This window comes from Pinus tabuliformis, chromosome 8 (genome assembly GCF_031772625.1).
Source record: "Pinus tabuliformis cultivar Carrire ecotype Pingquan chromosome 8, CPIR1, whole genome shotgun sequence".
Lineage (NCBI taxonomy): Eukaryota > Viridiplantae > Streptophyta > Pinopsida > Pinales > Pinaceae > Pinus > Pinus tabuliformis.
In genome coordinates this window covers 310618193-310690281 of record NC_142294.1, presented here as the reverse complement: position 1 = coordinate 310690281, position 72089 = coordinate 310618193, and the positions used below count along the sequence as shown (strand labels likewise).

General features: G+C 37.0%; 1 protein-coding gene across 1 annotated transcript; it reads left to right on the top strand.

Moving 5' to 3' along the window:
- Positions 1–14981: 14981 nt before the first annotated feature.
- Positions 14982–67863, top strand: LOC149235384 (2-oxoisovalerate dehydrogenase subunit beta 1, mitochondrial-like). Its single transcript, XM_089372095.1, has 13 exons — positions 14982–15320; positions 16621–16732; positions 16880–16915; positions 63494–63553; positions 65147–65204; positions 65334–65431; positions 65703–65792; positions 66575–66643; positions 66731–66817; positions 66912–67007; positions 67129–67206; positions 67346–67432; positions 67541–67863. Exons 1-13 carry the CDS (start codon positions 15151–15153, stop codon positions 67574–67576), a joined length of 1077 nt encoding a protein of 358 aa, XP_089228221.1. The 5' UTR covers positions 14982–15150; the 3' UTR covers positions 67577–67863.
- Positions 67864–72089: the final 4226 nt, after the last annotated feature.

Sequence of the window (72089 nt, the reverse complement as noted above, 5' to 3'; positions counted from 1 at the left end):
GTAAGGAAATAGGTTAATAGCCTTGATTCCAAGGCATTCTATAGGAGTGAAAGTTTACCCTCTTAAGGAACACTACTAAGTTATTCTAGGTGATGTGGTTTTAGAATTTCATTTAAACTTTTATTAAGAATTTGAGGCATGGAAAATACTATCTAGGCTAAGGATTTTGCAATTATTCACCATTAGATAGAAAAAATAAATGTGCTTGTAGCTTCTAGAGATAACCCATAAACTTGGAGTCTGATGTAGAACACATGGACCTAATATTTAAGAGCTATCTTTCTTTCTCATAGTTACACATTCAAATCTAGAGAGGATAAAGATATGTACACCTCCATAGACTTTAAGAGTAAAATCATTACACAAGGGGTTTCTTGCCCCACAAACAAGGGGACCTCATACACTAATATGGTGTTTTAAAATATTTAATTGTTATTATTATTTTTCTTTAAATTCTATCTAGCAAATAATAATAATAATAATAAATTGTAAAAATATAATATGAATGCAAGTGGTGAAATAACTTTTTCAATCATATTAAAAGAAATTAAAGAAATTATACATGTAAAAGGGATTATTTTTTAAATTTCAGAAATCAATGTTTGTTATTACGTTTGAAGTGGTTTATGCATTTTAAAGGCTTGAATCTAGCCAAAGGCCATGCATTATGAGATTCATAATAATAGGGGTTCAAAATACTATGTTTAGGCTCAAATTTGTTACAATTTTTATTAGCATACGTGATAAAAAGAATTAGACTTTCCAAATAATCAAAGCTATTATGTCCTAATCACTAACCAATTAACTCCCTAATCCTTTAAGAAAGATGTTCTAAGCAACTACTAATTAAGTGATATTAGATAGCTTTGACTAATATATATATATATATATTTAGTTCAATTATATTTTAGAATATTATAAATAAAACCAATATGTAACATATTTTATTCACCAATTTATTTATTTTAAAAACATTTTAAAAACTTCAATTTACACTTATAACATTGTCAATAGTTACTAATACCTAAATTTATTTAATTCTATTTCAATTTTAAATATATGCTTTTAAGTAATGCATTATCACAAGTTTTAAATATTTTATAATTATTTTAACTTTTCATTTTAAATTACCTAAAACATATTTATAATAAGTATAAGCAACATTATTGTTAAGTTCACTGGTTTGAAATATGTTTAGAATTTATACCTAGTCTCAACAACATGGAATGGGTTGTTTATTGGAGAATTTGAACCATGATGAGACATACAACTTGTTCCTACAAGTAAACTAAGATATGTTGGTGAAATATATTACTTGGAGCATTTGAACTTTGGTGAAAACATTACTCTCACTTGTTTTGATTTGGAAGTGGAAAAACTAACTTGGTTTTGATCTGGAAGTGGGAAAAATTCAATTTTTGGCTTTATTTTTGAGCTTATGAAACTAAGATTTAATTGTAACTTTATGTATAATACATGTATATACATATATGTGTTCTCATTTGAAATAAATTTTTATTTATTGATGGTATACATTTTTTTAATGTTTATAATTTATTCATTTATAATTTTATAGGTAAAGCTTTTAATGATTCATAAAAGAGATAAGATTTCATAGTAATAGAAGTAATCTTAAAATGTTTTTAAATAATGTATATTTAATTATGTCGTAAGATGTTTTTCCTGGGAAGAACTCTCCCAATTGTCACTTTGCACTTCTTTGCACCATTTGATCCAATGTTAGACACTTGAAAGTTCTTCCACTCTTAGATCTCACTACTTTAACTGTTAACCCGTCAACCGAATCTTGGTCTATGCAACCATTCTACTTGTTGCTTTGTGCAATTCTAATACAACATTTTAAGGCTACTGCCATTCTTATTGTAACAATAATCATTATAACTGTATTAATATTACATTGGCAGTCGTCGACCTTTCTTTCAATTTGTACCCAGTTTATGGTATTTCTGATCAGATCTTGCTACTGTTTTGCAGGGAAACTTCACCCTTCCAACTGTTAAAGTTCTTCAAAGAGACTATCGACTGGACCCTTCTCCAGGTTCTGAATCTTGTTTCCTTGTTCTTGTTCTTGGTTCATCCGACTGTCCGTTGTCCCTAAGGTTTTTGTTTTACAAAAGAGGGTTTTGTAAAAAGGCTCTTGTGATCTTCAATTTTTATCTCCAGCATTAAAATTGTTTGTAATTGTTTTGCATACTCTTAATAATCTTCGCTTCTATTACAAATTCTATAAACAGATACGAAAGTTCTGTAAACAAAAACGAACACGAAAAGTTCGAGGGCTAAATACTTGTGTACATAAGATCAACGATCTTTTTCATGCATGAAATTTATGCACGATATTCTTTGTTGCAGTCATTGTACTTGGATATCTCCTCCTTTAGTTTTCCTACTTTGTGGTTAGAAGACTCCTTAGTTGATTTGAGTGTTGTTTCTTGGTTAAGTTCCTTCTAATTTTTTTATTATTAGTTTGCTACTTTCACTTACTACAAGTGCATATGCTTTGAAATTCCAAAGAACTCCTCTATTTATGAGGTTATTTTTTCTTGTATGATTGACATGATGGGTGACCGATAAGACAAATTTTGTAAGCTTTTCCAATTATTAAGCTTGGGGTACCAAATGAAGAGACTCAGGTCCAAACATCAAGAGAGTAGATAAGATAAATTGTTTTTCTTCCTTATCTGTTTCACATTCCTTGAGTTGTTGTAGAAAATATTTGAATATAAGAAGTTGTATTCAAGTGTGTGAAAATTGCTCAGCCTCAATGTGATATGCTTGCTCTCTAGTTGGTGTCATGGTAATTCATCTAGTTTCGCAAACAAACCCTTCAAAGTGGTGCAAATGTTATAGGTGTGGAAGAATATTCTACATGGAAAACAAGGTTCAGAGATATCTATAAGCATAACATCCAATATGCTTCATCCACCCTCTTAAAATATTTTTATGAACTTTGGCACTAGGATCTAGTCCTAGTCCATAGTAATCTTGTAGAGTCCATTGCTTTTGAGTATAAGTTCAATATTGGGCTTCAATCAAAATAATTGAATTGTATAAAGATCATTGATATAGGAAGATTCATTCTATATGTGTGCTTTAATCCTTTTTCACCTACAATGAAATGTGTATGCTTCTCTTTACAAGTTGCCTAAATGTTATGATACCTATAATATTATTGGATTGATTGCACACAAGAATCTAATAGCAAAAGGAATCAAAATTCGTAATGGATATTTTGAGACAACAAAGAAATAATTAATGAGTGATTAAAATTATATTGCAATGAATGAATTAAGGACATATTTATTACGCCATAAGGTGTCCCCCTTTGAGAACAACTCCCCTCTTTCTCTCCTATCCTTTGTATGCATCGTTCAATCCTCCATTAAACGATTGAATTCTTCTCGCGTGTTGATTTGAATTGCATACTGCCTTGGTGAGGTGGCAACAGATCTTGGTCTTCATTCTTAGGGCATGGATCTGACAACCCTCATCGACTAAGGTTGGTTATGGGCGTAAGCAACCCTTTCCCAACTGCACTCAGTCGCCCTAGTCACATTCACTGCTCATCCAACAGAGCTTGAAAACATGGTGTTAATGCTTTACCAGTTATAGAATCTTCCAAAGGATACTCGTTCTGTTGTCAATATTCTGCTCCCAAAACTAGAGGTAACTTCCTATTAATTTTCCATATAGGTTTATGTCTCTTTTACCTTCCTTGTGCTTTAACACTATTCCCTTCTTTTCTTTTGGGGGTTTAAACAAGCACAAATGGAGAACAACATACAAGTTTGCAACTGCAAAGGTAATTTTAAGAATTTCGGGTTTACTTTACTGTTAAGCAAGTTTTCCTTCCTTACTCTAAGTAGCACAAATCTAAACTGGTTTTGGTTATGGATGTTAGGTTTCCTTGTTGGTCTTCTTGGATTTGGCTTTCCGACATATTACAATTCTCTGGCACGACTAGGGTTCCAGGTTACATCTGAATCTTTTCTTACTATTTCCTATAGGTCAAAACTGAGTTTGCATGATGGCTTGAGCTCGGGTCCTGAGTTTGTTATGTCATTTTTGAAAGCATTCAAAGTGATGGATAAGGAGTTGAGGTTGCATCCTTTAATAGATTTCTTTTGTAGTGGAACTACTGTAGTAACTTTCGTGAAGCATGTAAGGATTAAGACATTTTGGCAAGCACTCTTTTTCTTTATAAATAGATTGTAGAAACTATTTGTTTTTTACTGTCGAGGGTAGCAACAAGTTTGAGAGTGCAAAAGTGATTTTGGATGAGTTTGTGAGTGCAGTGAGAAGTTTTGGTAAGTAGTTAAATCTTGTTTTGCATTTGTAGTCCTCTTATTGTTCCTTCCAACTTCTTGTCTTACAGATCTTCACTTATGAGCATGTTCTTAATTGGGCTAATATTTATTTACCTCTCCTAAGGGTGTCTATTTTCAGACATTTCTTCACGTTGATTTCCAAAGGGCTTTTTCTTTAAGCCAATTTTTCATAAATATTTTGAGCTTGTATCAGCCATTGTTCCCATGTGATATCATTTTCTTTTCCATGAGAACCATCTCAGAATATTTATTCTATGAAAACCAATTGATATATTACTCCTAAAACACCATAGCAAAATAAAGCATGCATCATATATAAGGTGCTAGCATCACCTATAAAGAAATTCACTGAAAGTATGAGATATCGAATAATCATCAATTCAGAATACCACGAACATAAAGGCTAGTATCAAAGAGCCCAGAATAAAAGACCTCTGAGAGAGATGTGGCAAATTCAAACATTACAACTTCTATAGGCCTTATTTATTTAAGTATGTGTTCTTAAACAAAAGAAAAAAATGAAGATACACGTGGAGAAAAAGAGGTTCTTCAAATGAGTAGAATTCTAGAGACATTGAACCTACAAAACACCACAAAAACAACACAAGAACTTGCTGTTAGAACCATATCTTTGTTTATGACTCTAGCTGGAACAATTTCCCGTATCTTTCAGTATATCACATGTGTGTATCATTATTGGATTCATTTTTTGCATTTGAAGACATCAAGAAAATTTTGTGTGTGTCCTACGCAACTATCATTTTACCATTTAAGGCCTCAGCTTCCTCAAGGGTGTTTCCAGAGATATCCAATGCACACGGAAACATTGACCATCTCTCAACATTAAGTTTTTAATTTCCACAACACAAAGACCCTGCTAATCCAACTTCCAACCATGCCAAGTTCCTTCTACTTGAAATAAAACCCATTCTTCAAATTCTTCCCCTTCATCATTCTTGGGTGAGACGAGCTGGCCAACTTTACATTGCACAAATATCACTGGTGCCCAACGACTAGAGGGAGAAGCAACCTTAAGACCTCTCAATGCTCCATGAAAATCCTCACCACCGTTGCTCTCTAGCGACTCATGGAAGGAAACCATGACTAGAGAAGACCTTGTTCACAAGCTAACTTGAATTTTCAATTATCCAACCTGTGATAAATTACACTAAACATTGTCATAAACTCTATGAAGACAATCATTATTGATATAATTCATATATATGTCTAGAATACAAAGAGTTGGTTTAAATTGGGACAACTAAAAAAAATGGCCTAAAGAATTTTAGGGCATATTTTCCTGTCAATTTTTCTTAGTAGAAATTTATTGGAATCATTAGTTTCATTTGTTAAATGTGCACAATCTAAATGCCTAAAATATTTTTTAGAGAGATAAATTCATTTACGCATTAAAAAACCACTGATTTAAATAAAAAGACACATCTCACCAAAAATTGTTTTGCCCAAGTCCAACCGAAAACTCCAAAACATATAAATCAAACAATTGTAAAAAGCATAAAGTCACCAATTATAAGCATCAAAAGTCACCATACCACCTTTTAGAACCAGTTCATAATAATTATTCTATGAAAATCAACAGATAGATTACTCCTGAAACACCATAGCAAAATATAACATGCAACATATATAAGATGCTAACATCACCTACAAATAAATTCAGTGAAAATATCATATACTGAATAACCATCAATTAAGAATACCACGATCATAAAGGCTAGTATCAAAGAGCCTAGAATAAAAGACCTCTAAACATTGTGGAAAATTCAAACACTACAACTTTTACAGGCCTTCTTTATCTAAGTATGTGTTCTTAACCCAAAGAAAAAATGAAGATACACATGGAGAAAAAGAGGTTCTTCAAATGAGCAAAAGTCTAGAGACATTGAATCTACAAAACACTACAAAATCAACACAAGAACTTGTTATTAGAACCATATCTTTGTTTATGACTATAGTTGGAACACTTTCCCGTATCTATCTTTTAGTGTATCACATATGTATATCACCATTGGATTCATTTTGTGCATTTGAAGACATCAAGAAAATTTTGTGTGCATCCCAAGCAACTATCATTTTACCATTTAAGGCCTCAACTTCCTCAAAGGTGTTTCCAAAGATATCCAATGCATGCGGTAACATTTTCCATCTCTCAACATTAAGATTTTTAATTTTCACAACACAAAGATCCCGCTAATCCAACTTCCAACCATGCCAAATTCCTTCTACTTGAAATAAAATCCCCTTTGGAACTTCTTCCCCTTCATCGTTCTTGAGTGAGACGAATTGGACAACTTTATATTGCACAAATCTCACTGGTGCCCAATGACCAGAGGGAGGAGTAACATTAAGACCTTTCAATGCTCCATGAAAATCCTCACCACCATTGCTCTCTAGCGACTCATGGAAGGAACCCATGACTAGAGAAGACCTTGTTCACAAGCTAACCTAAATTAACGATTATCCAACCTATTATAAATTACACTAAACATTGTCATAAACTCTATGAAGACAATCATTATTGATATAATTCATATATATGTCTAGAATACAAAGAGTTGGTTTAAATTGGGACAACTAAAAAAAATGGCCTAGAGGTTTTTAGGGCATATTTTCCTGTCAAATTTTCTTAGAATTAGGAAGAAATTTATTGGAATCATTAGTTTCATTTGTTAAATGTGCACAATCTAAACACCTAAAATATTTTTTAGAGAGCTAAATTCATTTACACATTCAAAAACTACCGATTTAAATAAAAGACACATCTCACAAAAAATTGTTTTGTCGAAGTCCAACCGAAAACTCCAAAACATATAAATCAAACAATTGTAAAAAACAGAAAGTCACCAATTATAAGCATCAAAAGTCACCATACCACCTTTTAGAACCAGTTCATAATAATTATTCTATGAAAACCAATGGATAGATTACTCCTAAAACACCATAGCAAAATATAACATGCAACATATATAAGATGCTAACATCACCTACAAAGAAATTCACTGAAAATATCATAATATCGAATAACCATCAATTAAGAATACCAGGATCATAAAGGCTAGTATCAAAGAGCCTATAATAAAAGACCTCTAAACATTGTGGAAAATTCAAACACTACAACTTTTATAGGCCTTCTTTATCTGAGTATGTGTTCTTAACCCAAAGAAAAAAATGAAGATACACATGGAGAAAAAGAGGTTCTTCAAATGAGCAAAAGTCTAGAGACATTGAACCTACAAAACACTACAAAAATAACACAAGAACTTGCTATTAGAACCATATCTTTGTTTATGACTCTAGTTGGAACACTTTCCCGTATATTTTAGTATATCACATATGCATGTCACCATTGGATTCATTTTGTGCATTTGAAGACATCAAGAAAATTTTGTGTGCATCCCAAGCAACTATCATTTTACCATTTAAGGCCTCAACTTCCTCAAAGGTGTTTCCAGAGATATCCAATGCATGCGGTAACATTTCCCATCTCTCAACATTAAGATTTTTAATTTCCACAACACAAAGACCCTGCTAATCCAACTTCCAACCATGCCAAATTCCTTCTACTTGAAATAAAATCCCCTCTGCAACTTCTTCCCCTTCATCGTTCTTGAGTGAGACGAACTAGCCAACTTTACATTGCACAAATCTCACTGGTGCCCGATGACTAGAGGGAGGAGTAACCTCAAGACCTCTCAATGCTCCATGAAAATCCTCACCACCGTTGCTCTCTAGCAACTCATGGAAGGAACCCATGACTGAAGAAGACCTTGTTCATGAGCTAACCTAGATTTTTGATTATCCAACCTGTTATAAATTACACTAAACATTGTCATAAACTGTATAAAGACAATCCTTATTGATATAATTCATATATATGTCTAGAATACAGAGAGTTGTTTTAAATTTGGAAAGCTAAAAAAAATGGCCTAAAGGTTTTTAGGGCATATTTTCCTGTCAAATTTGCCTATAATTAGGTAGAAATTTATTGGAATCATTAGTTTCATCTAGTAACCATGCATAATCTAAATGCCTAAAATATTTTTCAGAACACTAACTTCATTTACACATTCAAAAACTACTAATTTAAATAAAAAGACACATCTCACCAAAAATTGTTTTTCCCAAGTCCAACCAAAAACTCCAAAACATATACATCAAACAATTGTAAAAAGTAGAGAGTCACCAAGTATGAGAAAAAAATGTCATCGTACCACCTTTCATAACTTACTACTATCCGCGAATGCACCACACTACCTGGAATGACTCCTATTTGGGAATGCACCACATTACCTGGAATTACCCCAGTGGTGGTCCATTTATTTTTTATATTCTTAATCATAATTTAAAATGATAATAATAATTTGAAAATAGATGACCCATGGGGTGTACACCACTTGGTTTGCGTGGGGTTTAGTTCAGGTCACGAATTCAAACCTCATTGGGAGGGGTTAAGGAATGGAAGCCACTTTAGGGGAATGTTGGCATAGGAGTTCTAACCTAGGTTCAAAGTTAGTTGCGCTAACCAACAAAACCTACACTGCTGGCCCTTTTGGAAGCAACCTATGTAGCGCAGGTCGTAGTCTCACCCGAAGCAGTATTGGGGGATGCAAGAACCAAGTTTTTGCATCCAAAGACTAGTGTGATGTCTTTCAGTGCCTTAGATCTGCTTCTGCACAGATCTCACCTTCCGATAGAGTTAAAACTCCTAATTTGGCCCTAGGTACCTTCAATTCTTCATGGGACCAACCAATTGTGTTAATCAGGCCCTAACAGGATATGTCTACTACTTTCGTGCAACTGAACAGGTCTTCTAGGGCTTTTGAGATCTAGATCTGCCATCGCACAAACCTATCTTCCTTATCCGAAACTAACCCAAAATAGATTTAGATCTTCGCGAATATCATTCAATCATCTTGTTAAGCATAAACATGTTCAATTAACTCGATTCGCGCAGAGAAAACACAATGAATTATAGAAACATCAGTGAAAGTGACATAAAAATTAAACAGATAGATGCAAGTATTTTCAACCCAAAATAACAGTTTATTAATCAGAATTGTTCCAGTACAGACTTCAACTACCCTGCGCACTTAGCTGCAGGGGTCCACACACTCAGCTATGGACTCTTCTAGGCCTCCACACACTCAGCTGCGGAGCCTTTCCTTCACTTATTGACAGGAACAGACCTTCCTGTCTATCAAACCCTTACCACATCATTCATTCATTCATACTTCTATTCTTATCTATCCTTATCGTTCGCTAAGACTCATCTATTTATAGTCTTTCTAATACAATACCATGGCCCCCGGCTCATGGGTGAGTCTTCAAAACTGCATATCACTTACACAAATAAGGGGCTAAGGCCCTTGTGACTCTTGACTAGCTACGCGCTCCGCATCTATATTTTGAGGATACTTTACATTCTTTACAAAAAATAACTAAATTAATTCAATTCTACCCCTGGGGACCCCATCCCAACAGGGAATAAAACTTCCCAAGGGGAAACTTCTGAGAGGCGCATTCTACAATTCATAAGAGAGATATGTAAGTCCTTCCATGCACTAACTCAAGTTGACACATGTCTTTTTCAAAATAAAGATAAAATATACACAAAATTAAGAAACAATATAGTCTATAATAAAAATACAAACGAATATACACATTTCGTTAGTTTCAATTAAAAGTATTATAAAGCGTATTATCTAAACATGCTAGGTTTTGGAATTTTTGGTCGGAATATATTTTTTTTGGCGAAATCTCAATTTTGTTGTTTAAAATGAGTTTTTAACTACATATATGGATTCAACACCCTACCCGTGACACACTCAAGATTGTGGAAAGTTTACAACTCAAACTTATAATTCCAAGAAATTCCTACCAAATTCTAGACAAATTAGATTGGAATAATTTTTCACTCATCTATTAATATAATTTTATATCAATTAAAAAAAACTTATATTTAACTTGTGAATATTTCAATATTTACCTTATAAATATTTTAATACAAGATATAAAATTACCAATGTGATTGTCACTGTAGTCATGATAATCGCCATTTTACTTGTTCTAGGGATTGCCATATCCCATGTCATTTTATTGGTGTCATCTCAGCCGGTATTAGTAAGCTTCATATTCGGGAATACCTGCAAAACAGTTTTTGATGCAATTGTGTTTGTGTTTGTTATTCATCCCTTTGATGTTGGTGGTCGATGCATTGTTGATGGTGTTCAAGTAAGGGAAGAAGGCTGAGAGTAGCCAACATTGTCATTGTTTAGTTTGCCACAATCATTTCTCCTTTATGGTCATGCTGTAGAGGAACTCATCTTGCCCAATTTGGTTTCTGCTACGGAGTACTTTGTTTTGTTGTAGATGATTGTAGAAGAAATGAACATTCACATAACAGTTTTATTCAAACTCAACACTTGCAAATAACAAACACGTGACAACAATTAATAATTCATTTCTAATATGTTATTCGCATAAGTTAAGCTACAATGACCACTAAAAACTTGTTTCTTCTATGCTACTCTTTCCTATGCTACCACTTTAAAACGTTTCTTATACAACATATGGAACAATAACTAGTTCTTATTTCTCATATACACATACCCATCCAACACACATCTTATAACTAAAACTAAAACTAAAACCAACCTATTCATTATATAACAAATAAAACACTTTCGATTTTTTTTAACGAAAAGAAATATATTGAAATTCACTTATTTATTCTAACCCATCTGTTATTTTTATTTTTTTTACATAAACAAAATTTGACCATGTACAATACTTTATTATTGGTAGTTTGTAAAGATAGATCTCAACTTATGTAAAGATAACTTTCAACTTATTTCTCCTATTTTCTTAGATTTAAAAATGATAAACTTTTATCTTCAGTGTATCTCTTATGATACTTGCTGCAGGGCATATATAGCAATCCGTTTCCCATTGTTATTAGTTTCTCTCACCAAATACTTTTTCCATCGTTTTCGTAGCTTTGTATTAGATATCAATTTTCACATTTTCGGAATTTTGGAATATTTAAATTTATTTTCATATGAGATATCAATTGTCACATTTTTGGAATATTTAAATTTATTTATTTTATATATAATTTACTGATAAACTTAAACTCTTATTCTCGACCTCGACCTGCGATATGGATGACAATCCTATTGTGGCCTGCTCGGTACCCTGCAAATCAGGGTTCTTTGCTGTTAGCTATTCCCATTCCAATTATGCGATTCTTGGAATTAAATTCAACTCTTTAATCAGCGATTCAACCTAAGTTTGAGGGAACCTCAAGCTCTTCGGGAGTTTCAAATCTACCCTGCAAATCAAAGCCTCTTTGCTAGTAACTATTCCTCTTCCAATTGGACAGTGATGTGTGGTTTGAGGGTAAGTCTATTTGGGCGAAGCCCGGGAGACCGCAGTTCAAATCTCATTGAGTACACTGGCCTGCTGTGGTGATAGTTAAAGGAGCAGATTCCCCAATCCTGTCTCGGCGGCACGTGAGTCTAGCTCTTGCTAAAACCATAGGATCTTAGTATATCGACTTGCAGGTAGTTGGATGTACCCCTGGTGTTATAGAGGCGGGCGGCACATGAGTCTAGCTCTTGCTAAAACCATAGGATCTTAGTATATCGACTTGCAGGTAGTTGGATGTACCCCTGGTGTTATAGAGGCGGCTACGAGGATTGATCCTGGGTCTCCCATAGATTAGAGGCGGCTACGAGGATTGATCCTAGGTCTCCCATAGATTAGGACTGCTAAAACCATAGGATCTTAGTATATCGACTTGCAGGTAGTTGGATGTACCCCTGGTGTTATAGAGGCGGCTACAAGGATTGATCTTGGGTCTCCCATAGATTAGGACTGCCAGTTATCGATTCACCATGTGGTTAAAAAAAAAGTATTCCTCTTCCAATTACTATAATTACTATCTAGTGTGTTTTTGTTTTTGTTTATTTTTTTAATGTGTTTTATGGATTTCAGAAATTAATATGTTATGAAATATTTGTACTAGGTAGATTTATTGGAAGGGATCACTTCTTGCTGGCTTAATTTTGTTTTTTTTTTCTTTAATTTTTTTATGTGGTTCATGGATGAACTTATGACCTCTCAATAACAAAAGTGCTTTAACAACAACTCAATCAATAGAACTAATACTCTAGACTTATCATGGTAATTATACAAGGATGTTTTATAGCAAAGGTGTTTGGTGGTTATACAAATGTGTTTTATAACAAAAGTGATTTAACGATGATTTAATCAATAAAACTAACCGTCTAGGCTCATAAAGGTGATTATATATATATATATATATATATACGAGTTTGGAATGTTCCATGAATTAGTTTGATGATTATTTTGATATATTTATTTATTTATTAATAGAGATTAAATTGTATTCAAAATTTTAAGATGTTTTTTAATATTTAAATTACACAATTTATTTATATAAATAAATTAATATAAAATATATAATATTATAATATTTGACTAAATTATTTCACTTATAAAATTATTAATAAAAATAATAAGAATATTTAATATTTTTAATTTCAAATAAAATATATTGTTTAAAAAAATTGTTTATTTCCTTTGTTATTATATTTGTGAGACTAAAATATATATTATTAGATTTATCATTGAATGCATATTAGCATGCTGGTTAGCTAAAACTTCTACATTTTTTTTTAGTTTTAGGTTATACATATGATTTTATTATTTTTCTTAAATATTTAAATTTATTTATTGAATTATCAAATTGAAGTTTTATTCTCTAGTTATAATTACCTTGTCATGCTGAGCTCACATTATTGGGATTGGTAAGTGCATTGGTTAGGTTAATTTGTCATTACTATACCTATATTCATGATTGACACTTCTGCAAGCTAATACTCCACATAGATTGCATAAATAATAAAGATAATATATTTAAGAATTTGCAAATAATAAGAGGACTATAACACAAATGTCTTATAATGCATTTTTTTGGCTATTGTTAGACAGAGAGTATGTTGATGAAGCAAAATATGAGAGCTAGTCTTTAATTGCATCATGAGATGATAAGATGTTGAAAATTTTTAGTATTATAGTTACTTTCAAGATACTTACCAGTCATCATAAGTAGGAATGTTATGCATATGTTGACAAACTAGTACAATTTTGTATAAAGTTTGGAAATAAATTTTGCTATGCCTATGTTGACAAATTGGTACAATTTTGTATAAAGTTTGGAAATAAATTTTGCTATGCCTATGTTGACAAACTGGTACAATTTTGTATAAAGTTTGGAAATAAATTTTGCTATGCCTATGTTGACAAACTGGTACAATTTTGTATAAAGTTTGGAAATAAATTTTGCTATGCCTATGTTGACAAACTGGTACAATTTTGTATAAAGTTTGGAAATAAATTTTGCTATGCCTATGCCTATTTTGACAAACTGGTACAATTTTGTATAAAGTTTGTAAATAAATTTTGATTTAAAAATTTATGAGCCGATTTACCAAAAAAGCAAGAACAATTTACCAACTCATCAATCTCTTTTATTTATGACAAAGCAAGAAACATTAATATTAATAAACATTGTAGCCTTGAAACTTTCTTTGTACAAAGTATAAAATAAGTCATATTAAAATAAAAAATCAAATTATTTTTCAAACTTCAATGCAACAAGTATTATCTGTATGCATTTTGTTTTTCAAAAAATCTAATGACTTATATTAATATCATGCAATTTTTTATTATTTTATCAAGATTTTCATTGTTATCATAACACCAAAAATATATTAAATAATTTGAAAGTTAAATATATTAATAATTTATCATTTAGAAAGAGTAAAAAGTTATGATTTAGTAAATGTAAAAAATTTTAATTCTAAAATATGAAAGTATGTCAAGATTTAATTGCTAAACTTAAGGAGATTAGAGATTTTAAATATTTCAGAAAATTAAAATATATGGTGAAATCAACTTTATAACTCTCTATTGAATTCGTAGGCATTGTTTAGAGAGGTATAAATTTCACCTGATGATCAAAAGGAATCTCACTATTTTTTTTTTCAAAAAAAATTGATAGTAAGAATGCTTGAATTCTCTTTTTAATGATGCAAATAGATTCAATACCATAAAGAACGCTTAGGCACCCAAAATTTTAATGCTGGATGACTTCAACTCAGATTTCCAAAAATTTATGACAAATATTATCAAAATCTTACTAGCCTTCCAAACAATTTTAAAATTTATGACAAAAATTATCAAAATCCTACCAACCTTCCACGCCAATTTTTTTTAATAGATTAAAAACAATTTCTATTAATGCAATTTTTCTTAAAAAAAACTTACACATCACAAACTCATCGTGAAGACCCATAAATGGACTCCAGGTTTACAAAAATGTATACAATCCAGCAATACAACAAATTACAACTTACGCTATTCCTAAAATATTTCAGAAAAACTACCCAAAATTGACGCCGAGTTTAAAAAAAAAATGTCATGTGATAAAATCGAAGGGTGTCATTTCTTAAAAATCAAATGCAAGGGCGTTTAGCTTACGGCAACGCCCATGACGCAAACACTGTAAAAGCCTATTATATTTCATACTCCACGTCACGAGCAAATCACATAACTAGCTTATCCACAATTTCTGCGAGGGCCCAACATTAAACAACCTGCCCAGCATTGTAGCGTGGCATAGGTAGAATTCTATTCTCACGCTTGAGGAGAGGTTAGCCCAGATCGTCGAGGAGAAGCGACAGAGGCGACAGGAATGGCGACGATTGCGAGGAAATTGGGATGGAGGAGGGCGATGAGCACATTGTCTTCATCTTCTTCAATCCAATCTGTGAATTCGTCGATAGTTCAATCAGAGGGGAAGAGAATTAATCTTTTCACGGCCATAAATCAGGCCCTTCACATTGCTCTTGAAACCGATCCTCGGTAAGAATTTGATTATCCATATTCAATTTATATCAGTTCTTCTAATTTCGTCTCCCATTTCACATCATAAACATAATTATCAATATTGGTATTATCCTGCTCATGAACATTTTTTCAGCACAAATCCTGCTCATGAACATATGTTATGTAATTCTCTTTTTTGTTTTTGTTTTTTCAGTTCTCCAGACCCCTCACTGTAATCTTGAAATTTATTAGTTAATGTAATTATTAAGGGTGGAAATCTCCCTGTATATGGCTGTTATTCCGTTTTCCGATGGAAATTGTTTGAATGTGGTTCTACTTTCTACCTGTGCCTGTGTGATGATGCATTGAATATGGACCCTGGCCCAGAGCCATCTAAACCTGGGTGTCAGTACGCACCTCAAAGTTGCAAAACTTCGAGAACGCATATTTCAAGTTCACTCAAATAGCCAATGTATCTAATATTGGAACTTTGAGGCTTGCAACCAAGCTTTGCAATCTTGAGGTGCATATCACACCTGGAAAGTTCTAATATGAGTGGGAAAGTTGAACCCTTTTTATTCAGTGATTCTGATGACCAGGAAAAATGAGCTTCCGTTAATAACAGTTAGATAGGTCTATCTCGTGGTGTTTTGTAATAGCTTTTATCACTGTAAAATCTCTTTTGGGAATAGGATTAGACCATGGAAACATATAAAGCCTCAGTATACCAACAACCTTATGCCAAAAGGGATGTTAATTGCCCCTACTAATGTAATGGTTAATTGGTTCTTATGCCCCAATATACCAACATCCTTATGCCAAAAGGGATGTTGGTGGCCCCTACTAATGTAATGGTTAATTGGTTGTTGGGTGATTTTGATTGCTGGCTTAGCTTTCTGTTTTCACTGTGGGTTATGTGTTTATTCTTGTGATGTTTTGGAATAGCTTCTATATGACTACAAAATATCCTTCCCTACTTTTAGCAAATTGTCTTCTGAATTATCTGCTGGTAAATATAAGGCTATGATGGAGGTAAGTGACAACTGGTTTTTAAGGCAAATTGTCTTCATGAATTATCTTCTGGTAAATATAAGGCTATGATGGGGGAAGTGACAACTGGTTTTTAAGGCTTTCGATTTTGGACATATTTCAACTTGATCCATTTATGCAAGTTCTCGGGGATTCCAATATACTATTGGCTTCCTTATCTTTGAGGGATTCTGAAAGCTAACAGTGTTAGTGAAATCGGCATGTGCAGTTCATTAGGCAAAGGTAGGAACATGTTGCTCTCTTCATTTTCAGTTTAAGAATTTTTAACCAACTTTCAAATGTACAGGTCTTATGTGTTTGGGGAGGATGTGAGCTTTGGTGGGGTCTTCCGTTGCACAACTGGATTAACAGAGCGATTTGGTAAACATCGAGTTTTCAACACTCCCCTTTGTGAGCAGGTGTTTCTTCTGTTTCCTTTTAATTTATTTGTGTTAAATGTGGTTTGTTATTTATTTACTAACAGATTCCGATTGAGTATTTTTAAGTTTCTCCCCGTACAATGTAAACATGTACATAAATCTAACCATGTGACAGCTGAAGTGCAGGGCATTGTTGGATTTGGAATTGGATTGGCTGCAATGGTAAGTGCTGCAGCTTTTGCATCATCTTCTCATGCTTGATAATTAATCTAGTAAATGAGGTTTTGGCATTTTCCAGATCTAAAACATTTATATTCTTTATGTTGAGAAATCTAGGGCAAGAAGATTAGATCTTTTTATATTGATTTCTCTTTATCTTTTGATAGATGCTTGTGATTTCTTAATTAGTTATTCTTCTTCTTATAGTTATTATTCTTTGTTCATCAAACAGCTATCAAAACATAAAACAAGGAGACACCAAATGTAGGCACTTAGCTAGGGCAAAACCTCTATGGAGGGGAAAACCCAGTCCAAACTCTTCCTTCAGTAGATTCATATCAAATTTGAGACAACCTGGACTGAAGAACTAGACACATGATCTCCTTTACTCCATCAAGTCAACCTTCCATGTTCAAGTCATCATTCTTCTTGCAATCTTTCAGTCTTCTGTACATTTTTGGTCCCCTGTAATTCATCAAATAAACTTGGTTGCTGTAGCATTTCGGTCCTCTGTAATACATCAGATAAACCTGTCTCCTGTAGCATTTTAGTCCCCTCACTTCGCTGTCCGTCAATAGAGTATTTTTTTCCTGCAATAGATTACTTCATGACGTTCACTCTTCATCCTTCTATTACAGGAGTCGCAGATGCCAGTCTCCCTCAATAGGTTGAGTTCACCTTGCTATTTATAGTGGTTTGTCACTGTGCTATTGGGCCGACATGAGCAGTTTGTAGGAGCTGACTTGTCAAGTGATTTTGAGGCCAATTTGTTCACCTTCTGTCAATTGTTTGGAGGCCTGATTTGAAGGATAGGTGGCTGTCATTGCATGAGAAGGAGCTGACTTGATGGAGGAGATCCTTTGACACCAAAACAATTTTCTTTCTTTTGACTTTGACTCAATAAAAAATCCTAAAGCACACATTGGGTGTTATGACCTATGAACCATTGACCCAAGCATGAAACCCATGCTTTAATAAGTCAATTTAATAATAAAAATTTCTTTTGACAAATATATATTACATCATGACTCAAGTACAATTATGAAGATTGTCTCTAGTTACATTCTTCAACACTCCCTCTTAACTAGGGAGGTATTCATGTGTTTAGAATTCTGGAGCCCTCTGCTGCTGCGCTGCTGCTCTGCGTGACCTAGCTTGGGAATGCCCTGCCCGCAGCCACCTCTCAGCGGCCCCCTGCTGCTGAGACCTTGGAGCAAATGGACTCTCCAGAGGATGGAGAGCCACCACCAGATCGTCATCAGGAACCTGAAGATTCTGCAAATGTGTTTTCTTCTCTCATATCTGCAATGGGACCTCCAAAAAACAGGCCATCTGTAACCAAGTTTGTCAAAAGATTGGATGACATTCCTGAAATCTCCCTCCCACCTGCTCTCCCGCGTAGAGCAGCGCTATCTCTTGCTGAACGCGACCTAGTTGGGTAGTTTACTGGTCTATGGCCATCACCCAAGTCGGTTCAGAAATGGGTTGAAAGAAACTGGACCTCGTCAATCAATGGGAAAATTTCAATAAGGTTTTGTGGAAGAGGGTATTACACCTTCCATTTTGAAACAAAAGAAGACCGAGATCTAATATTCAGGAACGGCCCATACTTCATGGATACGAGAGGACTGTATTTAAATCGATGGACTCCAGATTTTGACCCTGAAATGGATGTACCTAGCGCTGTGCCAATATGGGTCAGGCTACCACACCTTCCTCTCCACTGTTGGGGAGATGAATCAGTAAAGGCCATTGAAAACGCAGTAGGGAAATACATAGACAAATGTGAACCAAATGAGAACATGCATGCCTGCACTAGAATATGCGTAGAAGTGGATCTAGGGAAAGGGATTCCGGAGGCGATAAAGATTAAAGTGGATCAATGGACACACATTCAGCAGCTGGATTATGAACAAATCCCATTCAAGTGCAAGGTATGTCACAAATATGGTCATTTCGCCAATAGATGCTAAAAAAAAGAAAAGAAAATGAAAATGTAGAAGAACCCGAAAACAAATGGGAACAAGTTAAACGGAAAAAATCATCCATTAAACAGCCCCTCCCTACTTCATCGCAGCCCCAGGTCTCCATAGAACCTTCCCCTCCATCACCCAACACAGACATCCCTTCATCTCTCATAAACTTGAACTCCTTTGGGCCCTTGGAAGAGCCTTTAGCTCCTCCTTCACCCCAATCCCCTCTACATCCCCACAGCTCCCCCATTATGTCCTTTCTTCCTACAAACACCCGCACTCCCCTCCCCCATCTGTTGATCGAATACTAACCAGAAACCAGTCCAAGGAGTCCCTTCAAACTTTTGAACATAAAAAAAAAGCAGGAAGGAAATCTAATAAGGAGTTGAGGGATGAAGCAACAACCAAGGAGATGGCTCTAGGTACACAGCAACCAATGGATTCTTTTTTTGGGAAAAGTTCTGGAAACAATGAAAATACCCAGCAGAGAGGGAAAGGTCCCGCACACCACCAAACAAAGAATTGTTGTGGACTAGGAACAACTTACAAAGTAAATGCAGCAAGAGACATTCTAGCAAAAGAATCCCCAGATATTTTCATGATTCAGGAGACCAAAATAAACAACCAAGAATCTGAAAAAATGATAAAAAAAATTAAAAAATTATGAAGGAGTAGCAATACAGGCTACAGGAGCCTCAGGAGGAATTTGCACACTCTGGAAAAAAGGAGAATGGGAAATGATACAACAAAAAAAGGAACAACATTGGATCAAAACAGAGCTAAAGGAAACAAGCACAAAGGAGCAGTACAACTTCATCAATATTTACGCTCCAAATCATTACAGGGAAAAAGAGCAATGCTGGAGTATAGTAAAAGAAACTCTAACTGAAGTCCAAAACGGGAAAATGATCTTGGGAGGGGACCTAAGCTTGGTTCGAAATATAGAAGAGAAATTTGGAGGGTCATATCATGCCGATCCATCCAGGGATGCTTTGGAAGCAATAATGGAACAACATAAATTAATTGATATCCCTCCAAGCAATGGGAAATATACATGGAGTAATAAGAGAGTGGGCAAAAGTAATATAAAAGAGAGGCTGGATAGAATATTGGTCCAAGAAAACATTGCATCAGGCTTCAATTCAGTAAGATCCAAAATTCTTCACACAACGACATCTGACCACAAGCCAGTGGCAATCATATTGGGCAAAATGGATAATCAAGGGCCTCTCCCATTTAAATACAACCCAATATGGGACAACAACGAAGACTTCAGAAATCAAATCACAGATGCTTGGGCACAAAAGATTACAGGATCACCCCATTATGTTTGGGAAACAAAACTAAAAAATTTGAGAATTAAGCTAAAGACTTGGGCAAGAGAAAATGAAATACAAAAAAAAGGAAAATAGAGCTGCAAACAAAAATGGACAGCATGCAAGAAGAAAAGGAAAACAAAGAGGAGGAAAAACAAGATTACTTAAAAGAAAAGGAGATTTTTTGGGAAATATATAGAGAAAATAGAAAAGAGGAAGAAGAGATGAGACTGAAATCTAGAAGCCTCTGGCTGAATGCAGGGGACAAAAACACAACCTTCTTCCACAACACAATGAAAATAAGAAGAGCAAGAAATCAGATAGATAAAATCCAAGTGGATGGACAAGAAATAAAGGGAGCGGAGGAGTTGAAAAAAGGTAGCACACAATCATTTCAAAAACCTCCTGACAGCGAACGAAGACACAACAGATTATGAGAATTTCCTTCAGCACACACAAAAAAAAAAGAGAAGATCATAATTCAGAAATAAACAAAGAGATTTCAGAAGAGGAAGTAGTTGCAGCCATTTGGAGCCTCCACCCAGACAAGGCCCCTGGGCCAGACGGTTTCACAATTGCCTTTTATAGGAAACATTGGGATATCATAAAAAAGGATTTCTTAAGAATGGTAAGAAATGTATTAAAAAAAAAATGGGAAGCAATACAAAATCATCTTATCTGGCTCTAGTTCCAAAGGAACCCAATCCCTCCACTTTCAATAGATTCCGTCCTATCTCCCTTTGTAACTCCTCCTACAAGATTATTACAAAAATAATAGCCAATAGAATCAAGAAAGTGCTCCCGGAAATAATATCTGAAAATCAGGGAGGCTTTGTTCCTAGCAGGCAAATTATTGACAATGTAATTGTTGTACAGGAAGCCATTCATACAAGCATGCAAAGGAAAGAGAAAGGAATCATCATAAAATTAGATATGGCCAATGCTTTTGACAGGGTCAGTCTTCCATATCTAATGGCGGTACTTAAAAAATTCAGGTTCTCCCAAGATATAATAGAGGTCATCCAGGCCTGCATTTCAGTCCCATGGATTGCACCTCTTATAAATGGAAGACCAAGGTTTGAAACAAGGGTGCACGCTCTCCCCTTTTCTCTATATCATTATGGCTGAAACACTAAGAAGAGCCCTAGAAAAACAAAGGAGAGAAATAAACATCACAGGTCTCCAAATTGCAAGAGGAGTCAAAAGCATCAATCACTCTCTTTTTGCGGATGACACCCTCTTGTTGGGAGGTTCTTCAAGTATAATTGCAAGAAGATTTAAAAAAGTCCTGGAAGACTTTCTTCAGGTCTCTGGGGGGCTTTTAAATAACTCAAAGTGCAGAATATATGGCTGGAATACTCCCCCCAGAATCATGCAAAGGATCTCGCAAATTCTTGAAATCCCCACTCAAGAAAAATGGACCCACTTCTTCTATCTAGGGCTTCCTATCTCAAAAGAGAATATGAAGGCAGAATTATGGATCAAACAGGTTGAAAAAATGAAAGATAAAATCCAAAAATGGGGTATGATGTGGCTCAATATGGCAGGCAGGGTGATTTTGATTAAGGCATTACTCACGACGCTCCCAATCTATCAGTATGCAATAATTTTGGCACTAGCAAGTGCACATAAGCAAATGGAATTAATAATAAGAGGCTTCCTATGGCAAGGAGGGAAACAAGAGAACAAAAAATTCAGTTTGGTCAAGTGGGAGCAAGTCACATTACCATATGAACAAGGAGGATTATCCATAAGACTCCCCGGCTTAATGAATGCTGCATTAGGAATGAAAATCATATGGAGAATGATAACAGGAAAGGAGAGTTGGTGGAAAAAAACTCTCGCTATAAAATACATGAACCAATCTAGAACAAAGTTATTGACTGAAAATATTCCCATAAGGCCGTGCACACAAGTATGGAAGCTTGTGAAAAAGACAATCCCTCTACTCAGAAATCATATCTCTAAAATCCCAGGCAACGGGAAAACGGTCTCAATTTGGGAGGATAGAATTATGGGAAAAGAGCCTTTAAATCTCCAATCGGATCTTGAAGGCATTCAAATTTGGATGACAGAAAGAGGCCTGAACACACTTCACTCAATCTCCACATGGGATCAGCGAAATTGGCATGAATGGCAAACTATAATAATCCCTTCAAATCTTAAAGGCCAATGGGACAGATTAAGGCAGCACCTCAAAGGAGCAGCTCCCACAAGCATTGAGGAAGAAGATGCATTTGCATGGGATCCAAGCAGAGGAGGCTACACAGTCAAGACAGGTTACAAAGCTCTCCAAGATCATCAAAACCAACAGGATTGGGCCCTTGGAAATCAGTATGGAAGACTGAAAGCCTACCTAAAATCAAAATATTTATTTGGACCCTCTTAAAAGGAAAAATCCTAACCTCTGAAAATCTAAAAAAAAAGGCTTTCATGGCCCATCCAGGTGTTCTATGTGCTTGAAGGAAGAAGAGACCATCCAGCACCTATTTCAGGATTGCATGATAGCAAAAGAATGCTGGAAACAACTCTCAAGCCCTTTGGAAATCAACCTAAATTTCACAAACTCCTTTTCGGATTTCTTCCAAGCCTGGGAGAAGGCATATCCCTATCCAACAAAGAATAAGGCGACAATTAACAGGTTCTGGAAATGCCTACCAGCAGCCTTGTGTTGGCAAATATGGCTTACAGGAAATAAAAGCATCTTCAAAGATCAGACTCCAAAATAGGAAATTTTTTATCAAAAACTTTGGGCCTAACATCTAAAATCTTAAACACAAAAGGGTCTACAACAATGGACTATAACATCTTACAGCAAGAGGAGAAAGACTGGATCAGGAAAGCTATAATAAAAAAGAATGGGAAAAAAGGACCTAAGAAAACACCCACAACACAGAGTTGGAAAATTCGGCTAAATGAAGAAGAATTTGCAAATTGGAAAGAAAAACAAAAAATATACAGCCTCTTCTTTGATGGGGCATCAAAAGAATTCCTGGGAAAGCAGGGGCGGGAGGAATTATAAACGATCCTGTTGGGAAAGAGATAGTCTCATATGAATGGGGTCTAGGAGAAACAACAAACAATAAAGCAAAAGTGTATAGTTTGTTATTGGGATCAAGGATAATTAAAAAGAGAGCCATCCGAGATCCAATAATAATAGGAGACTCAACAATCATTATAGAGGCAATGGTTAGGAACAAGAGCCCCAACAATTCAGCCATAAATAGAATTTATAAGAGGATAAGAACCAATCTGGAAGGTTCAGGAATGGTTACTTTCAAGCACGTTCTGAGAGAGCACAATAAAATGGCTGACAATTATGCAAACAAAGAAATCGAAAGAACTGAAGGAATCACCAGGGAAAATGAAGAGATATATTACAATTCAGTTCCATAGATCAAATCAATTGTCATGAGAAAAGATTTACTCATTAAAAAAAGAAGATGAAAACTACCAAAATATCCTCAAAAGGACATCAGCAAATCATCGGGAAGATATTTCAGCAGTAACTCTCAGATGGAAATCACGGGCTCCCCATCAAAAAATCTGGAGAAAATCAGCATCCAACTCTAGCCCGAAGACCAAGGAGGATCGTGATCCTATTCGAATGAATGACGCAGTAAACTATCTCATCCTTGACAAACACCGATGCAACTCTCCTCCTTTAAAGCGTAAGCATTTCAGCATTCCTCTACGCTGTATTAGTGTTAAATTTATCTCAATCTCTCTATTTCAGTTATCGCGTAGTGCCATTAAAGTCTCTCCTGCAACACCTCCTCACCTGATCCACCATTTAAACTCTTCACTCAACACTCTCTTCCCGTATAATCTTCATCCAGAGCCTTACAAAATCTCTCATCCTCTGTTGGCAAAGGATCTCAAGAAGTGCTCGTCCTATCCTCTCCTCCACCGTTCTCCCTCACACCATCTCGACCTCTCCACTTCATTACTCGCAGACAACAATAAGCTCACTGCAGGCTCTCCATCCAAGTGGTCCCTGCGCTCCTCTTGTCCCACATATCGTGCATCCCTGAGCTCCTTACCCATTAATACTTCGTCAGTCAGCTTCTGCTCTATTTCCTCCTACGATTCAAAGAAAGGGCAACCCATCTCAAAAACAACAGCCCCTCTAAATCCGGAAATCAACAGATCAGTGCAATACAAAGTTAGTAGAGGGAACATTCTAGGCAACAGAAATCACAGGAATAGCATTCGCAAAAGGAACAACAACTACCTCAAAAACACAGAGAAGGAGTTGACAAAGATGGAATTCAATCCAATTGAGAAAGCAACAAGAAATGACGGATGTGCTACATGTAAGGCAAACAAGTTTATGATCAGCAGGTTTCAAGATGCTCTTCAAGACCTTAAGTCAGAAATGAAAATGGAATTCAGCTATCAAAAGAGAAATATGGAAAGCCAGAAAGTGGAGATAATTGCACTAAAGAACAAATGTGTGCACTTGGAGGAAGTGGTAGCCTACATCAAATCCTCCACCCTGAGCCAGGAGGGAGAAAATTCAGTCCACCAAGGCAAGAAGCAACATTCCTCCCAGGAACAATCAGTCCATCAACCCTGTAAAAACAACAAGTAATATAATGTTTTGTAAATTTATATTACTTGCAGGCCAATATGTAAGGCAATATGCCAGGATAGATATAGGAATAAATAAAATTTTGGAATTCAAGCATAGAATCAGGGACTGCGTTCCCATTTTCCTTCTACAGCTTGAATTTAATCTGCATCGAATGTAACAGGAGCATGCTCCTTTTCACCCTTTTTTTTGGTAATACAATCAATATCCGACCTTATCAAAAAAAAAGACTAGGGAGGTATTCATAGTTACCTATATTTATAGAGGTACATGGAAGATCTCCAAAATGAACTACGAAGAGTTCTAGCACACTCAGTGCTGTGGACTAGATACCTGACCAGGGTAATCTATCCAGGTGGGACTAAGATGGACTCAAGCTTTCAGCCAGTCTAGGTACCATCAGGCTTACTTGCTAACCATCAACCCAGGGATCTAGGTGCGTATCCAAGGTCAGAGCTCCATGACCAACACCACCCTCCCTCTTTGGGATCTAGACATCAACACATAGGTCGACCAGATGTCCTCCCAAGCATCTGCCATTAGATGCTTCATCTCTCCCTAATAAACTAGATATATCCATTTGTCCAAGCATGCTTCCCAAGTGTTCATCCTTCTTTATGGAGAGATTTACCTGTTCAAACACAAACCCCAATCAACAATAAACTTTCAAATATACATATACAAGTAAACACAAACCTTTGGGGTTCTCAATCATCTTGATGCCACTTAGTTATTCATATTCAAATATTCAGAAGCTTTTCTTCTTTCATTTCTTCAGCAGCACCAAGACATCCTCAATACATTGCAAATCTATTCATTCTTCGATTTCTTCTACAAGGTATCCATCATGACTCATAATATGCCCTCCCTCTCAATTGGGGAGATGTACTCTTTTCTTCTAACCATGCTCCCTCTTAACTTAGGGAGATCAACAATTTTCTTCTTCTATAACATCGGAGAAGCTTCAACCTTTCACGACTTCATCAAGGTCATCTTGATCATCATCATCCTTATAGCTTCTTTCATCATGCTTATCGTTATTATGAACATCTTCAACATCTTGAAGATTATGTACCTGCAAAATTTTAATATCATGTACAACCAAATACATATAGAAGCTTTATTCTTATGATGGAAGCATCAAAGCATTTAGACTTTCGACATCAAATAGCTAAACCTAGTTAGGTTCATAATTGATAAGTGTCAGGCCAGGAGGTAACTCCTCAAATGAATTGTGTTTTTCCATTAAGGTTGATCATAGATATATACATGGAGGGAGAGACTCTTGGGCTTCATCTCCTAGTGTCTCTTCATATTCCTATTCTCCTTATTTTCTATTTACACTATTTTACATATATTCACCCAATCCCAATGATTAGGTGTCAACATTCCCCCCCTTAATCTGAAGGGATGTTGGTGAGTCCAAGCATTGTTCTGAATCTTTCGAACTTTTCTCTTCCAAGCGCTTTGGTGAAGATGTCTGCAATCTGCTCAGTTGTGGAACAATGGCGTAGATGGATTGTCTTGGCCTCAACATGATGTCGAATCAAATGGTATTTTGTATTGATGTGCTTTGTTCGATCATGGAACTTTGGGTTCTTGGCCAACTTTATTGCAGAAGTGTTGTCAATCATGAGTGGAGTTGAATGCACTTGTTTCACCTGCAAATCTTCTAGAATTTTCCTGAGCCACACAATTTCCTTTGTTGCTTTGCCGTTGCCACATATTTTGTCTCTGTTGTGGAATCTGCTGGAACTGATTGTTTGCGTGATCTCGAGGAGACAGCTCATGATCCAAGACTCATAGCATAACTTGAAGTAGATACCCCAATTTCTTTATCTCCATCGAAGCCAGAATTAGAGTATCCAATCAAGTTGAAGTCGCCCACTTGTGTATACTTAAGTCCAAAGTATTGAGTTCCCTTCAAATACTTTAGAACTCTTTTGCAGCAGACCAATGTCCCTCACAAGCCTTTTGCATAAACCCGGAGAGGATTCCAACAACAAATGAAATGTATGGTCTGGTAGTAGTCAGGTAGTAGTTAGGTAGTTGAGACTTCTTACAAGCTGTCTATACTTTGTTGCATCCTCAAATTCTTTTCCTTCACTGGATGTGAGCTTTAAGTTCTGTTCCATTGGAGTAGTCAAAGGATTGCACTCAGCCATGCCAAACTTGTTCAACAGATCTCCAATGTACTTCTTCTGAATGAGGAATATAAACTTCAAATGTTGAGTTACTTCAATATCAAGATAGTAGTGAACATACCCTAAGTCTGTCATTTCAAAACCTTTCCTCAATTCCTTCTTTATGGATGCAATATAGCTCTCATTGTTCCCTATCATCAAAAGATCATCTACATACACCACAATATATACCACTGTTTTGCCAACTTTCTTGACAAACAAAGTTGCATAATCAAGATCATAATGTTTGAAGCAATGTTGTTAAAAGCGCGATCGAGATTAAATCGGCGCGGGGAACGAATCGGAAAAAATCGGAAAAATCGGGAAAAAATCGGAAAAAAGCGGGAAAAAATCGTTTGGTACAAAAATATTCATTTTTTTTCAATTTTTTTAATATCTAAACCATCTACAACATAAAATAAATACATTGACACATAAATATGATAAAAAAACTAATATATAAGATGTTTAATATCATTTCTAGCGCTAAAATCACACATAACATTGAATCATGTCCTGAATAGTAAGTCCTGACTCCTGAGTCCCAACTCAGCCTCAAAATATCAACAAAAAATATGATAATGTATCTCATCATGTCATAATGTCATATACAATAAAATGAAGTCTAATCCTATTGATTTCCTCTGCCCCTCTTGCGAGAAAATGCCACAGCTTTCCCTTTCCCTCTAGATGTAGATGTTGGTGCCTATGCTGGTGGAGATGGCAGTGGAGTCTGATGTGCTCTAGAAGCTGAAGAACTAGAAGTAGGAGCTATAGGAGGTAGACCACGTCCTCTACTGGTGGCAGGGGTAGCCCGAGCAGGTGGTGTCACCTGGAAACATTACAATCTCCCAATCCTGAAATCCTGAAAAACTGATAAGTCTGCTGGATTTTAAATGAAATCTAAAATTCTACTTTCTCCATATGAAATCCAATGAGGCTGGAACCACTCTCAAACATCCTGAGTCATTTCATGGTAATGTTAAAAATTTAAGTAAAAGGATGAAAATGAAGATTAGGGAGAATGTCACTTTTACTTTAAGAATTTAACATTACCATGAATAGCATATCCATACTAGGGCCTAGACTTTATCATTAAGCTGCCCCACTCAAAAATTATTTGTTTCTTTAAAAAAAAATTGCATGAAAAAACCCAAATGACCAACTGAAAAACAAAAAAAAAATTATAAAATCGCGCTGTCCCAAGCCCCCGTGATTTTTTCGTTAAAAATCGCGATTTTTTCGAAAAAATCGCGATTTTTTTAAAAAAGCGCGATTTTTTCAATAAAAATCGGCAAAAAAAAATAGGCGATTTTTTCGATTAAATCGGCAAGCTGAAAAAATCGCGATTTTTTCATTAAATCGCAATTTAATCGCGATTTTAACAACACGGGTTTGAAGTTGAGTTTCAGAAGATGCTCAGTTAACTTCTCGTATTAGGCTTGTGCTGCCTGCTTGAGGCCTTATAAGGATTTTACAAGCTTGCATATTTTATGTTTTGGACCCTTCACAACAAATCATTCTGGTTGGGACATAAAAAAATTCTCTTTCAGATCCATTTAAGGAAGCAATTTTTACATCCATTTGATGGACTTTCCAACTGTTCTGTGCTGCCAAGGCAAAAAGTGTCCGGATGGTAGCCAATTTTGCTGTGGGGGCAAAAGTCTCCTCATAGTCGACCCCTTCCTTCTGTGCAAAACCTTTTGCCACAAGCCTGACTTTATGCTTGTTAAGTGAGCCATCAAATTTATACTTGTTCTTATAGACCCACTTGCAACCTATTGGTTTGGTTCCCAATGGAGGATCAACCAGCTTCCAAGTGCCATTCTTTATCAAGGCATCATACTCTTTTTGCATCACTTCTTTCCATTCATCATGAGAAGTGACTTCTTTGAAGGAAGTTGGTTCAGAATCTGTGAACAAATTCAGTTCACAATCATAGGAAACATCCATATCAACAGGTGAATCAGAATCGTCTACATCATCTCCATTCTGTCTAGTAGAGCTCCTTGTTCCTGTTTTTCCAATCTTGTCAGGGTGAACACTTTCAAGTGTCTTTGTCAGCCATTTTGGAAGACCATTTTGAGATGGCCTAGGCTGCTCAGTTGACTGAGTTGGGGCTGAATCAAGAATTAGTCTCCCAATTCTGTGAATCACATCGGTCAAAGTGTCATCAGTGGCTGGAGCTTCATGTCGGGGAGAGAGTGCTTCAGAAGAATATTCCACAGATTGATCCAATATAGGAATCCCCCTTCAAGATGTGGAATCTCATTATCAAATTCTTGAAAAGATTTTGCATGTCCAAATTTATCCAAGCGATCAAGCTGCCGCTCAACAACATTGTCAGTCTTGGAAGATTCAAGAAATATCACATCTCTAGACACTATAAACTTCTTATTAACTTCATAAGAGAGATGGTATGCTTTGGAGGTATTTGAGTACCCCAAGAAGATACACTTGCGACTCCTTGCACCGAGTTTGTTTATTTGTTCTTTAGGTATCAAGGCATAACAGGTGGAACCAAAGACCTTGAGATGGCTCATCGAAGGAATGTGGCCATACCACATTTCATGAGTCTTGTTTCTAATAGCATTAGATGGACACCTATTCTTTATATACACAGCACATAGAACAACATCAGCCCAAAACATCAATTTAACATTCTTGAAAAACATCATGGAACATACCATATTTAAGATTGTCCTGTTCATTCTTTCAACTACTCTGTTCTGTTGGGGATTATAAGGCATAGTTGTTTGATGTTTGATCCCATGCTGGTGAAGATAGTTTTCAAATTCATTTGAAGTGTATTCTTTCCATTATCAGTGCAAATAGAGCCAATATGAGACTGTGCATCATTTTCAATCTATGTTGCCAGGAAACGTGGGTGCGGGGACGGGGACGGGGACGGCATTTTTGGAAACAGGGTGCGTGGGTTCGTCGGGTAATATAATAATATGAAATTTTAATAATTATATTTTATAAATTATAAATTTATAATTAATAATATATATGAAATTTGAATTTGTATATTTTTTCAACTTTAAACAAGAAAACTTTAATGATAATCATTTAAACATGCACATCATTGAACATTCAACATTGACATTGAAATTTCAGAATTTATCACCAAAAAACTGTTCTTTTGAATCTTTTCCGTGTAACCATGACACTGTGACAGCTATGTGAGAGAGCTCAAGGCTACTACTAAAACTGAAAATTCAAAATACATACTAGGATAAATGCTAGACTCAACGATTTTGGTGAAACTTGGGACAGATTTTGTCACACACAGGCTTTAAAATAACTATGCAACTTAGGTTCATTTGCAAGGATGCCTATCAATGAATCAGGCTGTGGTTGTACAGACCCTTCCTCCTACACAGCGAAGGAGTGTTAGCATTTCTGCCCCCTGCTCTAATTTCAAGACAACTTCTCTCCTTATTGAAATTGCTCATTCTGGCTGGAGCTTGAGCTTGTAACTTTGCTTTGAATGTTTAGTCTCTCCCATATAAAAACACAATTTTTTCATAGGAGATTCTTCTCAACCTGATAGTGGTCTAGAATTTTCTTGATGTCTAATCATCCACCTGCCCCATGCATGGTGTGCTCTGTGGTAAAGCAATCCCAAAAACAGTGGCAGCCTTACCCTTCCACAAAACACGCTTATCAGTCTTTGTTTCCCAATAAAATGCACAATAGCCATCTGATGGCTTGAGGGATAGTTTGTCTTTGAGTTCAAAGCTCTGCCTGAATATTAATTATCTAAACATAAAACATCTTCGCCGTTTTTAGAGATTACTTGGTGTACAAGTCTGTAGAGACCATATATGATTTAGGCATATTTTCCTAGTTTTAATCTTAACATGATGTTATCAGAATGCTGTGAGAAATTGGCAGATTTTGATACTTAATTTAGCCATTGTCCAAAATAGCCCTTTGCCATTTAACAGCATCAGCTGATTACAGCTTATGGCTGGTCTCAATCCTACTTTCTATTTGACCGAAAATGTCTGAACCTGTATGTGTGCATTTACAGTTTATAATTTGATGGTTATTTGGCTCGGGAATGAATGTTTCATTCCAAATTGATTTACAAGAATTCTTAAAAAACAAGACTTGTAAAAAACTTAAAAAACCGGGTGTGGGTGCAACACAGGTTTTGATGGTAAGGACCGTGGAAGAATGTTTCATTCCAAATTGATTTACAAGAATTGATTTAGGGTCTTTTAGGTTTTGTTATAAGTTTTACCTTGTTATAAGTTATTTTTTAAATTTCAATAATAAAAAAATTATTTGAAAATTAAATTTTTAATATAGTTTTTTTATGAAGAACCCAAAGAACCCGAAGAACCCAAAGAACCCAACCCGAAGAACCCAAGAACCCAAGCACCCGAAGAACCCAAGAACCCAAGAACCCGTTAAAGGAAAAGAACCCAATTTTTTTTTTTGAAGAACCCGGTTCTTCATGGAAGAACCCGGTTCTTCTGGGTTCGTCTGGGAAGAACCCGTACCCGAATCCGGTACTTGGGTGCGGGAACCTGGGACGGGTTCGAGAACCCCACCCCCGGGTGCGGGTACCCATGCAACACAGTTTTCAATCCATGCATGAAAGTCCTTGAATGTTTCAAAAACATCAGACTTGTTCTTCAATAAATAAACCCAACACATTTTGGTGTAGTCATCAATAAATGTCATCATATATTTATTACCATTTGCAGAAGGAACATGCATTGGACCACATAAGTCTGAATGAATGAGTTCAAGTTTTCTATGTGCTCTGGAATGAGAATCATGAAAAGATTGTTTGCTGTGTTTTCCTAAGATACAAGCATCACATTGCTTAAGTTTCCTAGGAATTGTAGGCAAACTAGTAACACCATTTTTCTTCAACAAATGAAGGCTATCATAGTTCAAGTGTCCAAATCTAGCATGCCATAAAAGACTTTATGGAAATGTACCCTCATCATAGTGAGAACTGTATAAAAAGTTTTATGCACGAGCAAAGGTACCTTGCAACTTTAGAAGTCTTTTTTCTTCTATCACTGTCATGCCAAGTGAGTGATCTGATGCTTTTCTAACCTCGACCTTGCCATCAAATATATGAATGGAGTGTCCTTGTTGGCGGATGTGGACCAAAGACAACAAGTTTCTCCTCAGCTCCGGGAGATATAGAACATCATGTAGAAGAAAGTCTGGAAGACCAGGCAGTTTGAGTTGATGGTGCCAAGTCCTGATGGCTTGAGTTTTGACTTGTCTGCAAAATATAATAGTCCATCAACATTGTTAGTGAATTCATCAAAAAAGTCTCTCCTAAATTCATGTAGCAAGTTGCTCCTGAATCAAGCAACCAATCATCTTTCCAAGAAGCAAGTGAAGCATTAAACAAGTCTTCAGTTACTCCATTGTTACAATGTGCCACAACATAGTGATCGAATTCAGGTGCTTTACCTTTCCCTTTGTAATTGGTTTTACTTTTGCCTTCATTTATTTCCTGCTCAATTCGGTCCCAAGGAAACTTACATGTGGATGCATCATGTCCATCTCTATTGCATCATATGCAATGAAAATCAAACTTTTCTCTTGGGAACTGTCTGCCCCTCCTGCCTCTAAAATTCCTTCTTCCTCTTCCTCTTCGGTCACCTCTTCCTCTAGAAGAATCTTGTGCATGATTCTTCTCTCTATGTGCAAGACACATAACTTCTTCAGAAGACTGAGGAACTGTCTTCTTCCCAAAAGCCTTCTCTCTCTTAGCAAACTTCTTCTCAAGGGAGTCAAAGGTAATCTCCTTGAGGTTTCCACTTGCTTGCAATGACTCAAGATAATTTGAATAAGTGGGATATAGTGCCTTCACATAAGTTATGATAGGAATGTCTATTTCAACACCAGTGGTTTTTATATCATGCATAATGGATCTTACTTCTGATGCTAAAGAAAGAGGGTCATCATTTTTCAATTCAAGACTGAACAATTTAATCATCAATTGGACAACTTCAAGTTCAGAGTGTGAGTCATACAGTTCCTTCAACTTTTGTAAGGCTTCAAAAGCATTTGAGAATGGTGAAATATGACGACTCACCTCTTCATTTACAGATGCTGCAATCAAGGCATAGGCCTTGCTGTTCTTGTTTTCCCAAATGGCAATCTCCTTATCTGAGTTGGGCTTTGCAGGTTCATTATCTCCTTCTCCTACACAAACTCCTTTCCACAACTCATTAAAAATGAGAGTGTGTTTTATCTTCCTTGACCATTCAGGATAGTTCTCTTTTCCAGAGAGAACTACTCCAATAATTGATATTAGTGAATGCATTTTAAAATTTGTGTACTGTGTAAAAATGTACTTTGTTTGCAATATACTATGAAACAATGCACTTATGGTGGTAATTTCTGTAAAAAATGCACTCTGATATATATATATATATATATATATATATAACAAAGGTATTATTTGGGGAAGGGTTCTATGGGGGGCGTGTTGTATGGGGGAGGGGTATATGGGGAGCTGTTATATGGCCATCCAAAGGGTAGTAATACCATTCAACGTATATGAACGGATGTCATTCAACGTATATGATGATATATTACAGCGAAGAGATATTACAAGAGTCAACGTAATGGAGGGATGATATATCAACATACAAAATATGGACAACGTGGAGGTGGAGTCAATGTATGGTAACTGTGTGCAGTGCTGTGGGATTCAACGTGGATACCATTAAACGTAATGAAACACAAAGCAATGGAGTCGATATATGGAATCTATATACCAGTGACTGAGTATTGAGCCGTTCGCTAGTGTTTCGTTCCTGCTGTGGTATGGAGAGGCGGTTTACGGGGCCAGTACTGTGGTATATTAAGGGTGGTATGGAGGAGGCAGTTTGGAGTAGTATTCAACGTAACTGTGGTATATTATAATTGTCGAGCCACCACAACGTAATACCATACCACAACGTAATACAGCGAAATAACAAGGCGTGCAAGATACCGGGAGTATATGTATGGTGGTTTGCAGGGATACTAAGTCGACACCAACAATGTACATAACATACCATTCATGCCATAGTCATAGCGGTGCCAAGGTCACAGTCACAATGCTTCTGGCTTCAACGCACTAGCTCACCGCTCTAGCTTCAACGCACCATCTCACCGCTTGGTCTTCACTGTACCAGCCACACCACACTTTCACACACAAAGATGAATCTTCTCCTTATGCTACTATGCTAGCAACACAAGATGTTGCATGAAAATAGTGAGAATAACAAGCGCAAAAAATAGTGAGAATAACACAGTGGTGCAAAAAGCAGAGAGGGGTAAGCAAAGAGATTTGAACGATAGACCAGAGGTGTTAGTTTGCAAAATATAGGTAGGAGCGAGTTACAAGGGCAGAAAGGAAGCCAAAAATGGGGCTAGCTCTGATACCATGTCAGGTGAGGAGGTAACTCCTCAAATGAATTGTGTTTTTCCATTAAGGCTGATCATAGATATATACATGGAGGGAGAGACTCTTGGGCTTCATCTCCCAGTGTCTCTTCATATTCCTATTGTCCTTATTTTCTATTTACACTATTTTACATATATTCACCCAATCCCAATGATTAGGTGTCAACAATAAGAGACACATCTATTTGCATGCTAGACTTCAACTTCTTACTAGGGTTTTGTCATCAACCCTAGATTTCATTTCGAGACACAAGGCCTTAGATAGCAAATCAAATAATAATCCAATCACAATGCTATATATCTAAGGTTTCAATAATATATTCTATGATAGACTCTACTTGGGTTTGTTCCAAACCATAGATTTTCATCATCAAAACTATAACATATCAATAATATCATCAAGTCCTAGAGTATCAATTTCTACTAGGGTTTTGTTACAAACCCTAGAATTCAAAACATGAGTATCAACAATTAGGTCAACATAATCGCATATACATATCTAGGATCTCATAATCATGCCTTTGCATATCATAATACTATCTACTATGTAGATCTAAAGACACAAACATTAATACAACAATTTCATTTAGGCTAGGGTTTCGATCATACAAACAAATATACACCTAGGGTTTCATTCCTAGGACCTCATTTTAGCTAATACAAGGGTCTTTCTTATAAACCCTAATTCACCAAACCCTAAAGATCTAGGGTTTCAATACATAATTTAGACATTAACAGTAAACCCTAAAGGACTAGGGTTTCTATCATAACAATACCAAAACCCTAAACACAAAGAATAGGATTTCTAGACTTCATCAATAACCCTAAGTAGACTAGGGTTTCATAAATATTGACATACCCTTAGGTTAGGGTTTTACAGTAAACCTTTTTACGGTTCCACGAGTGATAATATAATGAGGGTAGATTCAATCTAATGATTAATTACCCTAACAAGAATCTTTACGATTCAAAAACCCTAGACATAACGATGTCAGTAATATAAATCAAATTTTAAAAGAGATGATTGTACCTTTTACATGAAGCAAATTTTATAACAAAGCTTACAGTTTCATACATACCTTGAGTTTTTCTTTACAAACCTTGAAGTACTCCTATTGAATTATGATAACAACTTCATGAATCATTTCCTTATGAGTCAACTTGTTCCCAAGGATTCAACTTGCTTTATCAAGTTACCATACCTGCAATATTTATCGACAAGTACAAGCAAAATATACAAGTATAATAGTGCAACAATTATATAGGGTTTTCATTACCTTCAATCCTAAATATTAATTAATTTTGCTCTAGTCAACTTATCCATATATCTTGAACTGCTTATAAATCCTAGATATTATAAGATATGGTTTCTAAGTAAATCTGAGAGTCTGCAAATTCTAGGATTACATGAGCAAATAAGCATGCTATACATACCTTAAAATTTACGTACCTTAGACTTTGATATTGGGCTTGTTCCCTTTTTATGCAAACTGCATACATATTGTTAGATGATAAAAACATGAAAAGTAATAGTAATACTTACTTGTTTTAAGTGAAAAATTTGAGTTGGTTCTCAAGTGTTGGATGCCATCTTCTTTGACATAAGGGGATGCTTCCCAAGACTGTTATGGGTCCTTAGTAAGACTTTCTCTGTAATAAGCTTCTTTTGTCACTGATTGTCGTAAATGCTTCTATTATAAGCTCTTCTTCTTTTATTGCTTTGATAGGACTCTTGTAGCATAGAGTCGACCCTTTGGACTAAGGCTTTCTTAATCACAGAACAAATTCTTCAAAAGATGTGATTTTGATTCTCTTTATTTGTGCCACTATATATCTGCGTCTTCTTTCATAGGAATACTGTCTTTCTTTTATAGTAACTGTAGTTTTATATCAGACCTTTCAGGTAGGTTAACAAACGCTTCATATAGATCGGACTTCTAAGATGGTTGCAGATCCTTAATAGAATATCGTTTTCCTTTTGGTCTTGTCTCGGCCATTCATCTATCTCCTCCATTCATAACAATGATATTTTTCTTACCTTGTTATAGCTCTGTGGCCTATTTGCAGAGATATGCCCAGAACTTAGTAATAAGAAATTCAGTTCCTCTTCTAGGTTGACTGTAATCTTATGACAACTCTTCCAATAGAGCCTTTAATACCTTTAACTGATTCGGTCTTGGACTCTTTTGAGTGGAGATACTATGCTTGTTTATATTTGGCCTCTGAATTATAGAGGTGACATAAATACACAGAATTTCGGATCCTTAGATGATGCTCAGGACTTTGATTTCTAGCTCAAAGCGCTGTCTTAAGAGAGCTGTCTTCTGACCTTTGAAACAATGCTTCTAACCTCTTGAAACTTCTTTGTGCAGCCTAATGATTGTGTATAGGGCTTATTGATGTGCCCATAATTTGTTTTTGATTTCTCTAGGAATTCGGTCCTAGGAGACTTGGTTTCTCTTCTTGTCTTGAAGCCTTATATGACCACCTTTCTGCCCTTACACAAACGAACCTTGCTCTGATACCATGTTGAGAGATCTAGGGCAAGAAGATCAGATCTTTTTATATTGATTTCTCTTTATCTTTTGATAGATGCTTGTGATTTCTTAATTAAGTTATTCTTCTTCTTTTTATAGTTATTATTCTTTGTTCATCAAACAACTATCAAAACATAAAACAAGAAGACACCAAATGTAGGCACTCAGCTAGGGCAAAACCCCTATGGAGGGGAAAACCCAGTCCAAACTCTTACTTCAGTAGATTCATATCAAATTTGAGACAACCTGGACTGACGACCTAGACATATGATCTCCTTTACTCCATCAAGTCAACCTTCCATGTTCAAGTCATCATCCTTCTTGCAATCTTTCAGTCTTCTGTACATTTTTGGTCCCCTGTAATTCATCAGATAAACTTGGTTGCTGTAGCATTTCGGTCCTCTGTAATACATCAGATAAACTTATCTCCTGTAGCATTTCAGTCCCCTCACTTTGCTGTCCTTCAATAGAGTATTTTTGTCCTGCAATATATTACTTCATGACTTTCGCTCTTTATCCTTCTATTACAGAAATCACAGATGCTAGTCTCCTTCAATAGGTCAAGTTCACCTTGCTATTTATAATGGTTTGTCACTGTGCTATTGGGCCAACATGAGCAGTTTGTAGGAGCCGACTTGTCAAGTGATTTTGAGGCCGAATTGTTCACCTTCTGTCAATTGTTTGGAGGCCTGATTTGAAGGATAGGTGGCTGTCATTGCATGAGAAGGAGCTGACTTGATGGAGGAGATCCTTTGACACGAAAACAATTTTCTTTCCTAAAGCACACATTGGGTGCTATGACCTATGAACCATTGACCCAAGCATGCAACCCATGCTTTAATAAGACAATTCAATAATAAAAATTTCTTTTGACTAATATATATTACATCACGACTCAAGTACAATTATAAAGACCAACACTAGTTACATTTTTCAACACTTACAGTTTCTTGCATGCACTTATTAGAGATAATAAGAATCAATATTTGATTACTTCGTTAAATTAATTAATTTTGCCACAGGTGTCATCATGATGCAATGTTCCATGGGGACACACCCCTCAGGGTGGGGGGCCCACCCCCCAAGTTCCCCATGCTCTTGGGCAAAGTGTGAGGCACCCAGGGAAACACTTCTCTACATCCCCTTGTGAAATTACAAGCCTTAGGTGACTAATGTCCTTATGGTCTCAATCAAACAAGTAGATTGCTGAATTTGATCAATGTTGAAATTGAATTTCAGACCATAGCATCAATAACACAATAGCTAGAAATTAAACAATGAAAGCATTAAAAATAATTTCTCACACACACAGGTAATTACTCGTTGGAATACGTTTTTCATTTCTTCGAAAAACTTACAAGGAAAATCCACGCATTGCCCAAAAAAACAACACTGCACAGATACCAAAAAACATCTGAACTGGGCTTATACAACTTGTTGGAAAAAACATGAAACAACAGAAAATTGCTGTAAGGCCCGTCGGACAGCCTGTACAACCTATATGTATGACTGTACAAACTGCTTGTGCCTGTACTAACTACTGCCTGCTGCCTGGATTGCCTCTATCTGAATTCCTGCGCTCTCTCTTTCTCTTGGTTGCTCATTTTCTCAACTACTTGTGTGTGAGAGTCTACCTTGCCATGTCTTTCTACTTATAGCATAGGATCTATTTTAAAGTTTTTTTCATGGTCTAACTCATAGAGATACAATTTAGGCTCAATTTCTAAATGTAAAACTCTCACTTTTTGACTCAATTGCTAGGATATGTTTCCAAAAATATAAATACTTTTTGGAAATATCTTCAACTATTTCTTGCATGTTTACATTGAACATGTGTGGAAGTTCTTGTTTAAGCTGTAATTCTCAACACTCCCTTTTAGTGAGGAAGGAGTTTTGTACCTGTTAGAGTCGGTCTAGTAGCCCTCCATCAGCGATCAAAGCTCTTTGCATTCGCATAGGTAGGTGTCTCATCAGTGTCAATTTTTGCATTCCATTAGGCATGCCATAACCCTGATGGAGGAGCTAGTGTCTTTGTTCCCCTCTTGGCATTGCTGGATCAAAGTCATTGCAGTCCTTAAACTCTTTCAAGGTTGTCTTGTCTTGTCTTGAGGTCAAATTCCTAGGTCTAGGGTTTTGGTCAAGATTGTCTTCAAGGTCATGTCTCTGAAGGTCAATAAGTGCCCAGCAAGCCAGAGGGATGATTTTCAAAGTGTTTCTTCGAAATTTTCTATCTTGTACAGTTAATTTTCACCTTGGATTTAAAAACTCTGTTTTTAAAGCCAAGGTCATTTTTCAAATTTTTGTAAAAGTGGTGAAATTTCAAAAGGCTTCCAAGGACAGCATGTAACCCTGGCTCCCTTGCCAAGATCTCTCAGATGCTATCCCTGCAAAAAGCATCAAAGAAAAGCATCAAATCAGTCAATTTCAGGACAAAGGAAACCAAGAAAAAGTCAAGTTTATAAAGTGTCAAGGAAAAACATTATAAAGTAGGTTTGGGCATGAAATTAATTCAAATAAGGTTATAAAAGCCCCAATCTCCCTCCATCGAGCCTCATTGTGCATCTAAGTCATAGAGCAAGTGATTGCAAGAGAGATTGGGCGAAATTTGTGAGTTGGACAGGCGCGCGACCCGTTGAACCAGGCGCGCGACCCGTCAGTGGCGCGCGACCCGTCAGGCGCCCTCCGCCAGTGCAAAATTATAACGGGCGCGACCCGTCAGAGGCGCGCGACCCGTTGGGTGAGGCGCGCGACCCGTCAGCGCCCTCTTTGTAAAACCGCCTGCAAATTCACCAAGGAGCCACAAATCGCCAAATTTCGTAAGGTAGGCCCTCAATCTTAAACAATTCTTGCTTGCCATGGTTAAAGGAAATCATGATTGCATTCTCAAAGGCCTTCATTTGCAAATGAAAAGCTCCACTTTGCTTTGGTTTAAAATTGTAAAAATGGCTAGGGTTTATATGCTGTTTTAAGGTATCCCCTTGTTATCATTTTCTCCCCATTTCCCATTTCTTATTCCTTGTCATTCCATGTAAATTTCCCTTCCAAATTGGTTAAAGAAGCCCTAAACCCTACCCTTCTTCCCAAGAAATCAAAGAAAAATGAAACCCTAGCCCTTCCTCCCATATCATTATTGTAAATAAATTTGGAAAATAATGTATATGTAATAATCATTTCCCTAAACTCCCTGTTTCATTATTATTCCCAATTTCCCTTTAAAATATCCCTTCCCTAACATTTCCCTTGTGCTCCTTGTCCCCTTGAAACAACATTTTAATCAGCAGTTTACAAAGCAGAAACAGCAGTACATTTCAGCGACTTTGCTCTTAAAACAATGTCAGAAACCGAAATCAATTATGAGTAAAGTGATGACCATGCATCAGCTTCAGAGTTTGAGATACAGAGGAGGCCTCACAAGGGTGGAAAGGGCGGTCATCATAGGAGAGAGGAGCCCACCTCTCTGACCGATTTGCAGGCTTGTCCAATGGCAGTCCATGTCATCATTCAGCTGAGTGTATCATGATTCAGAGGGTTGTCATCATCATGTCAAGTTCCATAGGGTCATCTACAGCTTATCCATGCTTCAGTTGCGCCTAGGCAAGGTCATTTCCCTCTCCTAGGGTTTTGAAAGCTAATTTCTCTTGGACGGTCAAATCATCGGCAAAACTTGTATCCTGATGTTCATACACCTTCCCCTATCCTTAAAGTACCTTATCAAACACTCCCCATGCCTTAGATCCGCCAAATTCCTCATTTTTGCACAAACCCTAGTTTCTAGCTACAACTTGGCAATTTTCTAGGTTGGGCCTGTGTTTTGCCCTTTTGGACCCCTTCCCCTCACTCAATCTCTAAGATTCCACTTTCCCCTGCTTCCTAACATCCCTCCCTACTTCCAAAAATTTCCCCAAGAATTTAGAAGCCCCCTATTCCCTTCATTTCGCTCCATTTCGACAAAATTCCTTGTTTCACACATCGGGACAAGTCGCACTCAAATGATGTTCCAGAGCAATAAAAGATGAATTTTGGAAAACTGAGAGAGGTTTTTGTCCACAACATGCCAAAGAAGAAAAACCTCCTTCACTTTTTGCACAGGTGTCATGGTTTTAAAGAAATGTCAAAAATACCGGCGAGAACGAAGGTGCTCCAAGGACGGTTGGCCAAAGCACAAAAACGAAGGAAAACGCCCGATCCACTCCAAATTTTGGCCAAAGCCTCTTTGACTGAGCATGGTACTTGATTGGGGACTCCCAGCCCAAATTTCAAGAAATTTGGAGAAAATTTTGTCATTTGTGAATTTTTTATGCCAATTACAGGTTTTCTCCATTAACGGGTCTCACCCCCCGCGCGACCCTTCATCATGGCAACTCCATTTTGCAAAAACTCAGCATTTCCAGATTTGTCATGCAAAGTTACATATGCTCATGGATGGACTTGAGATTTGGTGAAGTTTTGGGCCTCCAGAAAGTAAAAAAACTAGCAAAAAATGACTTTCTGCCACTTTTTTGAACTGCAGAAAGCAGTCTTGGGAGATTTGATTTTTGACAGGGCAAATGAACTCCAAATTCAAAAATTCCAGTTGGGTTGGAAAGTAGACTCACAGACCTTTCCAACAAGCCTACTTTTGCTCAATTTGGCCACCTGCAAGTGCCCCAAAAGTGGCTCCAAAGGCGCGCGACCCGTCAGGCAGGGGCGCGCGACCCGTCAGGCAGATTTTTCCAAAATGCACTGTACAGCTCAGAAAAACGCAGTTTGACCCAGTTTGACTTTTTGGGGTGAAATATGATCCTCTTTGATGTAATTATGGTACTTTTTAGACACTTTTACTCTTATGTAACATTTCTAGAAGATTCATTCATGAAAATGATAAATATTAAATGAATGAATTGGTTTCCTAGCTTATAGAGGCAAGTTGTTTTGACTGCCTATTTTGTAGTGCTTAGTTTAGAAGTGGTTGAAACAGCTCCTAGGATAGTGAGCTCGACCCATGGAGGCAGGGAAAGAGGTTAGATCATCTATATTATGTACTTTCTTGCTCATTTTCATGGTTGGACTCTTGAGGGAGAAGCTATCATTGTATTATTCACTGTATCTCTGCAATTTTTGGCTAAGGAAGACCAGGGTTTTGCAGTCCTCTTTGGGATTCTTGTGGACTCATGTGTTGATGGTGTGTTTCTCAATGTACTTGTAAGCTTGTTATGTGATTCATTTCCTTTCTTTTACTTCTGCACATTAAACAAATGAAGTGTTAAAGTAAGAATTCATGCTTACCATGTTCTGCTTTTAAGTTTGTTTAATTTCAATGTTTTCTTCTTTCTAAAGAGAATTCAAAGTTATTGTTTGCTCTCTTTAGCTCTTCATCTTTCATTCCTGACCATCCACCTCAGTTAAAGGCATCAACACTGTCTCCTACCTCGCCCCAAAGAACCCCCTGCAGAAACTGTGTCCTATCCCCGCACCCAAAATTGCCACTCCTCAATTTGCCACCAAAAACCCAAAAAACCCCAAATCAAACTCTTTGATCAGTTTACTAGCCTAATATCAGTGTTACCTTATTGGTCATCTCATCCATTGAAGATTTTACCGAGATAGACCGGAGAGAGCCTTCTCCTGCCCCGTAGGGCTAGCTACGAGGCTAAATGGTTTGATGTTGCCTTGAGGTTTGCCTTTCTCAGCCTGAGGTGAAATTTCAAGCGCTAACAGTACCCATCCAAGTTTATCTTTGAATGCCTCAAACTTCCCTTTTGCCAAGGGTTTTGCTAGAATATTAACTACTACTTGATATATGGGAATATGTTGGAGCTTCAATGCTCACTTCTGAATCCTGCCTCATATGAAGTGTTATCAAAATTCTATATACTTGGACTTGTAATGAAACACTAGATTCTCGATGAGTTTGACACAACTTTGATTATTACAAAGAATGATTGTAGGCTCCAACTCTTGATAAAACAATCTTGTGAGTAACTTGTCAAGCCAGATGGTCGCACAACTAGCAATATTAGCTACCATGTATTTTGTGCTACACTTGACTAAAACAAGTCATCTACATACAACACCAAAATCTATGTACAACATCAAAATAAATAGATCAATTTGAGTAAATATATAATATAAGTTAGAATTTGCTTTGCTTTTGGTGAAGCCCATAATTTGCAGATATCCATCAATCTTAGAATACCATGCTCTAAGTACTTGCTTGGGTCCTGCTATCGCTCAAACTAACAAGGGACTTGAAGGGGATCCCTAAAGGGGCAAATGCTAGACCAAGGGCAACAAATGGAGACTTAGCCCACTGTCACCTTAGCTAAGGCTCCCTACTATATACGGACTTTCACCGATGGAAGGAGACCCGGTATATATTGTTGGGTCCCCATAATACTAGTGATTACCCCATTACTATTGTAGTTATACCCCTTATTTATATTGTTGTGCCCCTATTACCCACATATTGTTATTTCTGTGCCCCATAGAATCCCTCTATTATTATTTTTGTGGCTTTATATTATTATTGTTAGGTCGGCTGGATTATATTGTGACTCCTTAGACTCCTATATATAGAAAGGAGGTTTTTTCATTTGTATCATCCAAGAATTGTTCATTTATGTAATGTAAAGGAGGTTGCCCCCTCGAAGAGGCTGAATTCTAAGGCGTTGATATTTCTTTTCTATCTTTTCTTGAGCTGGTTTCATAACATTTGGTATCAGAGCTTTGGATTCTAGGGTTTCGCTGCTCCAAACAGGTCATAGTGGCATTTTCGCTATAACTTTTTTTCTGTGACGTTTCAGAAGTCGCAAAAAAAACCCATTTGAGAAGAAATCGCGCTGAACCTTGGGTCCGAATTTCAGAGTTTTTCACGCGATATTTTCGGAGATATGATCTGAGGAAGTTGGTCTTTTTGCAGACTCCTGAATTACACTCAAAACAGGTGACCTGGGGAAAATCGTCATAACTTTCTTTCTGAGCATCGGATTGAAATTTCGTAAGAAGTTACAGAAAGAGGACGGACTGTAGTTTTCTTTTATATATTTTTCAGAGTCAAAGGTTGAAACAGTGACACGTGGCACGTCGTACAAGTTCACTCTACTGAACTAGTCTATAATCAAGTCACTGTGGGAGATTTCGCATAACTCTTCCTTGGAGAATCCAATTTGGGTCAGACTTGTGGCATTGGAAAGAGGACACAGAGGGCTACTACAGGTCACAAATTCAGAACTAGATAATCAGAAAGTACAGAGATACATCGGAGGCAATATCGAGCTCCTACAAAGTGAAAAAAGGTGTGTAGATTTTCTTTAATTTTTGCTTAAGCTTGGTTTGAAAATTTATTTTGAAGGAATTCAAAGGGCATATTAGAGAATTATTATCGGTAACTGATGCCCCGAGGAAAAAAAATGCAAACACCTAGTAAGGAGCCTGAAAGCTCTAGCATGACTCATGAAGAAGAAGAAAAAATGCTATATGATATATCAAAATTACAAGAACAAGTGCAACAAGTGTCACTTGCACAAAAAGCAACAGAATCTAAAATGGATGGTTTAAGGAAAGATGTAGAAGCTAAGATGGACGGTTTAAAGAAAGGTGTAGAAGCTAAGATGGATGGCATGGAAGTTAAGGTGAATGGCATGGACGCTAAAATTGATGGCATGGATGATAAGATGGATAAGTTGCTACAAGAAATGGTCACTAAGGGTGAAAGAGTACTAAAGGAAACTCATGATGAGAACAAAAGAAATGTTAATCATGATTCCATAGACTCTAATGTTGGATCGAAGACTCACCATGTTCCAAAAATCGATATGAGGAAGTTTGATGGCAAGGATCCCGCCACATGGATATTACAGATGGAGCAATTCTTCGATCTCAATAATGTGCAAAACACACAAAAGGTACGTATGGCAACTTTATATTTGGAACCAAATCAGTTTGTATGGTATCAATGGCTTTGTTCTCGTAAACAGTTTATCACTTGGGCAATTTTTACGGAAGAATTGATAGCACATTATGAGGATACAAAAAGCAACACTTTTTTTAGCCAATTGATAAGTCTCAAACAAAAGGGTTCAATAATGGAGCACATTGAGGAGTTCCAAAAATTGAACATAAGGGTAAAAGATATTCCAGAGGAGCATAGGATTGATGTGTTCATAGGGTCTTTAAAGGATAATATCCAACATGATGTGCGCCTTTGGGAACCTGATTCATTAGAGAAGGCATTCAGGTTAGCAAGAAAAATGGAAAGCAAAATTATGGCAACTAGGAAGCATACCATTCACAACTATAAAGACGGAAGTGTTGTTGCCCATAGTCTTCCACAACCTACAAGGTTGACACCACAACAATTGGAAGAAAAAAGAGCAAAAGGGCTTTGTTACAATTGTGATAGCAAATACACAAAAGGTCATAAGTGTGCTGAGAAGAAATTATTCTACATAGATTGTGAAGAGGAAGAAGAAAATGAGCAAGAAAGGTCAAAAGAAGAGGATATATTCCAGGAACAAAGCCTAGATGAAGAACAAATAAATCCGACCATATCTTGTAATGCATTGGCGGGAATTACCACTCCTCAAACCATCAAGATAGAAGGACAAATCAAGAAGAAAAAGGTAATAGTGTTGATTGATTCAGGAAGCACCCACAATTTTATTCATTGTAGGGTAGCAAAAGAATTGAATTGCTTCCTATATCCAGCACCAGAGTGTCAAGTGATGATTGCAAATGCAGGAACAATAAATTGTTCTGGAAAGTGCCATAATATCAAGCTATCCATGGGAGAATATGTATTGACTAGCCCAATGCTTTCCATTCCAATGGGAGGTGCTGATGTTGTACTAGGAGTCCAATGGCTACAATCCTTGGGTACAATAGCTTTTAATTTTCAAGAACTTTTCATGAAATTTTCTGTGGAAGGAAAGGAAGTTGAATTAAGGGGTATTGCAGGGAAACCAGGAAAGATAATCAGCTCTAATGGCATGACAAAGCTTCATAACATATATGGAGTCACAAATGAAGGATAAATCAACAAGTGGATATAGAGTGACCCAAACAATCCCTTTCTAGAAGAGGTTGAAGAATAGAGCTTGCTTGCTTTCTAAGCAACGTACAATGTCTTCTAGGAGAAGGATGAGAGGATTTGAGGGTTAAGTTTAGGGAATATGACTTGTAAAAGAGTTTCCCAATCACTAAAATCTTTATTGGAATTGGTATGCCAGATTGTTCTTGAAGAATTGTCTTTTCTAAGGATTGGGACCACATGGGACCAAGTGGACCCAACCTAGGTTAGGAGGTAAGGGTTTAGCAATCAATGATGTTCTTAACCCAGAAAAGGAGAGGGAAAATGATAAAAAATAGAGTATTCACTTAAAGGTGTTGAATTGATCCTATGAGGTACTAGCCTTGGGGATACTAGGGCAAAGTTGATTCCGGAGATAGGGCTTGGTTTTTCTCACAACTCCACTGTCGGAATGGATTCAAAATTGGAGGAGGCCTTGAGGAAACACCAGTGTAGGAGAGGCTAGGAGATTGAACTTTTTGGAGGGATAGTTTGCCGAGAAAATGATGCCCTAGGTGACCCAATTTCGCTAGACTTAGGAAAGGGTGAAAAAGGTATGATTTTAGGTGACCACCTCTTGGTAGATTAGTGCCTTAGTCTTGGGAGAATGAAGTGTATGATGAATATGAGTGAGGACCTTTGGTTCTTGGTCAAGGAGGCCTCAATACTACTTCGCTAGACTTCTAGGACAAAGAGAGGCAATCTTGCAACTTTTATACTTCGATGTGCAAAAGGTGATGGCTTATCAAGGTCAATTCGTCAATAGAATTACCCCTAGGAAATTTTGTTCACATTACATGGCCCATACATTGAGAGATGCTATAATAGATTTAAAATTCCACAATTTAAAGCAGTAAATGCATGCAACAATTGGCCCTAAAAATAGCGAAAATTCTAGTTCAATGTATATGACAAAGTAAAACAAGAATAACATTAAAATCATGTACTTACATGTAATAGAATATATCCAACCATTCACGATTTGACAAGAGAGAAGCTCCAAGACAAGATAAAATCAAAATTCATCCATAAAGCTCCAATTCATGCTTCAAGAAAAAGTGCGAAATTCTCAAGAGAGAGAAGAGATCCAATCCAAGGTGATGATGAGAAAATGAACTCATCGCACTTGTATTTATACACTAATTAGGAGTTCGAATTAGCCTCCTTGTCCTACACGAGCCCCAAAAATAAAATAATGTTCTAATAATTCAACTTTTGGTGACAAGCCCACCAAACTAACTCATAAATGAAAGAATAAGCTTCACAAGAGGTCAAATAATAATCTATGCATGTTGTAGGGCCCTCTAAGAGGCCTAGTGAGGTCCATGGGTGCCACAATGAAGAGTAGGAACCTCAAAAGTAGTGGACAAGGGGTTGGCTCCTTGTAATAACTTGTGGTATTCCAAATGACATGTGGGGGCACACAAGTGTTCTCATGGTTCTCCAAACAAATCGAAGATGCCTGTAGATCACCTGCAAGGGCTAGGATGATGGTGTAGGTGATGCCACATCATCGTGCAAGTCTTGGATCATTTGCCAAGTGTATGGTGCAAATCTCGGGCCAACTGGGCATGATGGATCAAGTGCATTTTCCTTGTCCAATAAGTGAACCACGAGCAATCTCTGAATAGTTGCGGGGATCCATGGAGTGCTTTCTGCTGTTGTGGAGGCCCATGGCTCTCAACGCACACCCTACTTGTGCCAATGTAGCCTTTTGGAGGATTAGGACCCCGTATAGGGAGACCAAACCCAAGATGGAGACCATCTGCTATCCTGCATAAGATCCAATGCATCCCCTAGCCTTCCAGTACTACAAATCATTAGAGAAATTGAGTAAATGAGATTACCAATCATGGACCACAGGTGTGGACTTTATAATGGCCTGCCCTTCCATAATGGGCTTTGGGATGTGCCAATGTCTCCTAAACTCCAAATGGGGTTAACGAAGAATCCTATTAGGTGGTTTCTACTTCTAAGGGGATAATATATTCAAGGTACATCCTTATAAAGGTGGTGGCATGTGAGAGATAGGTGAATGAGGTAGGGGATGAGAAGGGGCAACCCTGAAAAGGGAAGCCCACACTTGGGTTTATAATGTATAGGAAGGAGCAATCGTGGTACATGAGGTGCCCTGTTATTTTTCCACCCTTCTTTATATGCCATTTGCCTTTTTATGATTTTCTTTCATTAAATGCTCATGGCTGAAGGGGTAAGAGTATGATGCATAAGATATAACAATGAATCCCCCCTTTTAAGGTAGAGCGGTTCATTGCCCACTAGGGTTCCTATATGATGGAGGCTCATTGAACCTGTAGGAACTAGGGTGATGGCCATGATGATGGGGTAGAGCTCATGTATTGGCTTTTGCCCACATGCTAAATGTGTTTGTCCCGACCATCTTTTGCATTTTGTGGTACATTTTCCTGTTGAATGTGGCCAAATATACTTTTATCTTTCTTTTTAGCTGCATCAATCTCCGGGCATCATTCCAGGCCTGACCTAAGGTGTGGGTGAGGGGAAGGGGCGAGCTAACCCTATGTGGATCTAGTGGAGGAATGTGGACCCAGGTGGGAGAAATGATGAATGGGGTAATAATGAATGGAAAGAGGGTAATATAAGCAGATAAGGGAGTGGGACCACGCAACCAAAATCAGGGTTTCCCATGAAATACCATCCCTAAAGCCAAATGGTCAGTAAAAGAGATCCCACGGGGCTAGAATCCAAGGTTAATACCAAAAAGGGGTATAGGGGACAAAAGCACACACCTCACCCATTCTTTCCGCCGAATTCCCCCATTAATCCATGCCCAAAAGTGTCCATGATAAGCAAACTACAATACTCAATTACCAAATGACAGGGCATACCTTTAGGTTCGGGAGGCCCACCTTCAAACATACGATCATGGCAGATGGGCGAGGGACCACATCGCTGGACTCAGGTGGTAGAGAAATGGCACAATGAGTTAGCTAGTGGCTGTAAGGGGCTGCTCGTTGCCGGCTGAGGACCATCTTGGAGAATTTTTTTTCTCCTAGGGATATCACCCACAAAATGTTGGGTAACAGGTCCATACAAGGCTTCCTTAACCTTGCCCACATGGGACTCTTTCCCATTTACTTCAAAGTGCTAAGGCTATTTTGTATACACTTCTTTTTCTATGATCCAATTAAGGAAAGTCATATTGACATCCATTTGATGTATACTCTATCCCATAAATGAAATCAAGGACGCAACAACTCTATTAGAAGTGTATCTTGCAATTGGAGCAAATGTCTCCTTGTAGTCCACTCCCTCTGTTAGGGAGAACCCTCTCATCATAAACCTTGATTTGAATTTCTCAATGTTGCCATTTGCAACATGCTTGATCTTGTAGAGCCACTTGGAACTCACCACTGATCTTTCCACTATGTCCCAAACATCACTCTTCATGATGGAGACGCACTCCTCCATGATGGCATCCAAACATACATGCTGATTTGTCGCCTCCTGAAAATTAGAAGTCTTAAAATCTAGAATGTTGGTCTTCAATGACATAAAGTTTGGAAATTTCTTCAGAGTTCTCTCTTTATAAGTGTTCCTAGGAGTCTCAACATATTCTTGAGCATCCTTCAAAGTTTGATTGAACCATTGAGGTCTCCTAACAGAAGTAGAAGGGGCTTTTGTCTTCCCCTCTTCACTTGAAGATTGTTGTACTGTTCTGCAAATCATTGGTGACCCTGGCTTAACCTTTGAAGCTTCTTGCTCCTCTTCCTTTGTCACTGGAATAGGCTCATGGAATTTGTTGGTTGAAAGGTTTTTGTCAAACTTTATATATTGGCCTACTATTGTCTTCCTTTGCTATGGAATATAAACGTTGAAAGCCTTTGAAGTCTCATTGTAACCCACAAATAAACCATTCATGCTAGAGGCTACAACTTGGTCTTCTTCTCTACTAGTGCATGGATATAAACTAGAAAACTAAAGATGTGGAAATGACTCACCTTTGGCTTCACACCAGTGAATGCCTACTTTGGTGTCCTTTCCTCCAATATCTTGTGAGGACATTGATTTTGGATGTAGACTGTTGTGTTGTGTGCCTTTGCCCCAAGAAACATTGGGAAGTCCTGGTCATGTATCATAGCCTTAGCAACACCTATGATGGATCAATTCTTTCCCTTTGCAACACTATTTTGTTGTGGGTTGTATAGAACTATCAACTTCCTCTTGATTCCTTCCTCCTCTCTAAAGCCCTTGAACTCCTTGGAGGTATACTCTCCCCAATTGTTCTATCTAAAGATTTTGATCGTCTTCTTGTTTGGTTTTCAACTAGAGCTTTGAACTCGTGAGACTTTATAAAGACCCCATCCTTGGTCATTGAGAAGTAGATCCAAGTCTTGTGAGAGAAATCATCAATAAAGAAAACATAATACATGCCTCCTGTTATTGACACTACTGACATTGGTCCACAAACATTTGAATGTACTAGGTCTAGAATCCCCTTATACTTATGGTTGTTGCTTGGGAAAGCAACCTTTGGCTTGCTTGCCAAGCATGTACCCTTTGCATACACCATGCTACTCAATACTAAACTCTAGAAGACTTGCAACTATCTCCCTTAGAATAAGAAACATCTTGTGATGCAGGTTCTCCAGCTCCATCCTCTTGTGCTATAACTCACACAAGCTATAATTGTTGTGCACTAAAGCTTGAACAAGCTCACCTTGAAACTTGTACAAATTACCTTCTCCAATGTTTATTACCTAAGCTATATTTGGGCTAGAATCCTTTCTTTTGATGAGGATTTGCTAGTTCTTGAACTCCACTGCAAAGTCCTTATCCTCAATGACCAAAACTAGAAGAAAATACTTTCTAAGACCTAGAACAAACAAGACATTATTAAATCTAAAGAATTAGTTGACTCGAGTTGGAAGGAAATAGTACCAACCCATGCACTGGGTACTTGGCATCATCACTAAGCTCGACTTGTACTTTTGAGTTTTGCTTCTTTAGACTAGAAAACAATTGCTAGGCTAATGTCATATGTTGAGATGCCCCATTATGCACATACCTAATCCCTCGAAATTGCATTGGTAGAAAGACAAGATATCATCAAGAAAAGTACCACTCCTATTGGGAACTTGGCACCATCACCAAGCTCACCCTGTACTCCTGAGTCTTTCTTCTTCAGACTAGAAAACAACTATCGGGATGATGTCATATGTCAAGATGCCCCACTATCCACATACCATGCATCCCTCAGAATTGTGTTGGTAGAAAGGCAATATATCATTGAGAAATCCTTCTTGAACATGGTAGAAAACTTGTTCATCCAAGTTTAGACAGAGATTGCTACCTATTTTTGTTTTTGCTTCCCTTTACCTTTCTTCTTCTCTAGACATTTTGATGCACAATAACCATGCTTATGATGAATGAAGCACTTGATTTTACTCTAGTCCTTTCCTGTTTGTGAGGTTGATTCCTCACTCTCTACCTTGCCCTTGCTAGTTCCTTTATCTCTACTCTTATTTGCTTGACCAAATAGAGCTAGGTTCTCATCGCCACACTTCTCTTTGGCCTTTGACTGCATTTGAGTCTCCTCCTAGACGTAGTCATCCCAAAGCCTCTTAAAGTCAGGAATGTTTTCCTGAGCACAAATACCTTTAACAAATGGTTCCCATGAAGTTGGGAAACCATTCAGTGCCATGTTCACTAGCTCTGCATCTGCAACCTTTTCTCCAACTGCTAGAAGGTTAACTCAAATAAGTGATTGTTATAAGGTAATCGGTGACAATGTTTGATTTGGTCATCTCTATGGATCTGAGTTTGTTTCGCAATATCATTTTCCAGTTTATATTTTGATTTTAGAAAAGACCAACTAGAGCATTGTATATCTCCTTCGCTATATTCTTCTTAGATACATGAGGGATGGAATGGTCCTGTATGACATCCAAGATCATTCGCTTAGCCTTTACTTCCTTCTTGTTGTGAGCTACCAATTCCAGTGGATATATATGTAGTCACAATGTCCTTAACAATATCCTAGAGAAATTCAACTTCCATGCTAAGAAATTCGAGGCACCATCCAATCTATCCTCAAACTGGAGGCCTGTTGCTGCTGTCTCCGAGATCTATTGCACAAACTTCCAAATCAGAAGATAAAACTTCAAAGGTCCTTTTTCTCTATTATGATTTCCTATTGCAAATCTGCAAGAATCTCAATTAGAAATCAAGCTCTGATGCCATGTGAAAATTTCAAGCCCTAGGTGACTAATGTCCTTATGATCTCAATCAAATAAGTACATTGCTGAATTTAATTAATGCTGAAATTAAATTTCAGACCATAGCATCAATCACACAATAGTTAGGATCTAAATGATGGAAACATAAAAATTAATTTCACACACACGTAGAGGTAATTACTCCAAATCAATTTTTCATTCCTTAGAAAAACTTAGACAGAAAGTGTTATGAATAAAAATATTCATATATCTTCAATTAAAAAGAATAAATATTAAAATAAAATATTAAATAATTAAATTAATTAATGTCTCATTTAATTGTGAAGATACATGGGTCAAAAGTTGTGACCTTCTATCTTCGTGGCCAGTCAATGCCTATAAAGGCACACTGCCACAAAGATTTTGTTAGAAATTTAATTCTAAAGTACTGTAGACTGATAATAAAACACCAGGTAAATTCTAAATGTAATAAGTTTATATATATATTGATAAAAATTGAATGATGTTTACAAGGCTGAGGCGGTGCTCCTTAAATAGGAGTTGACTGGCCATGCCTAATCAGAGAGACATGTCCCTTGGGGACTGATGTCTCTTCATGTAACCAATTATTTGCTAATTAATTGATTATAATTAATAATTTATTTATTTAAATAATAATTTATTTTTTTATTTAATTGTTATGACTTTAAGTTCATAACATTGCCTTTCCCTTAAGATGCTTTGTCCTCAAAGCATAGGTAGGCCTGTGTGTTGATGCACGAAATGTTTTGATTCCCAAGATGAATCTTCCTCTGGTAACCTCCTCCATTTGATGAGGTATTCCTTTATGGTCTTAGATCGTAAAACCTTTTCTCGGGTAGCGAGTATACCTTCAGGTTCAAGGACTATTCTTCCTTCTTCATCGGTCTCTGGTATTTCTGTTTGTGCTGTTTGGTTTTGCCCTAATACTCTTTTGAGACTTGATACGTGAAAGGTATTATGGATTCGGCAGTTGTCCGATAACTTTAACCCATAAGCTACACTACTTATCTTTTTGATTATCTGGTACGGTCCATAATATTTAGGTGACAATTTATTCTTCCCTTACTATTTTAGTGATAGTTGCTTATAAGGTTGGAGTCTAACAAAGACCCAATCTCCCTCCTTGAACTCTCTTTCAGAACGGTGTTGGTCGGCTTGTTGTTTCATTCTATTACGGGCCATGGTTAGATTTTCTTTTAGTAAGTTGATGATCCTTTGACTTTCTCCTAAGTGGTTTTTAACTGCTGGTACCCTAGAATCAAGGAGTGCAAAGTCCTTCCACCTGGGTGGCTCGTAACCATATAAGGCTTGGAAGGGTGTCATCTTAGCTGATGTGTGGTATGCGGTATTATACCACCATTTTGCCAGGTGTAGCCACTGTGTCCATCTATTTTGTTTATCTGTAACGAAACAACAAAGATATGTTTCCAAGCATTTATTAACGATTTTGGTTTTCCCATCTGTTTGGGGGTGATAGGCCGAACTCATATTGAGGGATATTCCTGCTTGATGGCAGAAATCCTTCCAAAATTTCCCTTTAAACCTTACATCTCTATCGCTGACTATGACCTTAGGAAACCCGTGTAGTTTGTAAATGTTTTTACAAAACACATCAACGATTTGTTTAGTTGTGTCAGTCTTTTTAATAGCCATAAAGTGGGCATATTTAGTGAGCCTGTCGACTACTACAAATATTTTATCCTTTCCGTTAGATGTAGGTAGTCCTTCAATAAAATCCATCGAAATCTCCTCCCACTTCTGATTTGGAATGTGTAGTGGATGTAGCAATCCTGGAGTTGGAACATTTTCGCTCTTGTTTCTTTGACAAATATCACATTTTGCAACATATTTCTGAATTTCCTTGCTCATACCCTTCTAGTAGAATGACTATCGGATGTTGTAGTAAGTCTTGTAGAATTTGACATGTCCGGCTGTTGGTGAATTGTGAGACTCCTTTAGTATTTTCACCTTAAATTTGGATGCGGGTGTTAGGTAAATTCTCCCCTTGTACCATAAGATGTCATTTTTCCACTCGAAGTTGGTATATTGACTGATATTGTTAATCATGGAGTCACAATCCTTATCCTTGGCATATTTGGTTCGTATTTCATCCAACCATTCCGAAACAATTATCATGGCGGCACATGTTGTATGATCATCATATTTATGTGAGAGTGCATCAACCACGACATTCTCCTTTCCCTTCTTGTGTAATATTTCTAAATCGAAAGCTGACAACTTCTCCATCCACTTCTGTTGTTCCGTTGATAATGTCTTTTGCTGAAGTAAGAATTGAAGACTGTTGTGGTCAGTTCGGATTGAAAATTTACTTCCAAGCAAACACTGGCACCATTTCATCAAAGCGTGTATGATGGCGAGCATCTCCTTTTGGTATGTTGATTTTAAGCCTTCTTGTTTATTAAGTTTCCTGCTCTCAAATGCTATAGGGTGGTTGTCTTGCATCAATACAGCTCCAATTCCGAACCCAGAAGCATCACATTTGACTACGAACGGTTTGGAGAAGTTAGGAGTTGCTAGTACTGGTGTGGTTGACATCACTTCCTTTAATTTCTCAAAACACTTGTCTGCTTGGTCATCCCACTTAAAAGCATTTTTCTTTAACAAATTCGTCAGGGGTGTTGTCAAATGTGCGTAGTTTTTTATAAATCTTCTGTAATACCCTGTTAAACCCAAAAAGCCCCTCAACTTAGATATGTTTTTGGGTTTGGGCCATTTTTTGATTTCCTTGATTTTGTTGGGATCCACTTGGACTCCTTCCCTTGATATAATATGACCTAGGTATTCAACTTCCTTCTGCCCAAACGTACATTTTGATAGCTTGGCGTAAAACTGGTTCTTTTCCAAAACAGACAACACTTCTTCTAGATGTTTGAGATGTTCTTTCCACGTCTTACTGTAGACTAAAATATCATCGAAGAAAACTAATAAGAACTTTTTAAGGGTGAAAAATCTCATTCATGGTTGCTTGGAAGGTCGCTGGTGCATTTGTTAATCCAAATGGCATGACCTTGAACTCGTAATGCCCTTCATGAGTCCTGAATGTTGTCTTTTCGACATCTTCTAACCTTACTCGTATTTGGTAGTAGCCTGATCTTAGATCTAACTTGGAAAAATATTTTGCACTGTGTAATTCATCTAGCATTTCATCAATGAACGGAATCAGAAACTTATGTTTAATAATGATTTTGTTTAAGCCTATGTAATCTATACATAATTGGAAAGATCCGTCCTTTTTTTTGACTAATACTACGGGTGTAGCGTATGGACTTCTACTCTTCGTAATGATTCCATGTTTCAGTAGGTCTTGTATTAAGCGTTCTATTTCTGTCTTGTGGTGATGGGGATAACGATATGGCTTAACATTAACTGGTGTTGAGTCTGGTTTTACTTCGATAATGTGTTCAATTTGCCTTTCCGGGGGTAACTTCATTGGTAGATCTTGGAAAACCTTCTCATATTTCTGGATCAAGGATGAAATCTCTGATGGTTGATGAGTTCCTTCTGTCGATAATAATTCCAAGTGTTGACGTTGTTCAAAAAATGTGGTGCCCCCTTGTGAATAAGTTTCTTCATCTGTTGAGCGGAGATGACTTGTGTTGGTGGTGCTTGAAACCCGAACAACTGATATTTCCGTCCATCCCATTTGAATCTAATGAATTGTTTTATGTGATTTGTTGAATATGTGCCTAGTGTTCTTAACCATTGTACACCTAAAACAACATCTACTCCTCCTAGGGGAACCGTATAAAAACTGGACTCCATTGCATAGTTGCTTAATTGCAACTTAACTTTATGGCACTTGCCAACTCCATCTATACGCTTTCCATCTGCTACCATAACTTTTAAGTCTGCTACCGGGTAAGCAAAGATGTTTAGTCTTTTTGCAACATTGACATCTACAAAGTTGTGCGTACTTCCTGAGTCCACCATAACAATAACGCTTTGCTTCTTGATGTAACCTTTAAGCTTCAGTGTCTGTGGTTGAGCTATCCCTGTGATGGCTGCTATGGAAATTCGTGGCATATCGTCTTTTGATTCTGGACTAGGGTTTGCATTTTCTTCATTGTCCTCTTCGTCAAAGCTGTCTTCTGAGGATTCCTCTTCTTGTTTAGCTTCACAGTTGTACAATTTTTGTGTTGCGCATTTGTGTCCTACATAATACTTGTCTCCGCACTTCCAGCATTTGCCATCCTTTTTTCTTTCGACATTAGATTGTTGTTTTCCTTCACTTTGTAATGGTGGTGGAACGTACTTACTAGTATTTTTTGACGAGGGTTTACCTGCATTTCCCTTGGAATAGCTGTTAGTCCTGTCGTTAGTATTAATAAAAATAATAATAATTTTTTTTTGTTTTTTTAAGTAATTAATTAATTAAAAGATATTAATTAATTAAATTACAATTACATATATATAATTTTTATGTGATTATATACTATATACGTATGTATTATATAACTTTATGTTGGCATTATGAGACAAGTGTTGTCCTTGATGGCAACTCACACAGATGGTAGATCATAGTGCAGCAGATCAGTAGCAAAGAATTGATGATTAGACTACAAAGAATGAAGAAAGAAGAGTATATACGCAGGTTCACTATATACCAAGTAGGGTATACATGCAGGTTCACTATATACCAAGTCGCGTATACGCAGGTTCACTATATACCAAGTAGGGTATACACGCAGGTTCACTATATACCAAGTCGCGTATACGCAGGTTCGCTATATACCAAGTAGGGTATACATGCAGTTTCATGCACGGAAAAGCGCGTACATGTCGGAAAGCTTATTTTTGGGTCCGTGGTATTTAGACCTATGGTTTTGGCCCGTGGTATTGCACCCATAAGTGTTGATCCCAAGTATTGGGTCAATGGTATTGTTTTACTATGGTTTTGGTTCGTGGTATTGAGCAAGGCCTAAGACTATAAAAGGAGAGGAAGATCATTAGGCAAATGCATCTGAAAAGGTCTTGAATATCTGAAGAAGTATGAGATCCAGGATGCAGGTTATGGGTTGATGATGCATTGCTTGATCTGAGTTAAGGAGGGATCTCACCGGTTGATGGAGAACAAGATCTAAGGAGAGATCGGGATCAAATAGTTTGAAATGAACTATCTTTATGATGCTTATTCTAGATCTGCATACTGACGTATGTATGTTATGAGTATGACTGATGTCTGGTACAACTGCAAAGTTATAAGAAAATATTTTTAGATCTGTACGCGGGTTGTCTTGGCAAAAGAGCGTATGTACGCGGGTTTGATTCATCGTAGTAGCGTATACATTATGAAGTATATTATTTGAAGTTGCAAATGGGTCTAATTGTTATGGCAGAGTTCTTTAGTCTGCTCTGTGTTCTGGTGATTGTGTTATTGACAGGGTTTCAGTGTTTCAGTGATTCAGAGATTGATGATGCTAGTAGTGATTGTTTTGAGCTTCAATGATAGTTATGGGTCCAGTATGAAAATTGGATGAAACGTGGCCTTTCAGATTATGTGTTGTGCTTCAGGAGTATCCAGTCTGAAAATGTATGAAACGTGGTACCCAGAGGAGAGAAGATTGTAGGTTGGCGCCTACGTACTAGTATCTTAGCTAGTACAAGAGCAAAGGGGGTTGGAGCTCCCTTCCAGGAGAGTCTGGAGAACGAGAGAAGGTTGTAGCCTTCTGTAGGTTGTAGCCTGCGTGCTGGTAAAGGACTGCACCAGTACATTGTAAAAGAAGTTTCTTAATAAAGGAAGATAGAAACGAATTGCAGCAGGTGGTTTTCACCCACATTGGGTTTCCACCTTATATCATGGTGTTCATGTGTGTTGCTTATGTGTGTTGATCTATCTGTTTTACTGCTACTGTTGACTGTTAATATGGTTAATAATGTTCTGATGCATCCATTGAAGATCACATAACTGAATCATGAGTTTAATGGTTATACGCTAGTTGCAATAGACACAGTCGCGTATATACGCGGGTATACTTAACTGAAGTAGCGTATATGAATCTGAGTATGAAATTGAAAAAGTTCAATTGATTAGATAATACTGATTCACCCCCCCCTCTCAGTATTATTTCCAACACTTTATTGCATATGTATAATTATAACTTTATTGCATATGGTTTTATTGATTTTTAATTACCCCCACTCCGCTGAATGATCACGTATGGTTTGATTAATTTTTAATTAACCCCACTTCGCAGAACGATCACGTATGGTTTGATTAATTTTTAATTAACCCCACTTCACAGAACGATCACGTCGCCCGGTCCCCGACGGTTGACCCTACCCCCAGCTCGGATATCAACCACGATTGCAACCCAACTCGGCCATAGCAATCAATGGCAGTCACAGGTCAATGTGGAGATATCAACCACGACTGCAGCCCAACTCGGCCACAACAATCGATGGCGGTCGCAGGTCAACCCTCTGCGTGGATATCAAACCACGACTGCAGCACCAATGCAAATCGACGGCGGTTTAGAAAACCTGCGATGGCACGGTGGTTGGCGGTTTCAGTTTGGCATATGCTTAATTGACCGCAGTAAATTTTCTCCCCACGTTGTTTTTCGTCCATGCGCAGAGCACAGGGATTCCGGTAGTTCTTGCAGCAGCAACCACGGAGTAGGCTGAGGATTAGAGGTCGTAAGGCCTGACGGCCAGCGAACTATCTTGGTCGTCACCAGACCATTTTCCCTCTGATACCACTATTAGAAATTTAATTCTAAAGTACTGTAGACTGATAATAAAACACCAAGTAAATTCTGAATGTAATCAGTTTATATATACATCGATAAAAATTGAATGATGTTTACAAGGCTGAGGCAGTGCTCCTTAAATAGGAGTTGACTGGCCATGCCTAATCAGAGAGACATGTCCCTTGGGAACTGATGTCTCTTCATGTAACTAATTATTTGCTAATTAATTGATTATAATTAATAATTTATTTATTTAAATAATATTTAAATAATTTATTTAATTGTTATGACTTCAAGTTCATAACAGATTTGTAAACCACCAATTCATTCTTATCAATAACACTATTACCTACTTACTTTTATACTGAAAATCTACATACACATATTACTATGGTGTACTAATAATGTGTACCAATGGTATCAAATCTACAATCTTCCCGCCTGCAACTCTGTTCCCCCACTACGTATCTTCCACTATCAAAATCTATCATACTTCCCAACCATTGTATCCATCGTTTCTCCTATCGGTTGTGTAAAATCCCGTCCCTGTCGTGACATCCAAGTTACTGCGTTCTCTGCATTGTCTTCGTTCCCCATTGTCCATCACCTCTGCTGCGTATTCCGCCCTCACATAGTGCTATTCCGCTGCTCCTTTGTTCCCGCGACTACCTCGCTGCTTTCCCCTGCACCGCACGCTGCTCCCACTACTCCATTTCTCCCCATGTTGTTTCCATTGCTCCTCTGTCCCCCGTGGCTCCCCCATTGCTCCCTGTCTGTCGTCATCCATCCCTTCCCTCGAGCCCCGTCCATTACTTGTTGCCTAACTGTCACCCGTCTGCTGCCCTTTGAATCGTGAAGACTGTGCATCGGGTCAACTCCGACAGCCATTTACAAGTCGAGTTATGACTTATGAGTTCGGTCATATCATTTCATAGAATTAATATATATGATTTAATATATAGTTACATATAAATCTAAATATATTAATTTAAATAAATAATTTTATAAAATAATTTAATTAATTAATTTATTAAAAAATAATTTAATTAATCAATTTTTTTAATTAATTAAATTATTATTATTTTTAATTAATTAAATGACTAAAAAAACAAAATTGGATCTACTAGGAAGAAAAATAGCAAAATGGGGAGTAACAGTGACAATGTGAAAAAAATCCAAGAAGAACTCAATAAGTTGCATAAGCACCTTGACGATGTCGAGAAGAAAGTTAGTAAACAAGACAAAATGGCTGATGATATCACAGAATTAAAGAGCATGATGAGTCAGTTTATGGGAAAAGACAATCCACCCTCAGCCACACAAAGTCCCAAAACTCCGGAAGACGAAAATTCTCCAAATCATGATTTCCTGATACATGAGAAGCCGCGAATACCGCAACTACACTTCGAAGGAAGTCAGTACTATACGAAGTTTCCCGAAAGAGACCCCCTTAAAATTAAAAGAGAATTACCAAAATACGATGGTAAGGACCATAAAGGTGCCATTGTATGGGTAAATAAGATGGATGCCATTTTTGGAGCAAATCCACCAATAGGTGAACAAGAGAAGGTCATGACTGCATCCAACTACCTGGAAGCAGAAGCGTATGATTGGTTCCTATGGTGGTCTAACAAATGCGCAGCTCGCTTGTTCAATTGGCAAAATTTTAAAAACACCTTGTTAAAATGATTTCACGACGAAGAAGAGGATGATGTTTACGAAAGATTCGTTCACCTCAAACAGAAGGGATCGGTAAGTGAATACACGCATGAATGGGAAGTGCTAGCGATAAGGCAAAGGGGATTCTCAGACGAAGAGCTATTAAAAATGTATCGTTGTGGCCTTAAGGATTACATTCGAGAAGAATTAAAATTATATAAACCCCAAACCATTGAAGATGCCAGACATGTAGCCATAATTATTGAGAGAAAATATAAGCTTAGAATGTCATCATTCAGGGAAGACAAAGACCAACAACACTCGGGAAGAAAAGAAACTAACAAATGTAGGTATTGTGGAGACAAATGGACATCAGGACACAGATGCCTTAACAAGAAACTGTATACTTATGAAGTCGAGAAGGAATTAGACACTTCAAGTAACGATCCAGACAAAAGGATAAAAAAGAAAAATAGTTGTCGCAAATGTGGAGAAAATTGGATGCCAGGCCATAAATGTGAAGATGCATCCCTGCACTACTATAAAATAGTAGATGGGAAGCAAATTGAAGTACAAGAACATGATGAAGGAATCGTTGTCACACATAGTGAAGATTCAGATTCTGAGGAACCGTCATTAGTTGCAATTTCATGTGATTGGAAAAACCTTGATGAAAATAGTAACTCTTTCGGAGATCAAGAACAACAAGCAACTACAAAATACGTCCCACCACATCTTCGGAAGAAGAGCCAATTCCCAAAAAAGAACATTAAACTTACTACTCCATCAACAAACATGAGAAAGAATCTATGTCCTAAAACCCTAAGGCTCAAAGGACTCATAAAAGACAGAAATGTCAATATACTTATAGATTCTGGTAGTACTCACAATTGTATAAACATTGATCTTGCTAAACAACTTGGTCTTTGTATATGCCCAATCAAGGACCTGTCCATGTCGGTCGCTACCGGAAAGAAAATCAAGGAAATAGGAGAATGTCAAAAAGTTTCAATCCAAATACAAGAACTGGAGCTACAAACAGACCTATTTGCCCTACCACTCAAAGAAATGGATGTAGTTCTAGGTGCAGAATGGTTAATATAATTAGGGAGCTATACTACAAACCTTGAAGAACAATTCATGGAGTTTAACTGGCAAGGACGACATTATAAATTAAAAGGTGTTAACACTCCCAAGGAAGGTACAATTACTTGTAATGAATGCACTAGTCAATGGAAGGATGCCATTCCATCACAATACTGTTCAACTAGAGAAAACCCTTCTGGTTATGCTTTGAGGACAAAGCATCTCTAAAGGGGGTGGCAATGTTATGAATAAAAATATTCATATATCTTCAATTAAAATAAATAAATATTAAAATAAAATATTAAATAATTAAAATAATTAAATTAATTAATGTCTCATTTAATTGTGAAGAGACATGGGTCAAAAGTTGTGACCTATCTTCGTGGCGAGTCAATGCCTATAAAGGCGCACCGCCACAAAGATTTGTAAACCACCAATTCATTCCTATCAATAACACTTTTACTTACTTACTTTTATACTGAAATCTACATACAAATATTACTATGGTGTACTAATAATGTGTACCAGAAAGTTCCACATGCTGCCAAAAGAACAGCACTGCATGGATACCAAAAGCACCCTGACTGAGATTATACAGCCTCTTGGAAAAAACCAGAAACAACCGAAAATTGCTATATGGTCTGCGGGACAGCCTGTATGGCCTATTTGTATGACTATATGGATCTGTCTGTGACTCTGTATGACTATACGGAACTGTCCCATATGTCTATACAGAATTATTTCATACACCTGTTCAAAACCACTCATGCTTGTACTAACTGCTGCTTACTGCCCAGATTTGCCTCTGCCTCAGCCCCCCCACGCCCCTTCTCTTTCTGTTGATCTATTGGTTTAGTGGAGAATCTATATTTAAGATTTCTCCTAGTCTAAGTCATGTACGAGATACAATTTTAGACTCAACTGCTAAATATAAGACTTTCACTTTTTTTACAAAATTGAATGACAAAATAGAATTTCTTTTTGAAAAATAATTTTTTGAAAATATCTTGAACTACTTTTCACACATTCACATTGAACATGCATGGAAGTTTCTGTCTGAGCTATATTTCTCAACACCCCTTCGGCTGAAATTTGGGGAAACACATGGGGAAATGTTTCCCTAGTGCGAGTGATGCATTTCCTCAAGGGGGGGGGTGTCAGCCCCCTCGATTTTTTGTCCAACAACCCTTTAACTTTTAAGATAGAACAATTATAGGGGATAGAGCTTTGAGGAGTTTGTGACTCTGGCAATTAATGGTAATATTAAATTTTAAAGCAAAAGACCTCTTTACTTAAAATTTTAATATTACTATTGATTGTTTTTGGATGTTTGAGGGTGGTTCCAACCTCATCAGACGTCATATGGAGAAATAAGATTTCATATCCTATTTAAGGATTTTAGGATTGACAGGATTATAGTGTTTCCACTGGATTGCACAATGATGAATTTGCATGGGATAAATCTTTATTGTTGGGATTTTATAACTATTTTTTTTATTTTTATAGTTTTAAATATGGGAACCCCTATGCTAAAGACTCATGTGCCCCCATCACCACTGAATTTCCATAAAATTTGGGTATGCTCCCACAAATCCCCCATGTGCGTCTCCTTGCTTCTATGCTAACCCCTCCCAGAAACTTGGTGGAACATTGTCATGATGTATGTCACATGTCGACATGAACAAGGATGATTAATGGTCATCAAGATTCAACTTCTATCTGTTTTTTGTTAGGTCAATGATTTAAAATAGATGCTATGCAAATACTGATTCTGATTTACCCTGTTTCTGTTTTGATGTAGGGAAATCAGGCAATAGTGGAAATTCAATTTGCAGATTACATTTACCCTGCATTTGACCAGGTAGATTGTTCGTTTGTGTATATTACCATTTGGATTCCTAAATTTGGCACATGAAAAGATAGTGAAAGGTTTAAATAACTGTTGGTGGACTTCGGCTATGTTCTCCATAATCTGAGATTATGGAAGTTAGAATGTTATTTCATCAAGCAGAAGTACATGGCTGTTGGTTATGATCTGATCTTGCATTGACACCTCCTTTCTCTATGTGTTAAACTTTTCTTCATGTACATATATATGATTATATGTGTTGGTCATCTGTTTGTTGTTACTAACTAAAATGGTAGAAAATTGTCTTTCTCAAGAATTCCATTTTGAAGTTTGAATCTTCCGAAGGATGAAACTGATCCTATTATCTGAAATGGGATGAAATTTGTAAAGAAATATCTGTCAATCACCATTTGGTTTCTTCTTTCCTTTGGAAACTTGCTCTTTGCATTCAAGTGGGTTTACATTGGATGGCTTGTAATGAGTTTGTAGACTATTGCAATGGGAACTGAGTCTTGTAACCGGTATTTTTTTTTCTGTTCAATGTTTTCTCTGCTTTTACTGATTAAATCTTAGAGAATCTCTAATCCAAGCATCGAAATTTTAAACACTGATTTTTGTATGTACCAACAGTCATGTAGGATTTCTTAGGAAACAGCCACATATTCTGTTTGTACAAATACCAAAATATGAAATGAGCAAAAATATGGTGCAAAGTTGTCTTCACTGGATGCCATAAAGCTAATCTTTTTAAAGGTATGTATGCATATGGACTCTGGAGCCAAACACAGATGGTCTACTTAGTGTGTTCGCTCAAACATTGTTCTTGCAAGGACAATTATTAGAGCCCTCCTACGTACATTTTAAGAAATCAATCTAAAACCCTTTGACCCACCCATTTACATCTAGAAATTTTATCTTTAAAAGCCTTTTTACTCATTTCTTCCAGTGACCCTCCCTGGGGAGCTGAATGTCCCAGGAAATATGTAGTTCTATCCAACATATGAGACCAAGACAGCTGATTGAGGTTCTCTCATTCCCTTTTATGGCAGAGTAAACACCATTATAGATGCATTTATTGTCTAGTTCTTGGTGTGATTTGAGTTAATGATGTAAAGTTTATGTTTTAATTAATGAATGTATTTCTTCAGTCACTCTTCATTACCTTCGGGCTTACCATATAATGAGCACAACCTTCTATTCCAGGAACAATCAGGTTGAGCATTTGCATGCTAGTGAACAAATGCTTATTTTGATTTGTTGTTTATGAAACTATTGCCAATCACTGTATATCTAAATTACCAATGACATTCTCCCGAATTGGGTTTTATGCCATGATATGAATCCCTATTTTTCCTCATTTTAAAGGTTTAGTTTCTCTTTTAACATTTACATTCATCACCTATGTCCTGTGCTTCAACATGACTGTAAAGTTTTATGTATTGTGACTTATAGTTTACAACTGCAGTTTCAAACTATTGTGGGAAGGAAATGGAAAGTGAATAACAGCTGCAGGCACAATTAATGTTGATCTAATTTTTTAATGCTATTTACTCTAAGGGCATACTGGCATAGTTTTCGTTAAACACTTACACATGCTTTCTGTAGATTGTGAATGAAGCTGCAAAATATCGATATCGAAGTGGGAATCAATTCAATTGTGGAGGTATATTGCTCCCTTCCTGAGTGTGTTACATGCTTCAACCCTTATCTTACCTGCGTATGATTGGTTGATTAGGGGTGAGTTTCTAGGTCCATTCTATGAACCTAGTTTCTGAATTTGGTACCTATACAGGACTTACTATAAGAGCTCCTTATGGTGCTGTTGGCCATGGTGGGCACTATCACTCGCAATCACCAGAGGCCTTCTTTTGTCATGCGCCAGGTATCAAGGTAATTCCTCTTTATTATGCCATTCAAGTTTTAAACAAGCGTTTCACTTTGTATCTACCTTCCATGTTTCCAGGTTTAAATATGGAATATTTAAACTTATTGATGGAGAAAGTTACATAAATTTGTTGTGGATATCTGCTTGTAGAGCCTGATTATAGCGTCAGAAATAAGATATTGGAAATACCATTTGAATAATGCACAGTCAAAGTGAATAAGATTTGATTAAAATGCTATATTTTTATTTGCTAACCTGTCTCCTTTTGTTTTGAAGGTTGTTATACCACGGAGCCCAATGCAAGCAAAAGGTTTACTTCTTGCATCAATACGCGATCCAAATCCGGTGGTATTTTTTGAGCCAAAGGTAATCTTTTTCTTTACCAAAATAGCAAAAAATTGAGACTGAACTCTTCCTTTAAAGCTATGTCGTGAGGTTTGCCGAACTTCAACTTTGAGGTTCAAAATTTGATAAATCCAAAATTTTGTTTGAGGTTTTTGAACCTTGTGGTTGCCAACTGAGACCGTAGTTCAAGCTTGTCACCTCATGTCACAGCCCAAACTCCTAATCTATCCTTGCAGTTTCCATGTCCTATCATAACATTTTTTTATGTTTATCGATGTTGATTTCTTATTATTTATGTTGCATTTCATTTTAAAGTTCATATATATATATGTATGACTTTGATGGTGAACGTCATCGAAAAATTAGAGTTCAAACTGAAACTGAACCGGAGCTGCGTGACTTAGTTTTATAGTACAAATCATATTTATTGAGAGGGCAATTTGCACATTTAGTTAGATGATATTGCTAACGTAACAACCGAATAGTACTTAGCAGGTCAGCCCTTTAGACTTATAGTGAAAAATTTAGAAAAAATGAATCCTTCGATTCTTTCACTATTTCACACCATGGAGAGATTGGGTTATTCCTTGAATAACCCTGACAATAGACTTTTTCTAGGGTTGACAACTTGCTTTTGTTCTTCTTTTAACTAACAAAGTTTATTTCTCCTTAAAATGACGAGAACGACAAAGATTGTTTGCTGTGTATTGATTCTCAGAGCAATGTCTTTCAACTCTTGTTGAAATCGCAGAACTTGTTTTCATTGTTTGTACTAATATTCTTTGATTATGAATTGCCTGCAGTGGCTCTATCGTCTGGCAGTCGAAGAAGTCCCTGACCATGATTATACATTGCCCTTGTCGCAGGCAGAAGTAAGAATTTTGATTTTAAATATTTTGTACGCCATATTGGTTCTGGTCTAGACTCTAGATGGAATGCCAATAAATCTGATGATGCAGGTGATTCGGGAAGGGACGGACATCACATTAGTAGGATGGGGAGCTCAGCTTGCAATTATGGAACAAGCTTGTCTGGATGCCAGTAAGGTATTTACAAGCTGCACTGATAATGTTGTCTGTGGCTTGTGCTTAACTAATATACAATATGCAATCTGAAAATACACTCTTTATATTTTATCAGGAGGGAATTTCTTGTGAGCTAATAGACTTGCGAACCTTGATTCCATGGGACAAGGAGACAGTTGAGGCATCTGTCAGAAAGACTGGGCGACTTCTTGTGAGAGATCTTTTTCAAGTCATATGGAACAATGCATAGTATTTTTTGTGTTTAGGTTGTTGAAAATTTTAGATTTCCAAGTAAATTTGTTTGATAAATGTTTGGCAATAATTTGTCGCAGGTTAGTCATGAGGCTCCTGTTACTGGGGGCTTTGGAGCAGAAATTGCTGCCTCTGTTGTGGAACGCTGTTTTCTAAGGGTATATTATAACATTTAAATTTCTCATTTTTTTTAATCAAATTAAAGTTTATTTGATTTCCTGTTCTTGATATAACAACATTTATAGATCTTTGAATCATTGAAGGATCTTTTGACTAATGCTATTTTCATGGTTGCAGTTAGAAGCTCCAGTTGCAAGGGTTTGTGGTCTAGATACTCCATTCCCATTGGTTTTTGAGCCCTTCTACATGCCCACAAAGAATAAGGTCTGTTAACTGAATCAAATATGGCATATGTATTAAGGCAAAGGCTGCTTTATGACCATGGAGGTATTTTGACATTGCTGGTTTTGTACTTATCTTTATATCTTGCAGGTCTTAGATGCCATCAGAGCAACTGTAAATTACTAGCATTGCAGAATCCTTGCATCTGATTTCCCCGTTGTAAAACAAAGCGCTTCTAGAGCTGATCTGCGCTCAGATATTTTGCAGAGGGTGCTGTACTTTATACCTGTAACTGACACAAATTAAATGATTAAATGATTTACTTGACAAATATTGAAAATTCAAAGTTCAATTATTGTACATAAAAAACTGTTGAATATATTGAAAAATATCTTCAAGATCATTGGGGAAGTTTGACTAACTAAAATATTCTTGACGGAAATAAAGATCATTGAAAGATGTTTGATTGTGAATTATTTATTTATTAGGAAATTTCAAAGCCTTGCGATAATTAGGTGATCTTGCAAACGTAGGTCCTAGACCAAAGCCACTAACTGGATAGTTTTCGTGGACATGAGCACTATTTACAAAATGCCAAGAAATAAGCAACCTTTAAAATATATTGAAAATGTGAGATTTTAAATTTTCTTCATGTGCGATATGAATATTTACAGAACATATTGAAATAGAGAAAATTTGTATGATTTTTCATTTCAGAGGAAACAAATAGTTCATTTCAAGGATTTTAGATATCTAGTTGTTAAATAGACAATGCTAGTAGACATTGTGGAGTTTTGAGCATGGAAGTGGAACCACTCAGGAGCAAGATGTTATCACTGTGGCAGTGGCCCTGGTGATGAAAAGTGGTGAATATCTGACATATAATGGTTTGATAAAATATGTGTTCAGTTATGATGATTTCTGCAACTCTAATCTGTCTAATGAGCACCAAACCTATTTAGGTACATCCTTCGATTAATGAAAATATATAAAATAGCCATTCTGTATACAACTCTAATGTGTCAACCTATTTAGGTTCGTCATAGCCATTCTGTATGTTAGTGAGCTAGCGTCGCATAATTAGTGTGCACTTGCACTAGATATGTGTTTTTTTAACTAGTTACAACTTATAAATACTACACCAGTTAAGATATCTTAGAACTACTTGGTTTTGTTGCCAAAAAAATTGCTTAAAGTGTTAAGCTGTTTAGCTAGATTGTTTTTATGTAATTGTTGTTGGAGGCCACATTTGAAGACATTATGAGCTGTGAGAGAAGCAGCTCTTGTGTAAAATATTTACAGCTTGGTAAGCCACTTCTGATGGCTATGATTACCTATCCAATCTCATCTGTTTCTGCTTATTAGTGGCCACACTTGTGTGATATCCTTTTTGTTTGACATCAGTTGAAATAGGACTATGTTGATTTCTATATACGAGTCTACATAGGGTGGGTGCTAAGTATGTTGATGAGAGTAGCTCAGGCAGGTACTTTAGCACATGCCTAAGTGTCTAGGTGTGTGGAAGTCAACTAACTTAATTATTAAAGTAATAGACTTTTATAAGATAAAGGGAGTTAGTCTAATGAAATGTAAATGTTATTTACATTAGTGAATTAAATGAATCTCAACCATTGATCTCAAGTGATGTTGAGATCTAATCTCAACCAACAATCACTTTGGAGATTAGGGTTGTGGATCTAGTAAATTTTTTTAAAAGAAAGACTAGGCTAAGAGAGAAGACACATCTTGATCAGAAGACAGTGAGATAGTGAGATCTCAATGATTGGGTGAAGAAGAAATTTCATCCAAGTGTGCAGGGTTCGAGGAAGAGTGCAAGGGGCAACAAGGGAAGGATCCAGATTAGCCATGAAATCGAAGGACAAGTCTAGAGTTTGATCAACTCGAGCAGTTCAGGTTTATTGTTGTATTTGTGTTTTTTCTCACAGGGCCATTATCTCAGGAAGGGAGTCATTCTGTACCGTATAATTTGATTAATGAAACACCGTATTTTGAAGGGTAGAAATCTTGTGTGCATGTGTTTGAAATTGGTGTTTTAATTTGTTTATGTTGCTGTATATCTTTTTACATGTTAAATCCAAAGTCGTGGGCTGTCTGTAATGTACAAAAGCACAACTCCCAGAGCTGCCAAGAAATCTGTACACGACATACAATGTATGATACACACAAAGGAGTGGGCGCAAGAGCCATACAATCATGTAGCAGGTATGGTGGGCAGTGGGTACCTGGGCTAAAAAAGTCACAAATTCATAGATTTGCCAATGGAGTTGCCAATGTAGCCAACAATGATTGGCAGATGCCATTCTTTAGAGGGAGAGAGAGAGACTATACTAGTTAAAGAACTGGTAGAAAATTATTTTTTGTGGGTGTTTTAATGGGCCAAAACATAGATCCACAAGAAGATCATAGTAGATCTATAAGCCAAATCATTTACTTTTTTGTGGGTGTTAGGATGACTTAGCACAATACATAAATTATGAGATCTAGAAATGGCAACAACTAGTCTCAGGTTTGAAAACCGATTGGATGGAGCATCTAACTTTCCACCTTTGAAGGCAAGGGTTACCTTGGTGCTGAAAGAAAATGACATGTGAGGGATTGTTGACAAGGAGATTCAATCACCAATAGATTCAACCCAGTTGGAATCCCATGGAAAGGACATTAAAGCTCAACGAGTCATCATGGATGCTGTGAAGGATCATTTGATCCCTCACTTGGCGCATAAGAAGATAACCAAGGAGATGTTCAAGGCTCTAGTGGGCCTACTCTAGAGTGACAACATGAACATGAAGATGATCTTGAGAAATAACCACAAAATCATCTAGATGTCAAGGTATGATAATGTTACTAGTTATTTCATGAAGATTATTAAAACATGAGATCAACTTGCAACCATTAGGGAGAAAGTGGAGGATGTAGAGCTTGTAAATATAGCACTTGATGGTTTTTGCAAGTCAAGGGAACCATTTGGCAAGGGAATATATACTTGGAAGAAACTTCCCAATTGGGAGAGGCTCTGGGATGATTATATCCAAGAAAAGATTATGGAAGAGTCTAAAGCCAACAGGTAGGGAGATGGAGAGGAGAACTTGGCCTTAGTTAGTATCGCTGAGAAGGGAAAAGGGAAGGGTGCCAAGGGTAATAGTGAGGGGGCAACCTCTTAGCCAGGGAAGAAGAAGGACTAGAACAAGCTCAAGTGTTTCATTTGCCACGAGAATGGGCACTATGCATCATAGTGTTAGGAGAAGAAGAAGTGGAAGGGGAAGTTGCAACAAATAACAACATCAACAAAGGTTCAACTTGATGATTTTGTAGCAAAGTTTGAGAAGGACTTCTCATTTGTTTCCTGTCTATCTACCAACACCATCACCAAGAGTGTTTGGTACTTGGATAATGGTGCATCATGTCATATGATAGAGGCACAAAAGTTGTTTAACAATTTGATGGAGAGAGACTTAGATTTACATGTGGACCTTGGTAATGATGCCATGTATGTATTGATGAGTGTTGGAACCATTAAGTTCAACCAAATTCAGGAAGGACGTTGGAAGCCAAGGATGTGTTATAGAACTAGGATTGAAGAAGAACTTGCTCTTAGTCTTGGTGATTGAGGACAAAGGATATGTGGTCATTTTCAGGAATGGGTAGGTGATCATTTGTTTAGAGGAGTTTAGCCTAGACACAACATTAGCCATCTGGGTTAGAGAGCGAAACTTATATAGGTTGATGGGAAAACTTGTTCAGGCATTGGTACATGACAATAATAATTTGTGCAGGTTGTGGCACAGGGAGATGTGACACTTACATTATAGGGATATTGTCACTAGTCTCCTATTTCAGTATTGAGTAGTAGAGTGTGTGTAGAGGGTGTGCACTTGGCAAGAATACCAAGGGTGATTTTCTGAGTAGCGAGAGTAGGACCAAGGGGGTCTTCGATATTATTCATTTAGATGTATGTGGGTCGATGTTAGTGGCATCAATAAAGGGGGTGTAGTCATGTTTATTGATGACTATTCTAGGAAAACTTGGATCTTCTTCATGACAACTTCAAGGATTTTTGCAAGGACACAAGGATTAAGAGGAAGATGGAAGTCTTGTACAACCCCTAGCAGAATGGGTTGCAGAGAGAAAGACTCATTAAGCATCAGTTCTGCTAGGACTATGCTACATACCCGGGCGCTACCTATGTTTCTTTGGGTAGAGGCATGTAACATTGTAGCATATGTGTAGAGCAAGAGTCCTCACAGGATATTAGGGGACAAGGTTCTTGAGGAGTCATTCATAGGGGTGAAGCTATAGATAGGACATTTTAGGATCTTTGGTTGTCTACTTTACATCCATGTTCATGTGGAGAAGAGGACATAGTTGGGGCCTTTAGGACAAAAGGGGATATTTTTTGGGCATAGTGAGACCTCAAAAGTTTACAAGATCTTCATACCAATGTAGAGGAAAACATTTGTGCATAGGGATATTAGTTCAAGAAGAACTTGGCATCTAGGAAGTCTCGTGAGTTGGGGTAGAGTAGCATGTAGAGGTTTCTAGTTGAGGGTGTCAACCATTAAGTTGGGAGGAGTTAGTATGATGACAACTAAGCCACTTTTATGCAGCAACGCTGTATCTTTACAAAATTACGTGTGTGTGGACCTATGGGTTATGGGCCCACTACATATATATATATCGG

What these genes read in the sequence shown, in the direction of transcription:
- LOC149235384 (XM_089372095.1), top strand. Translation starts at nt 15,151, where the DNA reads ATGGCGACGATTGCGAGGAAATTGGGATGGAGGAGGGCGATGAGCACA. An exon ending in GTCATGCGCCAGGTATCAAG is followed by an intron (nt 65,432 to 65,702) that starts GTAATTCCTCTT and finishes TTTGTTTTGAAG; the next exon opens with GTTGTTATACCACGGAGCCC. An exon ending in GAAAGACTGGGCGACTTCTT is followed by an intron (nt 67,008 to 67,128) that starts GTGAGAGATCTT and finishes AATTTGTCGCAG; the next exon opens with GTTAGTCATGAGGCTCCTGT.